We start from the raw sequence: 72089 nt of genomic DNA on the forward strand, positions 1-72089 counted from the left end.
AGCTTTATTTCATTTTTCACATTTCTTGTGAATCAACAATGTGTGTGATTTTCTGATCACGTTAGAATTTATACAATATCTTTACTGTTTGTCAAATAATTAGATTGATTTTTCAGTAATTTATTATATTTTTTGTTATTTTACTAATTGTCCTCTTTCTGTTTCTCAATTCCATAAAAATATGTACATTTAACCTTTGAATATGTATGTTTTCCATTGCTCTTTAGCTACAGGAAATTGGGTACATCTTAATGGAGAATTGAAAAGAAGGCAAACCATTGGGTCTGTAAATATCATTGGGCTTTTATTATTTCATATTATTACTTTTTTTACATATTATTACATATTATTTACTTTAATTAGATTGTATGTGAGTGCTATATTTATTGAATGCAATCATTCAGAGAATTTTCCCCACTAACATATATTTAGGTTTTACCTTTCTATGATTTTTGTGTGTGTGTTGTATTAGTCACTCAGTTGTGTCTGACTCTCTGTGACCCCATGGACTGTGTAGCCCATCAGGCACCTCTGTCCATAGGATTCTCCAGGCAACAATACTGGAGTGGGTAGCTATTCCCTTCTCCGTGGTATCTTCTGAACCCAGGGATCGAACCCAGGTGTCCTGCATTGCAGGCAGATTCTTTTCTGTCTGATCCACAAGCGATACAAAATTAACAATGCATTCATATAGGCCTAACAAAATTATGGCATTTCAGAACTTTTGGTAAATCTTGCATTCACTCCATTCTCAGATTCCATTAATTAGATGGTCAGGATAGTTTTCATTTTTAAATTTAAGAATTATTTTCGTATCTGTCTAGTTTTAACAATTTTAGTTCAATTCTTAATTCTTCTACATGCAATTTGCTTGCTGAACAATTCTACCTCACCAGAATACCTTATAGTTCTTTCTGCTTTACTCAGTCAGCCCTACTAAGTTTATTACTGCCATCTTAATACTTTTTATGCTCAGCTCTGATTATATATACCTTAAACCAAACCAAAAATATTAATCTTTACACATGTACATAAAATTCTGTACCTTGGGATTCAAGGCCTTCTCATACTTTTCAAGGCTTCTTTTCCCGACGTTTTACTGGGCACCCTTGGTCTGGCCCACTTCACAGCATCCCTGTAACACCCACACGTTCCTGTCTGTGCTGCGTTGGGCTTAGTCGCTCCGTCCTGTCGGACTCTTGCGACCGCATGTACCCCGCCAGGCTCCTCTGTCCACGGGGTTCTCCAGGCAAGAATACTGGAGTGGGTTGCCATGCCCTCCTGCAGGGGATCTTCCAGGTCTCCCTCGTTGCAGGTGAATTCTTCACTGTCTGAGCCATCAGGGAAGCCTGATTTCCTGTCTACCTCTACTCTTCCTAGATACCGTGATAACAGCACTAATGTGATTTAATATCAGCTTGACATTATACAGTTTACAAACTGCTTCCACAAATATTTGTCATTTAATCCTGAAAACACAACATAACAAACAGAAAAGAAAAGACAAAAGCCCTTTTGGGGTCCATCTCATCTTATTGGTAAGGTATAAGAGACTCTATAAATGTAACCCATATAAATATGAGTAGAGACAAGTTTAACATCCACTTCTTCACCTTTTACTTCAGCTTTTCCCAACTTCTTGGATATAAAAGAATCTTATATTAGGGGAACAGTTTGGCGATTACCTAATGTAACCATTTTGTTTTATAGACAAGAAAATAAGTTGTTTTCCTGGACTTACAAAGTTTTGTCTTTCCTACCTGGGTTTGAAACATCTGTGTTTGGTATTCAAGACCTTAGTGAATCAAAGTTGACTAAGATACGGTTGTGCATTGCTAAGTCACTTCAGTTGTGTCTGACTCTCTGTGACCCTATGGACTGTAGCCTGCCAGGCTCCTCTGTCCGTGGAATTCTCCAGGCAAGAATATTGGAGTGGGTATATATTCTTTACCGGTGAGTCACCAAGGAAGACTAAGATGCGGTCTGTGAGTGACCAAATAAAATATACATTCTAGGACAGGGGCACTTTAGCAAAAGGATGAGGAAGGGTAGGTAAAGAAGCAATCAGTTCAGAATGGAGCTCTGCAAATGTCTTTTCTCAAACACAGCCTCATGATATTTTATTGGCACATTATTCTAAACTTACTACATCCTGTTTAATTTATAGATATTTATGAAAATATATTAAGGACATAGCTTTATATTACTCTAAATTTTTTCCAACAGAATATTGAGTTATTATCTGCACATAGTTTTTATTCAACTAATACTTGTTTAAATAAATCAAATGATCACATAGCTTAGAATTAACCAGAAAAATAGTAACTTTACTTTGATTAGTCTTCATTTTATGTTCCAAACACTAGGCTAAACCTTGAATGCTTATCACATTTCATATAACCTTATAGAATAAGTGTTTGGGTTAAATATTATCCCTATCACATTAAATTATTTTTTAATCCAAATTCAGTGTATATAGAAATTTTCATAGACATTTGATGATTTGAAAGCATTGAGAATAAGGTCCTTTATCTCTGATTGGACTGTGAACATAATTGATTTGAAATTGGGGAAGGGAGCAACATAATAAATTAGGCATACAGAAGCAACAAAATTTGATGCATATGATTTAATCTTCCATTCAGATACACGAAATTTAAATGTAAGATAAAGATACTTTACTAGGAGAGACAGAAGGAAGTTAAATGTGTCATTTTATTCACTCCTAGTTGTTGGCATTTCATGATAAGTCATTTGGACTTTGGTCCAGATGAAGCCAACCTGTGAGTATGTTTCAGTCTGAAAACATAGAAATTAGCCTGTGTCCAGGATTTCTTACCAGTGAAGATCATTTTCAATAGAAAGAAGGGGGGATGGGATATTAAATATTTTTATTAAGAAAAATTCAAACAAAATCAAGTATATACATAGTATAAACCTGCATAACATCCAGATTTAACAGTTATAATTTTTCTATATTTGCTTTATTTGCATTTTTAGATAATTTTTGAAAGTAAGTACAAATATCTTAATGATTTAGTAGCTCTAAGAAAATTGCCTGCAAAACCAGAATAGCATCCACACTACTAATAATCACTTTTTTTTTTCAGGATGTGAATAATGTCATTCTTAGTGTTATTGCAGACTAGTTTGCAGTCAAATATTACATGATACACTTGCTTAGACCAGATTTATTAAAAAACAGCTTTGATTCAGAAACTTACAACAGCTGGAACAGATTAATAATTATTTGAAATAAATATTAATGTATGCTGAATTAATATTAATATATGCTGTATCATTTATCTGTTGTTGCCTGACAAACCAGCCCAAGTAGGGTGTTTAAAATTGCCATTAATTTAACTCACAATATGGTTTGAAATTTGTGCTGGATACAGCAAAGAATTTGTTTTATTCTTGGCTGAATTCTTTCATGCATCTGCGGTTAGCTACCAGTCAGTTACAGAATGGCTGAGAGGCAGGCCTAATGTGCTCTCATTTCTGTGTGTGGGTTGGCATCATATCAGAGCAATAAGAGCAACCAGCCATGTCTCATCCTGTTGGGATAGTCTGAACTTGTTCAAATGCTGTCTCAGCTGGGTTCTAAAGAAAGAGTAAATGTGTGCAGTCTGTTGAGGACTAGACACAGAACCTGGGTACTTTTGATTCTACCACATTCCCTTGGCAAAGCAGATTGCAAGGCCACAGATTCAGTAGATGGAGAGACAGATTTTATTTTCGGTGGGTAGTGCTGCCGAGTCTCATTGCAAAGGGGTTTTCCTAAGAGAGCCATGGAGAATTGTGGCCATTCTTGCAATTTACCACTTGTGTATTGTCTTACAATGTCATCAAGCAAAGAACATGGTAGAATTCTGCTTTTGAATAACTAGATAAAACTGTTGATTCAAACTTCTTGAGTCACTCTCAGCCCCAAACTTACTGGCTGGGCAGTTTTAGATTGGATATTAATACTCTGTGGTCTCAATGTCATGGCCTAAACTCATGGCTGATAACATATTGGGTTCACTTCAAGATGGACCAAGGAACCATGTATCATATTGTTCATAGATGTAATGTTTGTATTAGTTAAAATTATCATATAAATGCTCATCATTATAAGAAAATAAATGCAAAAAGTGTTTTTCAAATAATATAATCCTTTTTATGTAAACAAGAGTAAGAGAATTTTACTTCTGAATAGTTATCTACTTATCTATGCCAAAAGTATTTATGCAAAAATATACTCCCAAGAGAACTGTTATGGAATTCAAATATTTATAATCAAATTCACAATACCCCAAACTATAATCTATAATACAATTATATATGTGTGTGTGTCTGTGTATATATATATATGCATTATATATATAGTGTGTGTATGTGTACAACGTAAAAAATAAAGAGGATAAATGCACAACAAATTTAATATGGTTACTTTAGTATTAACAGAGTAGTTTTGAATGGGTCAGTGTGTGTGGCTCAAAGTATACTTCAGATTTAGTTGTAAAGTTTTATTACTTTCATATTCAAAATGACCTAATGGATGCTCTAGTGTTAATCTCTTTAGATTCCTTTATGTTCTATAAAAATATCAATAGATGAAAATATTTATATGTGGAAAAGGTGAAGACAGAATAATCAGTGGCCTGTATTGAATTATGGCTGTGAATGAGAGTAAAGAAATAGTAGTGACTAGAAGGACTGTAAGGTCAATGGGGGGGCATGTATTTATATTTCTACTTTCAGTTTTATCTTTAATTCAGTTTGTTTCTTCTGAAAAATCTAAGTAGAAAGTGAAAGTGTTAGCTGTTCAGTCATTTTGGACTCTTTGTGACCCCAAGGACTGTTGCCCGCCAGACTCCTCTGGCCATAGAATTCTCCAGGCAAGAATACTGGGGTGGGTTGGCATTCCCTTCTACAGAGGACCTTCCAGACCCAGAGATCAAAGCTAGGTCTCATATATTGCAGGCAGCTTCTTTACCATCTATTTCTAATTAAAATCTATACTGAATTTACCCATCTAATGGACATTTTAGTTTCTTTTCTAAGCACTGTATTTAATCCATTTTAGGTCGTATACAACATAATATTAATTTTATGTGTGTTTCACACTTAACAGGATATTATAGAATTTCAGCAATATAAAATATATAATACTGAAATATAAAATATTTACTAAAATTTCAAAGCTGATCACAAAAATCACTTCCTCCCTCCATATCCAAAAGACAGTCACCAATACAGCTTGGCACTCCTGTGTAGAATTGACTAAGGAGTCATAGAACAAGTCCTGACATAATCAATTACTTTCCAGTGATTTAAGTTCAGTCCTGAAAAATAAAGAGACAAGCTAATGGAGAAGAAAAGTGTTGGGCAACCTGAGTTCTTGGTAACTATCCTCTTTCTTTGTTGAAACCAAGAGAGGGGGCCTCAGAGAGTTTCCCATAGGATTTGGGATAGTCTGTCTTATTTTCCATATGTTTTTGAAGCCTGTTGCTCGCTCTGTCCCCAGCCGTACTCAAGGGGTAAAAAGATTTCAAGAAAAGAAAATCTGAACTGGGGGGTAGTGTGTGATGAAAGGTGTCAGAATATGCCATTCCAAAATATGCCACTTTAGTACAAGGATCATTTTGAGGTAGAGGCATTGAAAAACAGCAGATGCAAAAAGAATTTTCTGATCTACCTTTTTCTCTCTGAAAACAAGAGATAAAAATTCTATATGAAATATGCCCTCCCTATACTATGAGAAAAGAAACATTCTTATCAGGGAAGGAAAGTTAAGACTAAGAAAACTGTCTTCAGACAAACCTTGTGAAAATAATTATTACTTTCCTCTAGCCTCCCCATACACTTTTACTTACTTTTCCACAATTGCCTCACTTTGTTCAGTCTATTATAAAAGGATTTAAATTTTGCCATTTCAGTGGGTCTTCATTTCCTTAATAGGGCTTCCTTGCAACTTAAAACTGAAATATGCGTTTTTCATTAATCTGTCTTTTGTTACAGAGTCAGAATTGAAGCCTGAGATGGGGAGAGGAAATAATTTTCCTTCCCAACAGTGATATATTCAGAATATGAGAGTATCCAGCTATCAGATGGTGCTGTGGATAGCTGATCTTGAGCTAGTTTACAAAGATTTCACCTTAGTTTGGGCTTCTCAGGTGACACTAGTGGTAAAGAACCTGTCTGTTAATTCAGGGGACCTAAGATACATGGGTTAGATCCCTCGGTCAGGAAAATCCCCTGGAGGAGGGCAGGGCAACTCATGCAGTATTCTTGCCTGGAGAATCCCATGGACAGAGGAGCCTGGTGGGCTATAGTACATAGAGTTGCAAAGAGTCAGATACAACTGAAGTGACTTAGCACAAACTCACCTTAGTTTATCTGCCACTAAGCTGTCAGGCCCAGGAACTTAGGGCTAATGTAAGAGATGACATTTTACTTGATCTTCTGTTCAGTAAATGTGGCAGGGCTCCTGTTGGCCCTGCTGAAGAGCTCACACACCTGACTCCAGAGCGCACTGTCAGGGCACAGTCATAAAGGAACTTCAGGAGGGCCAGTTAATTAAGGCTGCTTGTGCCTCCCCTCCCTTCCCTCCTCCAGACTCCAAACTACAAGGACAGAAGTGGATCTAGAAGAGGGGGGAAAGAGAAAAAGTAGAGACCTTATCAGCTCTCCACTCCAAGGACCCCAGACAAAGTCTTGGCCAATACTAAGGGTGGGAAAAGGGAGAAAGGGAAGATAAATAGATCATCAAAATCTTCAGTTGGATTGTGCTGAGATGGATTTTTAAAATCAGTAACCATGACTGGGAAGCAGTGAGGTTTTCCAAAGATATCATTAAGGAACAGAATATAGCTTAGGTAAAGCCAGTGATTAAAGATGAATAAAAGTGTTTTTTTGCTTGTAGGCAACCAATGGTGAACTTACTAAAATCACTTGCTTTTTATAAATTTGTTTGTTTTGTTCACATTTGTATGTACCTGTGGTGGTTGTTCAGTTGCTCAGTCATGTTCAACTCTTTGCCACTCCATGGACTGCAGCATGCCAGGCTTCCCTGTCCTTCATCATCTCATAGAGCTTGCTCAAACTCATATCCATTGAATTGGTGATGCCATCTAACTATCTCATCCTCTGTTGTCCCCTTCTCCTTCTGCCTTCAATCTTTCCCAGCATCAGGGTCTTTACCAATGAGTCAGTTCTCCACATCAGGTGGCCAAAGTATTGGAAATTCAGCCTCGGCATCAGTCCCTCCAGTGAATATTTAGGATTGATTTCCTTTAGGATGGACTGGTTGGCTCTCCTTGCAGTCCAAGGGACTCTCAAGATCTTCCCCAACACCACAGTTCAAAAGCAACTTCACCATGTGCAGACTTGTCCTGTTTATATTGTCAGCCTGTATGTACCTGTACTTGTGTCAAAAGAATATTGAGAGTGTTCTCATTAATGATTGCTTTTAATAGGCATAGTGGTGAAGAAGTAAAGGTAATAGGGTAGAAATTAAAAGGCAAGGGATAAGCTGTAACAAATATGGATAGTAAAGTATTCTGTTCTTTGCCAGAGGTGATTCATGTAGTCAGCCAGTTCTGATTGCCCTAATAGACAATGAAAAAAGATGAACATATTCAGTTTCAGAACTTGCAGAGATTATAAATAAAAGCAAACAGAGTGTTATGGAAAACAATGACAAGTCAGAGAACAGATAGTTTTTATTAATCGCCTGCTGTATTCATGACAGTGGGAGTTTTGTAACCAGACAATGTTCTTTCCTTCTGTAAATTCACATTTTAGTGTGGAAAACTCGTTTAATAAATATTTGCAAGTGTAAGTTGGATATATGACATATAAAGGATGAGCTTTTAAAATATGTTATACTTGATCGGAATATCTTTCACATAAGACACTTATGGGAGTGTCTCTATATTTATGACTGGAAGTGTGTATACACTTACATGTACAATTTCCTCCTAACCAGTAAAAACCCCAACAGGACTTTAGCTTCACTTGAACATTAGAAGTCATGTGAGGCTAGAGTAATTTTGTTCAACCTTTTTATTTCTTTGAATATCAACCACAATCCAGTTGTTGAATTATGTTGTGGTCTACCAGTAATTTTATGTGTATTTATTGGGGCTCTATCATCAATGATTGTGAAATTTGAAATTTTACTTCTGCCCTTAATTCAGTAGTTTTCTCACACATAACACAATACTCAGTTTCCAAGGAAATTACAGAAACGGTTAACAGAAGTGGAAAATGTTCCAGAAATAGAGAGAATTTTAGGGGTACTCCAAGATAAACAAGTGGTAATGTGGCTAATAGTGAGAACTTCACAATGTACTGAATTGTCCTGTTTATATTGTCAACCTAAAGGACCCTGATGAGGTTCTGCAACCCAGTTTTAGCTACACAAACAGAAATTTTTCAGGAAGAAACAGTACAAAGCAAAGTTTTCATTTTAAGTTTCAAATAAATGAATGAAAAGATTTAGAGATTGTATTTCTGGATCTAAATGAGAACATAGATCTGAAGTTAAGTGATAACTAACAAATGCAGTGTTAGCATGTGAACTAAAGCTCAGATGAAATAGTTAATAAACAATAAGTTTTGAGTTGAGTATTAATTCAGGTATCTGGTAAACTTCTGTTAACAAGAGAGGAGAAAGAGAACATAAAATAATTGTGCATAGAACAAATGGACCTTTAGGTCAAAACAATCATGATGGAAAAGGTCCAACACTGGTTGGGCATTTACGATTCCTCAGCATTTGGCTTCCAAGTTTGAGTCAAAAGATGCTGATCTAGTTTTTGCCATCATCCAGACAGTGGGGAAAGAGTGAGGGCCACAGGAATGCATGACAAAATTTTTTCTATCCTCTTGGAAGTGACTGCCATTAATGAGGCTCAACAAACATAGATTGACCAAATCTTAGTCCCAGGGCTACATGTAGCTACAAAAGGCATAAGATGTTATATATATATATATATATATATATATATATATATATATATATATATAATAGCAGATAAACCCCATGTCTATGGAATAGGTGAGAACAGATATTGGTGACAGCTGCTAGTTAGCCATAAGACTTTATATCTCAACTATAACTTGCTAACACATACTTTCAGCTGTTAGAGTTACAGATCTTACATTTGTAACATTTTTAAGCTGCAAGCTTAAAATATGATTAGAAGTTTTATTAGAAAGAATTTTCTTCACAATTTCATCCCTAGAACATACCAAATATTTTATATTTCATCATTTAATTCCAAGTTAATAAAATGTTTCATAATCTCCAATGTTTTCAACATTCTAAATATGTATGAAAATTAATAAGTTGTGGTCACTTTTTCATTGCAGTTATTCATCATTTTAATGTATATATTAGATTCCATCAATTATGTGTAAACATATGGGACTACAAATGTCTTGGGCTTCCCTGGTTAATCAGGGGTAGAGAATCCGCCTGCAATGCAAAGATCCCCTAGAGAATGAAATGGCAACTCACTCTAGTATTTTTGCCTGGGAAATCTCATGGACAGAGGAGCCAGACTGCTGTAATCCATGGGGTCTCAAAAGAGTTGGATACAACTTAGCAACTAAAGAACAACAAATGTCTTAGAAAGTTCCTACATTTGTTGATAAGTTTGGCACTTGATCCGTAGTCATATTTACTCATGAACTCCTGCAACAATTCTAGTTGAATACAACATCCATCCATCACCTTTTCTTTACTAGTCTTTGGAAAGAGAATTGAATTTTTAAATTAGTGTGGCCCATTGTATGTTTATCCAGAAACCTGTAACTGCGTGAGGAAAGGGCATATCTCAATGGAGCTTGTAGGATATTCTTAAGTACATCATGCCTTTCATAAAATTCAGAGCCTGGTCCTTGGGCTTCCAGACTCACACATGAAGAAAAGTAATTTTTCAAGAAAGGAAAATGAAAGTGAAAGTCACTCCGTCGTGTCCAGCTCTTTGCAACCCCATGATTGTAGAGTCCATCGAATTCTCCAGGCCAGAATACTGGAGTGGGTAGCCTTTCCCTTCTCCAGGGGATCTTCCCAACCCAGGGATCAAACCCAGGTCTTCCTCTTTGCAGGTGAATTCTTTACTAGCTGAGCCACAAGGGAAGTCCAAGAATACTGGGGTGGATAGCCTATCCCTTCTCCAGCAGATAAAATTCATATTAATCAAATCAACAAGCCTAAAAATGCTTATATGAGTCGGACATGACTGAGCAACTTCACTTTCACTTCTCATGCATTGGAGAAGGAAATGGCAACCCACTCCAGTATTCTTGCCTGGAGAATCCCAGGGACAGGGGAGCCTGGTGGGCTGCCGTCTATGGGGTCGCACAGAGCCCAACACAACTGAAGCGACTTAGCAGCAGCAGCGTTTAAGATACAAAATGTAGCCCCTAAAAGAGCTACTTTATGCAACAGTTAAATAAAGAAACTCTTTTACAAATATTTATTGAGTGTTAATATTTTGCACAAAATGAAGTACTAATAGGGTATAGACAGACAAATCAACCTTCTAGAAAGTAATGTTCAAATGGGAGGTGGACTTCTCTAAATAACTAACAGAGGGCAATGAACTAAGAGGACTAAACTACTACTGTTTTTGAACTTAGAGGTTTCCAAGTTAAAAATTCTTCATATCTTCAAGATGTTCAGTAAATAATTTGACACTCTTCCATCTGCTATGTGTCCCAGTTTATGATTGCACAGATAACACTTTTAAAATAGAATCTGGTGATACTGGAAATGCGATTTTCCTAACCTATTCATTGAATACACATCTGTTCCTCATTAATATGCAATGTGACTGCTCAAGTATATACACTTTCCATTTTTTATTGTAGGTCTACTTAAAGGACCTATTTGATTTTGGTTAGACATTAGCAAATTAATTTATTCCTGTTTTAGTACATAACTATCTTCATTGTGTTGGTTTTATAACAGCTATTTCTTATGTCACATATAGAATACAATTAATCTCTGAATAAAATAAAATTTCAAAAGTAATGTGGATTAAACACAGTATAGATTTAACGTTCTCACACGTAAAAGTAGAATGAATGGGCTAAGAGTTGTAGGTCAGCTTCACAAGCCTCAGGATCCATGCTGTTCTAGCATACTGAGTGCCCGGTTTCTGCTTCATGGTTCAGTTCCAGCTACTTAATCCAAACTCCAGCCATAAAGAAGAGGAAAGTAAAAGAAAAGAAACAATACACTCAGGCTTTGAGTACAGTTATTGCAGGTGGCAAACACGACTATTACTCATCTCCCATTTGAACAAGTCTTATCACCCTTATCGTCGACACCAGAACCAAACAAAGGTTAGCAGTGCCCACCCTCCCAGCAGCTGAAAGTCAGCCAATAATTTAAAGCCAGCCATCCATATCCAGGATTCCTTCCTATCCAGAAATTCAACCATGGATTGTGTAATACACGAGGATTTACGATAAAAAACAATCCACCTATAAGTGGACACATACAGTTCAAACCCATGTTTTTCAGGGATCAACTCTATTTACAAGAGAGCCCAGAAAATAATTCCTATTTTCTGAAATATTCCTGCTTTGCTGGGAAAAAAAAAAAATGATGAGAAAGAGTCAAATACAATTTTTTGGAATATCTCTCAATTTAATGTTCTTCAGTAACGTATAGTGTCTTCTTGACAAACTCATGTACAGTTGAGAATAATCTCAAGTTTTGTTTTTTGTTTTTTGTTTTTCCCAAAGAAAACCTATAGAAAAACTGAATAGGTTATTTGGGGTTGAATTATATCTTTTTATTTTTCTATGATTAAGTTTTTCAAGTATTCTTCAAATAATCTATATCATTAATAGCTTTGTTTTATAAATTATTGAAAAATGGTAAGTCTCCCATTATCATGTGTTTTAAATTTTGTGTATATTAAATTGGGCTTCCTAGGTGGCACTAGTGGTAAAGAACACTTCTGCAATGCAGGAAATATAAAAAATGGGGATTCACTCCTTGGGTCAGGAAGATCTCCTGGAGGATATTAAATTAATCTGTGTTAGGAATATGTAATCTTCTGAATATTCTTGAGTCCTCGCTCTTTTTTCCCTCAACCAAGATTCTTCTATTTCCCAAAGTCTATACATTGTTCTTGTGGTTGTTTAGTTGCTCAGTCGTGTCCAACTCTTTGCAACCTCACGGACTGCAGCTTGGGAGGCTTCCAGGTTCTCTATCTCCCAGAGTCTGCTCAACCTAATGTTCACTGAGTCGGTGATGCCATCCAGCCATCTCATCCTCTGTTATTACATTCTTTTAATTCAATCTTGATAAAGTCTTTCTTATTTCAGTTCAGTTCAGTTCAGTCGCTCAGTCGTGTCCGACTCTTTGCGACCCCATGAATCACAGCACGCCAGGCCTCCCTGTCCATCACCAACTCCCAGAGTTTACTCAAACTCATGTTCATCATGTTGGTGATGCCATCCAGCCATCTCATCCTCTGTCATCCCCTTCTCCTCCTGCCCCCAATGCTTCCCAGCATTAGGGTCTATTCAAATGAGTCAACTCTTCCCAAGAGTTGGCCAAAGTATTGGAGTTTCAGCTTCAACATCAGTCCTTCCAATGAAAACCCAGGACTGATCTCCTTTACGATTGACTGGTTGGATCTCCTTACAGTCCAAGGGACCCTCAAGAGTCTTCTCCAACACCACAGTTCAAAAGCATCAAATCTTTGGTGCTCAGCTTTCTTCATAGTCCAACTCTGACACCCATACATGACCACTGGAAAAACCATAGCCGTGACTAGATGGACCTGTGTTGGCAAAGTAATGTCTCTGCTTTTTAATATGCCGTCTAGGTTGGTCATATCTTTCCTTCCAATGAGTAAGTGTCTTTTAATTTCTGGCTGCAATCACCATCTGCAGTGATTTTTGGAGCCCAGAAAAATAAAGTCAGCCAGTTTCCACTGTTTCCCCATCTATTTGCCATGAAGTGATGGGACCAGATGCCATGATCTTAGTTTTCTGAATGTTGAGCTTTAAGTCAACTTTTTCACTCTCCTCTTTCACTTTCATCAAGAGGCTCTTTAGTTCTTCTTCACTTTCTGCCATAAGGGTGGTGTCTGAGGTTATTGATATTTCTCCTGATAATCTTGATTCCAGCTTGTGCTTCTTCCAGCCCAGCATTTCTCATGATGTACTTTGCATATAAATTAAATAAGCAGGCTGACAATATACAGACTTAATGTACTCCTTTTCCTTTTGGAACCAGTCTGTTGTTCCATGTCCAGTTCTAACTGTTGCTTCCTGACCTGCATACAGGTTTCTCAAAAGGCAGGTCAGATGGTCTGGTATTCCCATCTCTGTAAGAATTTTCCACAGTTTATTGTGATCCACACAGTCGAAGGCTTTGGCATAGTCAGTAAAGCAGAAATAGACATTTTTCTGGAATTCTCTTGCTTTTTAGATGATCCAGAGGATATTGGCAATTTGATCTCTGGTTCCTCTGCCTTTTCTAAAACCAGCTTGAACATCTGGAAGTTCGCAGTTCACGTATTGCTGAATCCTGGCTTGGAGAATTTTGAGCATTACTTTACTAGCATGTGAGATGAATGCAACTGTGTGGCAGTTTGAGCATTCTTTGGCATTCCTTTCTTTGGGATTGGAATGAAAATGGACCTTTTCCAGTCCTGTGGCCACTGCTGAGTTTTCCAAATTTGCTGGCATATTGAATGCAACACTTTCACAGCATCATCTTTCAGGATTTGAAATAGTTCAACTGGAATTCTATCACCTCCACTAGCTTTGTTCATAGTGATGCTTTCTAAGGCCCACTTGACTTCACATTCCAGGATGTCTGGCTCTAGGTGAATGATCACACCATTGTGATTATCTGCATTGTGAAGATCTTTTTTGTACAGTTCTTGCTACCTCTTCTTAATATCTTCTGCTTCTGCTAGGTCCATACCATTTCTATCCTTTATCTATCCCATCTGTGCATGAAATGTTCCCTTGATATCTCTGTTTTTCTTGAAGGGATCTCTAGTCTTTCCCATTCTGTTGTTTTCCTCTATTTCTTTGCATTGATTGCTGAGGAAGGCTTTCTTATCTCACTTTCCTATTCTTTGGAACTCTGCATTCAAATGGGAATATCTCTCCTTTTCTCCTTTGCTTTTCTCTTCTCTTCTTTCACAGCTATTTGTAAGGCATCCTCAGACAACCATTTTGCCTTTTTGCATTTCTTTTCCATGGGGATGGTCTTGATCCTTGTCTCCTGTACAAAGACAGGAACCTCTGTCCATAGTTTATCAGGCACTCTGTCTATCAGATCTACTCCCTTAAATCTATTTCTCACTTCCACTGTAAAATAATAAGCGATTTGATTTAGATCATACTTTAATGGTCTAGTGGTTTTCCCTACTTTCTTCAATTTAAGTCTGAATTTGGCAATAAGGTGTTCATGATCTGAGCCACAGTCAACTCCCAGCCTTGTTTTTGCTGACTGTATAGAACTTCTCCAACTTTGGCTGCAAAGTCTAAAATCAATCTAATTTCGGTGTTGACCATCTGGTGATGTCCATGTGTAGAGTCTTCTCTTGTGTTGCTGGGAGAGGGTGTTTGTTATGACCAGTGCATTCTCTTGGCAAAACTCTATTAGCCTTTGCCCTGCTTCATTCTGTACTCCAAGGCCAAATTTGCCTGTTACTCCAGGTGTTTCCTGATTTCCTACTTTTGCATTCCAGTCCCTTATAATGAAAAGGACATGCTTTTTTGGGTGTTAGTTCTAGAAGGTTTTGCAGATCTTCACAGAACCATTCAACTTCAGCTTCTTCAGCATTACTCTTTCTTATTTAGTTATGTGTGTATGACCCCATTTTGTTGGCAATTCCTGACTGCCATTTACAAATGAGGGTTACCCTAGTGGCTCAGATGGTAAAGAACCCACCTGCAATGCAGGAGACCTGGGTTCGATCCCTGGGTTGGGATGATCCCCTGGAAGAAGGCATGGCAATCTACTCCATTATTCTTTCCTTGAGTAACACCATGGACAGAGGAGCCTGGTGGGCTGCAATCCATGTGGTCTTAAAGAGTCAGGCACAAGTAAGCACACACACACGTGTGCAAATGAAGAGTTCCAAAGGCTTTTTGTTTGTTCCCAATTAGTCTTTTTCCGGTGCTCATCTCATCCAACTGCATAGTTTATTATCACTTCTCAAAATCAGTTAATACTAAAGCAAATTGAAAGGTGTTGCTGGGCCACACAACACAGCGGGCTTCTTGTCCTCTGGAGGAGAAGAGTTCAATCCGGGGCCAGAGACGAGGCTTGACCGCTCAGAGCTTTTGTGCAATAAAGTTTTATTAAAGTACAAAGGAGATAGAGAAAACTTCTGACATAGGCATCAGAAGTGGGCAGAAAGATTACCCCCTTGCTAGTGTTAGCAATGGAATTATATACTCTCTAATTAGTTATTACAGTGAATCAAAAGAATGTCTGGAGGTTGTAAAGACCTCACTAGACCTACTCCCATAATTTACACCTTAAGATAGCAGGATTAGCCTGAAGGTTTTTTCCAGAGACTGTCCTCAAGCAGGGTACATTATTGTTATATGATCCTAAGGAATGTAGAGGGGGGAAAAAGTTTGTCCTGTCTTCCTCCTTGAGAATTCCAGACCCCTCTCTCCTTGGGGACCCCTGGACTTCTTATCAACCTGCCTAGGAATTGACTCTCTCAACATCTTTCAAAATCAATCCTGAATATTCATTAGAAAGACGGATGCTGAAACTGAAGCTCTAATACTTATTGTCCATAAAAATATAAACACAAGTTCACATGTTTTTAAAATTTTACACATTAAGATTTTGAGATTTATCCAAGTTGATATTTATAGCCCTAATAATTTTGATATTTAACTGTGTGAATATAACATCATTTATCAGTTTGCATTTTCAAGGACACTTAGATTAACCCTACCTTTTTAAATATTACAATAAATGCAATAAATATTCTTTATTTTATTTTTTTTTTAGTTTCTTTTTTTTAAACTTTTTTTATTAGTTGGAGGCTAATTACTTCACAGCATTTCAGTGGGTTTTGTCATACATTGACATGAATCAGCCATAGAGTTACACGTATTCCCCATTACGATCCTCCCTCCCACCTCCCTCTCCACCCGACTCCTCTGGGTCCTCCCAGTGCACCAGGCCCGAGCACTTGTCTCATGCATCTCACCTGGGCTGGTGATCTGTTTCACCATAGATAATATACTTTAAAATGTCACATTGTGTAAATGTATGAGGTGCATACAAATTTCACTAGTAATAATAGAATTACTAGTTTGTGGAATATGTTTATTTTCAACTAGTTTTTGTTAGCTAACTTTTGAAAATAGGTGAAACAATTGTTTACTCAGGTGAATAATTGATTTAACTTTCATTGTTTCTCATTGCTGCTAACATTTGTTATCAAGAATGGTTTTAATTTTTCCTAGTCTAAGGAAGTCAGTGACATCTCATCAGTATTTTTCTGATTACTAATCGAGATTAGTACTTATTTCTTGACAATTCTATTTCTGTTCCTTTCAATTGCTCTTCACATTTTTGCCTACTTTTCTATTCAGGTGCTACTTTTTGTTAATATTTCTTATGGTTTTAAAGAATCTCTTCATATGTTCATAAAAAAATGACCATTTTAGCATTTATATTGTGCTATTTGTCATTTACTTTTCAAAGTGCTTTATACTTATTAGCACATTTCATGGAAGTGAATTTCTGTTATACATGATAAAATATTTTCTTGTCCATAGACTTACACAAAATATTTTCATCTTGGTGTATTTAAATTTACTACTATATTTATTTTTATGATTTTTCCTTTGATCTTCCCAGGGAATTTTTCTTACTATTAGGGCATATGGATATTTCTATAAATATCCTTAAAATATTTATTTAAAAAAATCACATTTAGATATCTAATACCTCTGGAGTTTACTCTTAGTGACATTGGGATTTATTATTTTTATATAGAAATTATATAAAAGTTTTGAAACTGTTATTCCTGTACCATTTGTGTTTAGTCTGTCATTTTCCAGCTGAATTCTAAAGCTTTGTATGTCGTGTATCAAGTTGCCATAATTGTATGAGTCTTTCTGGGCACTCTCTTATATCAATTGGTCCATTTATCTATCTCTGTGTCAACATACTGTATTGAAATTGATAAACTGTATACTTTAACTGATATAAATCATCCATCCACCTTGTTCTTTTACAGTTGTCTTGGTTATACTCATTCTAATTATTTTTAACGTGTTCCTTTAAAAAACCGTATGACTTTTAGAATTAGATTGTTTACATAGATTGTGTTTTAGTAAAGCTGTCATATATATGACACTGAGTCATATATTCATGAACAGTATTCTTTTTCCATTTATTTATTTAAATGTATTTGACTGCATCGGGTCTTCGTTGTGTCATGTGAGATCTTTCAATGCGGTTCCCGGGCTCTCTAGCTGTGGCACATGGGCTTAATTGTCCCACAGCAAGTGGGATCTCAGTTCCCTGACCCAGGATTGAACTCACGTTCCCTGCATTGCAAAGCAGCATTTTAACTACTGGGCCATTGGGGAAATCCCTCTATTTATCTCTATCTTATTTTATCTCTTTGAATTAAGTTTTATCATATTCATATTTGCTTTTAAAGAACAGCACATCCTTAATAGGTTGGGCCTTTACTGTTTTTGTGAATTGTTGTTGCTCAGTCTCTTAAGTCTCGTCCAACTCTGCCATCCCATGGACTGCAGTGTGCTAAGCTCCTCTGTCCTTTACTGTCTTCCAGACTTTGCTTAAATTCATATCCATTGAGTTGCCATGCTATCTAACCACCTCATTCTCTGCCATCCTGTTCTCTTTGCTTCAATATTCCCCAGCATCAGGGTTTTTTCCAATGAGTCAGTTCTTCCCATTAGGTGGCCAAAGTATTGGAGCTTCAGCTTCAGCGTCAGTCCTTCCAATGAATGTTCAGGGTTGATTTCCTTTAGGATTGACTGGTTTGATATCCTTGCAGTCCAAGAGACTCTCAAGGGTCTTTTCCAGCATCACAATTCAAAAGCATCAATTCTTCAGTGCTCAGCCTTCTCTATGGTCCAACTCTCACATTTGTGCATGACTACTGGTAAAAACCACAGCTTTGACTACATGGACTTTTGCTGGCGAAGTAATGTCTGTCTCTGCTTTTCAATACATTCTCTAGGTTTGTCATAGCTTTTCTTCCAAGGAGCAAGCATCTTTTAATTTCATGTCTGCAGTCACCATCTGTGATGGTTTTAGAGCTCAAGAAAATAAAGTCTGTTACTGCTTCCACATTTCCCCCTTCTATTTGCCATGAATTGATGGGACCGTATGCCATTTTCTTTGTTTTTAGAGTGCTGAGATTGAAGCCAGCTTTTTCACTCTCCTTGTTCACCCTCATCAAGAGCCTCTTAAATTTATATTCATTTTCTGCCACTAGAGCTGTATCATCTGCACATTTGAGGTTGTTTGTATTTCTCCTGGCAGTCTTGATTCCAACTTGTGATTCATCCAGCCTGGCATTTTGCATGATGTACTATGCATATAAATTAAATAAGAAGGGTGACAATATACACCCTTGTAGTACCCTTTTCCCAAATTTGTTACACGTCTGGTTCTAGCAGTTGCTTCTTAACCCACATTCAAGTTTTTCAAGAGACAGGTAAGGTGGTCTAGCATTCCCATCTCTTTGAGAATTTACAGTTTGTTGTGATCCACACAGTCAAAGGCTGTAGCGTAGTCAATGAAGCAGAAGTAGAGGTTTTTCTTGAATTCCCTTTCTTTCTCTATGATCCAATGAATGTTGGCGGCTTGATCTCTGGTTCCTCTGCCTTTTCTAAACCCAGTTTTATGTCTGGAAGTTCTCGGTTCACATACTGCTGAAGCCTGACTTGAAGAATTTTGAGTATAACCATATCAAGTGAAATGAGCTACTGTAAATAATAGCCCATTTTTTTTTCTAAATTAGTCTTTGAATTTGATTTCTATCATACTTGGTTTTCCTTTCCCAATATTCAGTCTCCAGATGCAAATTCTTAACCAGCTCACTGTTATATATCCAGGTGATGGTCTGTGCATTGAACAATTATCCTTCTGTCATGAATCTTCCTAAAAAACAAGACATTCTGTAGTAAGAGACTTCCAATTTTACCTATTGCCAACACGATGGATGTTAGATTTGACTGTATTACCAACTGTAGCCTGCATTTTACAACTCAGCTATTCTGTCCATTTTATGATCTCCTCCCAAGTTCACATGGTTTTTGGCGGCTTGCAGCTTCCTGCATGCTGACAGTATGCCTCCCTCAGTTTCGCTCTGACTGCACTGCATGCTGCCCTTAGTTCTTTGGCTCATGGCCCTTTCCAAGGGGAAGCTCACAACATGGCAGCTGATTTTTTCAAAACCAGCAAGAAGAAGGGTTGGCTTAAAAAGCTGAGAGCTTAATACTTTTTACTGATATTTATTCAGTCAAAAATTGTTTGTTATTTGTAAACTCCACAAATATTTATTTAACACCTACTTAATAAGCATGGTATGTTCCTGAGCTAAAACTAAACAGATCAGACTTGACCTTTTACTATTATAAAGAATACGATATTTAAATAATCATGTACATCTCAATAACTTTGCCATATTCTATTAGTAGCAAGTCACAGGTCCCATCCGCAATTACAGTGAGAGGATTATACAAGGGTCTGGATACTAGAAGGCAGAAATCATGGAGACCACCTTTAAGTCTGACATTATTTTCTTCTGTTCTAAATTTTCCAATGACAAAACCATTAGAAATTTCCCTTTTTAAATTTTTCTTTTTAAAAATATTGAAAATTGCACAGAAAAGCAAAACCACATGCACATATGCACATAATTGCTTGTTCTTTACTGAAATGGAATTTTACTATTTATACTGTTGAACAATTTGATCTTATATCTTAATTCTCTATTGTGGCCATCATTTCATATTATTAATATTTACACTCTAATATATATGACAACCATCTCCTTAGTTACTATATGTTACAAATAATAATGCTTAAACTGGTCATTATAATTACTGGGTCACAGTTGTTAATTTGCCAGATATCAAATTTAGGATGATCAGGTGTACAAAAGACCAGAACAGTAAGGAAAAGTAATGCCAAAGTAACGTTGCATCAATTCACAAATAGATATTTCTAGTTAGCACTGTTCAAAATGGTAGCCACTGGCCACAGATGGTTATTAAAATTAATTCAAATTAAATACAATTAAAACTTAGTCTCCAGTCACATTAGCCACATTGAAAGTGCTCAGCGGATATTTGTCTTTTCTGGTCATAGCACCAAATCGTGTGTGCACACTCAGTAATGTCTGACTCTTTGCAACTCCATGGACTGTGGCCTGCGAGGCTCCTCCGTCCGTGGGAATTTCCAGGCACGAATACTAGAGCAGATTGCCATTATTTATCGCAGTGATCTTCTCCACCCAGGAATTGAATCTGTTTCTCCTGTTATCTCCTGCATTGGCAGGAGGTTATTTACCACCTGTGAAGCCCATTAGTACCAAATTATTATTTACTAAATTTAATTTAATGGATTTAATTATTATTTATTCTTGAATAAACCTAAATAAATTTAAACTTTGATATTTAACACAGTAAAAATTCAATACAATATATTTAAAATATGTGACAAAATGTCTGGGGAAAAATTACAATAAATTTGAATGCATGCATACATATGTAATTATGTATAAAGGAAAATTGTGGTGTACTTATCCTCTTAGCATTTAAGCTTTCTACTAAACAACATTAGTTTAAAATATGGTATTGACCAATAATTGGTATATCAGTTACATTGAAAGTATCTGCAAAAGACTTTACTATATATAAGAAGGGAGGAAAGAAACAGACTTTAAAAAAAAAAAAGTAAAACTATATGGGGGAAATAAATTCAACTTATTAGGATGCCATGCAAGTAACTCTAGATATTCCTGTAGCAGAGGCTAACATTCCACCAATTAATTTGTGAGCCAAACAATTAATCAAAGGAGAACTGGAAGAATTTACTGGGGAGCTATACATAGATGCTGGTACTTACATTCTTAGAAAAACACATTCCAGAGGTTTAAACTGGCTGCTAAATCTACCATGTATTACTGGTTGTCAGAGACACCACTGTAGGATAAGGGTGATGGAGACCAGATTCAGAACCGCAAGGAAGGAGAATTACTGCTAAGTTAGTAGTAGTTGCATTCTGTTAATCTGGATTATAATGTTTAGGCAAATATTTGTTAAAAACATATTCATGTGAGTGAAATATCTATGCATTGTTATTAAAAGTGCACTGATATCTTGTATTAATTTTTGTGACTACTGGAGTGACAATTATAATTAGGTCATAAGTTCCTAAATATGTCAGTGACTTGCACAATGTTTGCTAAATAATCTTAGTATGAAAAAATAAGAGGGAACTCTGTTTTAATTTTGTTATACCAGAAAACCAATAGAATGAGCAATCTGACCACAGATTCTTAAGTTGAAAATGAAAAGGGGGAGGGTTGTGCAATAAAACAAACAAGCAAAAATCATAATTATTTCTAGCACAGTTAATGTGGAAATAAATTTGTCTTAAAAACATAAATACTGTTAAGACTAATTAAAATAAGCAAATATATTCAAATTAGGAGTGAGAGAGGCAACATTAACCATATACAATAAGGTGTTCATTAAAGTATAAAATAAAATACTAGTGTGTAAATATATTAAAATATAAGATTTCTGAAAAACTAAGCATTATCAATATTAACAAATAAATAGAAAATTTAAATTGACCAAATATGAATCAAAATGATTCATTAATTGCCAAATAGATGTTAAAGGGTATGCACAGGTTGAGATATAAAGGTAGGATTTTTTTCAATTTTTAATAAAAAATAATTCTGCTGTAATATGTACTTTTAGGTAATAAAATATATGGACTTTCCTCAATATTATATTAACCCAGAAACAAAGAAAAAATTCAGATTAGTATATGCTAAATTCTTACCCTATTTTTCTGCCTCTTCCTCCCTCTTTTTTTCCCTCTCTATCCCTTCTTTTTTCTCTGTATGTGTATAAATATATATACATTAAGATAAGTATATATTACATTTGTAGATTTAAGCATTGTTCTCTAAGAAATGGGTAAACCAAATAGAAACATTTATAAGGATATAGGAAACTATCAATCAACTTGTCCTAACTGACATATGTAATTCTTGGCCCTCATAAGAACTGCAGAACACATGGTCTTTTCAAATGCACATGAAACATTCATTAAAATGAGTGTCCCCTGGACAGGAAAATGGCAACCTACTCTAGCATTCTTGCCTGGGAAGTCCCATGGACAGAAGAACCTGGCAAGCTATAGTCTGTGGAGTCACAAAGAGCTGGACACGACTGAGCATGCACACATGCATACTGAGCCCTGTATCATGTCTTAGGACATTGAAAGTGACTGAAATTATACAAAATGTGTTCTCTGATCACAAGAGAAATGTTGCAAAGATATATTTAAAATACATAGAAAATCTACAAATATAGGAAATTAACTATGACATTTGTAATCATCCATTGAGGAAAAAACATTGCAAAGTGAATCAAAAAGCATTTAAAAATGAATAATAAATATATATATAAAATTTTAGGGGATGCAATTGCAGCAATACTTAGAAATCTGCAGTTTTTCATGTTTATCTAAGAATATTTAATGAATCAGCTATGAACTGTTCCTTTTTAAGGAAGGATTAATTAACATAAAGCAAGCAGAAGGAGAAGTGAAAAATATATGAAATAGAAAACAGACAAGCCATAAAGTAAATCAATGTAATAAAAAACTAGTTCATTGGGAATATCTCTGGCTGAAGAGAAAATAGGTTTTTAATACTATGAATGTAATAGAGGCCACCAATAAAAATTTTTCAGTTATTAGTATATAAAACATATTTTGAAGAAAGTTAAAACAAATTTATCAACTATACATAAAATAAATAAGTTTCTTAAGAGAAACAGTTTACCAAGAATATATTTATTAAATAAATTAAATATAATACTAAATACTTTTCCAGGAAGAAAATTCTGGGTCAATATTGCATAATGGTGAGCTCAAACATTTGATGAAAAATTAACATAACTGAAAACTAAGGAAAAAGAAAACTGAATGAAAGATTTTTATCAGATATTTCACCAAAGAACATATATGGATAGCAAAAAGCATATAAAAAACTGCTCACCCTATTTGTCATTATTGATATGTACAGTAAAATTAGATACCACACCAAGTAGAATGTCTAAAATTTTAAAGATATATATAACATTAAGCATCAGTGAGTACTGCAATTACTGAAGTTTAATACTGTGAGTTGCAGTATAAATGATTCAGTCACATTAGAAAATAGTTTAGCAAGCTATATGATGTTAGACACATATTTACCCTATGACCCAGTAGTTCACTCTTGGTTATTATACAGGCAGAAATGAAAACATAGTTCCTCAAATAATTTATATAAATACTCATAATAGCTGTATTCTTAGAAGTCACAAACTTGACATAATAACTTAAAAAAATAAATTGTGATGTATTCATATAATGGACTAATCAGCCAAAAAGAAAAAGTGAAGATGCACACATTAACATGATGATTCTCAACAGAATTATGCTAACTGACACAATCCAGACACAAGTGTTTACATCAATTTCTATTGACATGACATTTTAGAATAGGAAAAACTAGTCTACAGTTATAAATCATATTGATTTCTGTCTTGGATGGAGGATGATGACAGATTGAAATCATAATGAAGTAATCAGAGTTCTGGCATACAAAATGGAGTCAGATAGCCATTGACGATCTGGTCTCAGACCAGTACCCAGAACCTGAACTTTCTGAACTCTACAATAGCAGACTTAATTATATCTCCCATCAGTGTTAGAACAACATCTACTGGCTTCCTTAATGGCTCAGACAATAAAGAATCTGCCTGCAATGCAGGGGACCCAGGTTTGATCCCTGGGTCAGGAAGATCCCCAGGAGAAGGAAATGGCTGCCCATTCTAGTATGCTTGCCTGGAAATGCCACAGACAGGAGCCTCGAGGAGCCTACAGTCCACTGGGTCACAAAGGGTCAGACATGACTGACCCTTACTAGTTGCAGCTTTGTTTTATTAATACCTATGCAGCCATTTCCGACTTCAATCAATTTTTGCTTAACGGACACCCCTCCTTCTTGCCAGCTGCAATAATAATTCTTGACAAACAACTTATGTAACTAACTGTGGCCTTGCAGTGTTTACCTTTATAAGTTTCCTCTATTTTGTAGTTGAGGGGAACACATTTCAAGTGCTTGTAGAGTTGGTCCTTTGCAGGCTGCAGTCCTACAAACCACAAATAGATGCCTGTTTATTCCAGTCAGGTCTTTGTTTCTGAAATTTTGGTTAACACAGGAAAGAGAATGATGGGAGTGGAGGCACAAGTGGAATTTTAAGCTTTTATACTGTGATCGGTGTATTGGTTACAGGGGTGAATAAATTTATCAAAGCATATAAAAATACACTTAAGAATGGATTCATTTTACTGTATATAAAGGATACTTTGGTAAAACTGACTTTAAAAAGGAATTGTGAAAATCTACATGGATAGAACTATAAACTGAAAATCTCAGCAATTACTTAAAAATGCAGAAAGATACTGTACTTCTGGTCCAAGAATTCATTACTGAAAATCTATTTTCTCAATTCACATAATTCTGCAATTTCAATTACAATACTGATTTTTTTTTCCCTGACAGTCACAAATGGGTTTAAATGTTTTTTTTTTTTTTTTTCTTGGATAAAGAACAAAATTTTATTCTAAAAATAGATCTCAGTAACAAGGCAATACCAAAAGTTGGTCCTTATAATAAAAAGAAAAAATCTAACAGAAATTTGCTTTATATTTTTTTCCTGAAAAATAAAGGAAGAAAATAAAGTTTTTTGAAAGAAATGATAATAGAAGACTTGCTGCAATAGACATTAAAATGTTAGCTAAAGAGATAATGTTAACAGTGACATATCAGACAAAGTATAATAAAAAGCTATAATTTAAAAATTTATAAACTATAGAACAGTGGCTTAAGTTTTGGTAAAAATACATCTTCCATCACATGTTATACAAATATCAGAAATAAAATTAAATTAATTAAACTCAAGGAGCAATTTTATCTTTAATATGAATTAAATACTGTACAAGACCACTTGACCTGCCTCTTGAGAAACCTATATGCAGGTCAGGAAGAAACATTTAGAACTGGACATAGAAATACAGACTTGTTCCAAATAGGAAAAGGAGTATGTCAAGGCTGTATATTGTCACACTGCTTATTTAACTTATATGCAGAGTACATCATGAGGAACGCTGGGCTGGAAGAAGCACAACCTGGAATCAAGATTGCCAGGAGAAATATCAATAACCTCAGATATGCAGATGACACCACCCTTATGGCAGAAAGTGAAGAGGAACTAAAAAACCTCTTGATGAAAGTGAAAGAGGAGAGTGAAAAAGTTGGCTTAAAGCTCAACATTCAGAAAACTAAGATCATGGCATCTGGCCCCATCACCTCATGTGAAATAGATGGTGAAACAGTGGAAACAATATCAGACCTTTTTGGACCCCAAAATCACTGCAGATGGATTGCAGCCAGGAAGTTAAAAGGCACTTACTCCTTGGAAGGAAAGTTATGACCAACCTAGACAGCATATTCAAAAGCAGAGACATTACTTTGCCAACAAAGGTCCATCTAGTCAAGGCTATGGTTTTTCCAGTGGTCATGTATGGATGTGAGAATTGAACTGTGAAGAAAGCTGAACACCGAAAAATTGATGCTTTTGAACTGCGGTGTTGGAGAAGATTCTTGAGAGTCCTTTGGACTGCAAGGAGATCCAACCAGTCCATCCTAAGGGAGATCAGTCCTGGCTGTTCATTGGAAGGACTGATGCTGAAGCTGAAACTCCAATACTTTGGCCACCTCATGTGAAGAGTTAACTCATTGGAAAAGATCCTGATGCTGGGAGGGATTGGGGGCAGGAGGAGAAGGGGATGACAGAGGATGAGATGCCTGGATGGCATCACCGACTCGATGCACATGAGTTTGAGTAAACTCCGGGAGTTGGTGATGGACAGGGAGGCCTGGCATGCTGAGATTCATGGAGTCGCAAAGAGTCGGACATGACTGAGTGACTGAACTGAACTGAACTGAAATACTATATTAAATTTAATTATTTTAATTGAGCATAATTAAACACTTTACATAAAATATTAATTAAATGAAGATAGACTTTCTCACTCTCAAGTCTATATCAAGAAGTCAGACAGGAAAATGATAAATAACTAAAAATAGAACTACCATGTGTGTGCTTAGTCACTCAGTCTTGTCTGACACCGTGACCCCATGGACTGTAGCCCACCAGGCTCCTTTGTCCATGGAATTTTCCAGGCAAGAATACTAGAGTAAGTTGTCATTTCCTAATTCAGAGTATCTTCCTGACCCAGGAATAGAGCCCATATCTCTTTGCATCTCCTGCATTGGCAGGTGGATTCTTTACCACTGTGCTACCTGTAACCAAAACTACCATGTGATCCAGCAATTACACTACTGGGTGTGTATCTGAAAAAAAATTAAAAAAGATATATGCACCTCAGTTTTCTTTCTTTTTTTTTTTTCATTTATTTTTATTAGTTGGAGGTTAATTACTTTACAATATTGTAGTGGGTTTTGTCATACACTGACATGAATCAGTCATGGATTTACATGCATTCTCCATCCTGATCCCCCCTCCCACCTCCCTCTCTACCCATGTATATTATCTATAGTGAAACAGATCACCAGCCCAGGTTGGATGCATGAGACAAGTGCTCGGGCCTGGTGCACTGGGAAGACTCAGAGGGATTGGGTAGAGAGGGAGGCACCTCAGTTTTCTTGCAAGCATTATTTAGAGTCGACAGGATATGAAACAAGCTAAGTGTCCATCAACAGATGAACGGATAAAGACATTGTGGCATATATACATATATATCTAACTTACAGAGAGAGAGAGAGAGAGATGGACCTGGCACTATGCTAAGTGAATTAAGTCTGAGAAAGAAAGACAAATACTATATGATATTACTTATATGATTAATCTAAAGCATACAGAAACTAGTGAATGTAGCAAAAGGAAACCGATTCACAAATATAGAGGACAAGCTAATGGTTACGAGCAGGGGGCAAGAAAGGGGTCATCTAGAGCTGGATAAGGTGGAAGGTTTCTTTACCAGCTGAGCTACCAGGGCTTCACTGGTGTCTCAGACAGTAAAAAATCCCTCTGCAAATGTGGGAGAAGTGGGTTCAGTCACTGGGTATGCAATATATCCTGGAGAAAGAAATGGCAACCCACTCCAGTATTCTTGCCTGGTTCTTGCCTGCAGAATACCAGGGACAGAGGAGCCTGGCAGGCTACAGCCCATGGGGTCACAAAGTCAGACACAGCTGACCGACTAAGCACACGCAGAAGGTGGAAGGTACAGTTGGGTGTAAGACAGGCTCAGGGATACACTGGACAGCATGGAGAATATAGTCAATGTTTTATAATTACTACAGAAAGTAACTTTTCAAGGTTATATAAAAAATTCAGAAGGAAATTTATTAAATGAAGTCAGATATTTATTTACCTTTTTTTCTTTTGGTGTAAAACTTGAGTGTAGTTAAGTGTACAAAACTGAAGTGTGCACTCACTGAACTTTGACCCCTGTAACTCAGCCTCTTGTTAAGATACAGAATATTATCATCATTTCAGCAATTCTGCAATATCCTTGCTAGTCAGTTTTTCATTTTCTACTGTGAGGCTACTAATGTCATGATTATTTTTCCATCATATGTTACTTTCAGAATTTCAAGTAAAAGAAATCACACATATACTCTTTTCTATACAATGTTTTAGCCATGGTTTTGAGACTCATCTTTTTTGCTTTATATATCAGCCATCAGTGTCAGTTCAGTTGCTCAGTTGTGTCCGACTCTTTGCAATCACATGAACCACAGCATGCCAGGCCTCCCTGTCCATCACAAATTACCACAGTTTACCCAAACTCATGTCCATTGAGTTGGTGATGTCATCCAACCATTTCATCCTCTGTCGTCCCCTTCCTCTCCTGCCCTCAATCTTTCCCAGCATCAGGGTCTTTTCAAATGAGTCAGCACTTCATATCAGGTGGCCAAAGTATTGGAGTTTCAGCTTCAGCATCAGTCCTTCCAATGAATAATCAGGACTGATTTCCTTTAGGATGGACTGGTTGGATCTCCTTGCAGTCCAAGGGACTCTCAAGAGTCTTCTCCAACACCACAGTTCAAAAGCATCAGTTCTTCAGTGCTCAGCTTTCTTCTCAGTCCAACTCTCACATCCATACATGACCACTGGAAAAACCATAGCCTTGACTAGACAGACCTTTACTGACAAAGTAATGTGACTGCTTTTCAATATGCTGTCTAGGTTGGTCATAACTTTCCTCCCAATGACTAAGTGTCTTTTAATTCTGGCTGCAATCACCATCTGCAGTGATTCTGGAGCCCAGAAAAATAAAGTCAGCCAGTTTCCACTTTATTTGCCATAAAGTGATGGGACTGGATGCCATGATCTTAGTTTCTGAATGTTGAGTTTTAAGCCAACTTTTTCACTCTCCTTTTTCACTTTCATCAAGAGGCTCTTTAGTTCCTCCCCACTTTCTGCCATAAGGGTGGTGTCATCTGCATATCTGAGGATATTAATATTTCTCCTGGCAATCTTGATTCCAGCTTGTACTTCCTCCAGCCCCGCGTTTCTCATGATGTATTCTGCATATAAGTTAAATAAGCAGGGTGGCAATATACAACCTTGAGGTACTCCTTTTCCCATTTGGAACCAGTCTGTTGTTCCATGTCCATTTCTAACTGTTGCCTCCTGACCTGCATATAGGTTTCTCAAGAGGTAGGTCAGGTGTTCTGGTATTCCCATCTCTTTCAGAATTTCCCACAGTTTATTGGGAACACAGTCAAAGGTTTTGGCCTAGTCAATAAAGCAGAAATAAATGTTTTTCTGGAACTCTCTTGCTTTTTTGATGATCCAGTGGATGTTGGCAATTTGATCTCTGGTTCCTCTGCCTTTTCTAAAACCAGCTTGAACATCTGGAATTTCACGGTTCACATATTGATAAAGCCTGGCTTGGAGAATTTTGATTATTACTTTACTAGTGTGTGAGATGAGTGCATACATATTTTTTAAAAAGTGTCAAACAGGGAAATGAAAATTTCATTTCACAGTTAAAATTCTAGACATTGAAAATAATAGGAAAAGTTAAATGAAAATAATGAATGAATATGGAAAATGAAATACTGCCATCTATAAAATATAAAGCTCCGCCTATTAATAAGTGATGTCACAGTAAGAACTGGCAGAAGATATGAATAAATATTTCACAGAAAACCAAAGAAATTAATTCTAAAAATATAAATGTCACTTTGTGTTACAGTACATGTCAATGAGATGGATTTTTAACCAATGCAAAAGACAAATATTTTCTATGCAATAATAATTTCCAGTATATTTTGAAATGGGCATTCTCAAAAGACTATTTGTAGCAATATAAACTGGTAAAATTTTTGAAAATCCTTCTTCAATGTCTGAAGTCACTCAGTGTTCAAATTCTTTTCTAGCAATCTTCTGAGAATTTTTACAAAGGAAAAAAATCAGAAATGTGACAAAATTTTATGTATATTGATGTTAATCACATAATTCTTTAGATAAGCTTCAAATATAATATTCAATATTAAAAGTGAGTTTCTTATACTTGCATAATTTATATAACCAACATTATATGTGTAATATAGAGCAAAAGTGTTAGTCAGTTAGTTGTGTCCAACTCTGTGAGACCCCATGGATTGTAACCCACCAGGCTCCTCTGTCAATGAATTCTCTAGACAAGGATACTGGAATGGGTAGTCATTCCCTTCTCCAGTGGGTCTTCTGACCCAGGTCTCCTGCACTGGGGGCAGATTCTTTACCATCTGAGGCACCCAGGGAAGCCATTATATGTATGTATACACATATATTTTTTTGCATTGTAATATGTATAATATGCTCTCTAGGTTGGTCAAAACTTTCCTTCCAAGGAGTAAGGGTCTTTTAATTTCATGGCTGCAATCACCATCTGCAGTGATTTTAGAGCCCCAAAAAATAAAGTCTGACATTGCTTCCACTGTTTCCCCATCTATTGCCCATGAAGTGATGGGACCAGATGCCCTGATCTTAGTTGGAGAAGACTCTTGAGAGTCCCTTGGATTGCAAGGAGATCTACCCTATTCATCCTAAAGGAGATCAGTCCTGGGTGTTCATTGGAAGGACTGATGCTGAAGCTGAAACTCCAATATTTTGGCCACCTCATTTGAACAGTTGACTCACTGGAAAAGACCCTAATGCTGGGAAAGATCGAAGGCAAGAGGAGAAGGGGACGACAGAGGATGAGATGGCAAGATGGCATCACTGACTCGATGGACATGAGTTTGAGTAAGCTCCAGGAGTTGGTGATAGACAGGGAGTCCTGGCATCTGTGATTCATGGGGTTTCAAGGAGTCGGACACAACTGAGCAACTGAACTGAACTGAACTGAATATGTGTAAATCATAATGAAACAATTGTGAACATTTCTAAATTGTGTTTCTTTAATTCTACACAGTACTAATTGGAGAAGACATTGCAAAAATTGTGACAATGCAGAGACTATTAAACAGTACCAATGAACTATTAAACATGTAATAAATGTGCTTTGGTTTATCAATAAGAACTGATAATTTCTAGCATTGCTTGTTTGATTTACTGAAATTTACATCAACTTTATAGGCTAAAGCTGTAATTTTGTGAGCTTTTCACCTTGAGAAGCAAAGGGATATATTTTTCCATATTGATAGTTATTTAGCAAAAGATAAAGAAATTTTTATGAACTCTACTACTTTAGAAACACAAGATGTTTCAGCGTTTCTGTACTTATGGAATGTTTTTTTATTATATAGTAATAAGTGAAAAGTACAACTACAGTCAAGACAGAAAAAATCTTATTTGTGTTGATTTTCTATCTCCCTCTCTACTCTGGATTTTTTAATTCAACACCGTGAAAAATTGAATAGGAAATCTCTGTATTAGATGTTAAATCAAGGAACAGATTTGCTATATCTTATTCCTTAAAATATGCTCAATATAAATGTTGTGCTCATGGCCATTATAAACAGCCATCTTTATTCTTGACTCTTGTTTGGGCATTTTAGTGAGAAGATACGGTTTTAATAAATGCTACTAGCTAAAAAAAAAAAAAAGCACAAAGTGATATAAATGTTAAATTTTTAGGTAGAGTTTCATTTTAAAAGCTATTTTTAAGTATGAGGATTGCTTTATTGCTTTTAACTGGAAACCAGAAATCCTGCCAAGCATGTGTCATAAGTGGATATTTTTTTTAAATGTTAGTAAATTCAGTCACTGATTGATATGCTTTGAAAGACTGTTCACTTAGGAGAAATCCCTGTTTACAATGCTAGAGCACAAGCTGGAAAAGGAGAGGAAATAAACTTGCTTAAATCATTTACAGAAGATTTGCAGAGGCAGTAATAATTTTACCTTTAAAAAATTATCAGTGAATGAAATTAGTGCTGGTGAAACCAAGGGATGGAAGCCAAGTACATGTTGGCTGGTGTTCAGTCTATTGCCTCACATCTCTGCCAACAATACTTAGCTCTGACCTTGAAACACCTGTTTGTTAGAAAGGACTGTCTGTCAAACTGAGCTATGTAAAAATTGCTCTGTGCTTTGAGAATGAATAATAGAATGAAGTCCTAAACTCTCTTTTCTTCAATAACCTGAGCAGTTAAACAAAATTTTTAATGAGTAAGCTAATTGGTTAGTTCATTAGCCATCTTTTCAGTTACCAAGTCTTGTGTTTATAGAAAAAATATTATTTTAAAATGTGAAGCAGACCAAATAAAAACTTCCTAAGTGAGCATTAAAAATTGTACAGTATTTATTTAAGGTATTTAATTAATTTATATATATAGTATATATGTATATATATAATTATTCACTTTTCTATATACTTAACACATACTATATCATCATACTATACTGTACTATATACTATATATACATCAACCATACTATAAATATATATATACACACACACAAAAAAAAATATATATATATATTCTTTTTAAAGTTATTTTCCATTATAAGTTATTATAAGATATTGAATATAGTTCCCTAAGCTCTGCAGTCAATTCTTCCATTATCCCTCCCTACCATTCCTCTTTGGTAACCATAAGAATACTTTCTATTCTGTGAGTTTCTTTCCATTTTGTAAATAAGTTCATTTATATATATATATATTTTAGATTCCACATATAAATGATACAATGTGATACTTCTCTTTCTCTGACTTCCTTTACATAGTATGATAATCTCTAGGTCCATCCCTTTTGATGTAAGTGTTATTATTTCTTTTTTCTGGCTGAGTAGTATTCCATTATATATATAGAACAGTCTTTGCCACAAATCACATATCTTTTTTGGGTGGGGATCCATCACCTAGAGTAATGGAAACAAAAGCTAAACAAAACAAATGGGACCTAATTGAACTTAAAATCTTTTATGCAGCAAAAGAAACCATAAACAATGCAAAAAGTCAGCCTAAGGAAGGGTGAAAATACTTGCAAACAATGCAACTGACAATGGATTAATCTCAACATAAACAGTTCATGCACCTCAATATTCCAAAAAATAACCCAATCAAGAAATGGGCAGAAGACATAAATAGACATTTCTCCTAATAAGAAATACAGATGGCCAACAAACACATGAAACAATGCTCAGTATTGCACGTTATTAGAGAAATGGAAATCAAAAGTATAATGAGATACCACCTCAGACTAGTCAGGATGGCCATCATTAAAAAGTCTACTATAGCACAGGGAACTCTACTCAATATTCTCTAATAGCCTATATAGGAAAAGAGCCTGAAAAAGAATATGTGTATATATTCTTTTTTATATTACATATATATATATATGTGTGTATTTGCTTAAGCCTGAAACTAATACAACACTGTAAATTAACTATATGCCAAATAAATAAAAATTTTAAAATATTTAAGTCTGGAAGTAATAAATGCCTCCTAGGGTGAAAAGAAAGGAAAACCCTCCTAAACTGTTAGTGGGAATGTAAATTTGTGTATATATTTTTCACTTTCCCAATTACCTTTAAATTCAATTTGTCAACATCCACAAAATTGCTTAATGAGATTTTGTTTGGAATTGTATTGAACAATAGCTACTTATTTTGATGCATAATCATTGACCACATAAATGATTTTTATAAACTAATATAGGCAAGTAATACATGCTTGTGTGTGTATTGAAAATATTTTAAAAATATAGAACTAATTATTACTTTATTGGACAGATGTAATTGTAATTTCAGTACTTTGGTGTACTTGTGGACAATTATCTGTGTATTTATGAATGCACATTTCATTTGTGCACAACCTTGATGGATTTAGAGGAGAAAGAACATTGAGAGACAGAATGAATTAGAGAAGCTGTCCTTTTTTTATTCACTTTATTTTACTATCTCTATGGTTCTAACAAAACTTTTGATGGAGTAAAAGTGAAAATTTGCTCAACTAATCCCCACATATATAGGCATTAATATGTGTGGGTGCTAAGTCACTTTAGTTATGTCTATGAACTATAGCCTGCCAGACTCCTCTGTCTATGAGGATTCTTCAGGCAAGAATACTGAAGTGGATTGCCATGCCCTCACCCCGAGGATCTTCCTGACTTATGAATGAAACCACATATCTTATGACTCCTGCTTTCATAGGTGAATTCTTTACCGGTGGTGCTACCTGGGAGGCCCACGGACATTAGTATCACTGTGCAAAATTCTTAATTATGGAGTTTAATATAAAAGTTCTGTACACGCAGGTGTGTACATCAGGAATATTTCTTTAATGCAGTTTATTTATTTTTAATGAGCATACATAAAACTGTAGTATAAATATAAATTGAATTAAGAAAAGATGTTATGGAAAAAATTAGAAGACAGTTGGTTCTCTAAAAGAAATATTTCTCTAGAAATTTTGTATTTAGTGTCATTAATTATTTTCTCTTAACTTGTTTGAGTCAGTTTATAAGGATTAGGCAAATAAGTTTGAGTGCCACAGCATACAAAAACAACTTGTACCTTACAAAATGAAAAGGATCATTTATTTTTTGGATCCTGGATCACCTGGTTTTCTTGGTACATGCTTCTGTGTTGTGTAAAAAACATGCATTTGTTTCTCATTTTTTTTCTTAGATTCTAAATAAATTTTATGAAGTGCCTAAAATGAAACACATTGTAAATATTTAAAGTTTTTCATCTTATGGGCAAAAATGTAGAGTAAATACACTTTTCCCTGAATTAAAGTGCTATTTTAAATGGTTGGCATAGTATACATTCATATTCAGACTGAATTTTTTCTTTTCTTTTTTTAACTTAAATATACACATGCAAGTTGAGTTATTTGCAAGTGGAAGGTATGATTCATTAATGGTGATTTTGAAATGGTCTCAAGTCTCCTTGGTGTCAAAAACATCCTTTCTAAGAAACTTTTTAATTATCGAATTGTAAATACATCTGTAATGTGGAGAGAGTTAAATTTCTAGCAAACTATACATGGACCTGAAAATTAAAAAATTATATTTGGCATTACTCATTTTTAGTTAAATTGATCCTAAAGCCTTAGGAATATAGATGAAAAGTGTGGTTCCAATTCTGCAGTCACTGAAAAAAATAAAACCTGCAGTAATTTACATTTTGTGTTTAATGCCTCTAAAAGCTATAGCATTAGCATTTCCTACAACTTATTTTTTTTAATTTATTTATTTTTTTTATTTTTTCACTGGGTTTTGTCATACATTGATATGAATCAGCCATAGAGTTACACGTATTCCCCATCCCGATCCCCCCTCCCACCTCCCTCTCCACCCGATTCCTCTGGGTCATCCCAGCCCACCAGGCCCGAGCACTTGACTCATGCATCCCACCTGGGCTGGTGATCTCTTTCACCATAGATAGTATACATGCTGTTCTTTCGAAACATCCCACCCTCACCTTCTCCCACAGAGTCCAAAAGTCTGTTCTGTACTTCTGTGTCTTTTTCTGTTTTGCATATAGGGTTATCATTACCATCTTTCTAAATTCCATATATATGTGTTAGTATACTGTAATGTTCTTTATCTTTCTGGCTTACTTCACTCTGTATAATGGGCTCCAGTTTCATCCGTCTTATTAGAACTGATTCAAATGAATTCTTTTTAATGGCTGAGTAATATTCTATGGTGTATATGTACCACAGCTTCCTTATCCATTCATCTGCTGACGGGCATCTAGGTTGCTTCCATGTCCTAGCTATCTAAATGTAAGACCAGAAACTATAAAACTCCTAGAGGAGAACATAGGCAAAACACTTTCCGACATAAATCACAGCAAGATCTTTTATGACCCACCTCCCAGAATATTGCAAATAAAAGCAAAAATAAACAAATGGGACCTAATGAAACTTAAAAGCTTTTGCACAACAAAGAAAACTATAAGTAAGGTGAAAAGACAGCCCTCAGATTGGGAGAAAATAATAGCAAATGAGGAAACAGACAAAGGAATAATCTCAAAAATATACAAGCAACTCCTGAAGCTCAATTCCAGAAAAATAAATGACCCAGTCAAAAAATGGGCCAAAGAACTAAACAGACATTTCTCCAAAGAAGACATACAGATGGCTAACAAACACATGAAAAGATGCTCAACATCACTCTATCAGAGAAATGCAAATCAAAACCACAATGAGGTACCTTTACACACCAGTCAGGATGGCTGCTATCCAAAAGTCTACAAGCAATAAATGCTGGAGAGCGTGTGGAGAAAAGGGAACCCTCTTACACTGTTGGTGGGAATGCAAACTAGTACAGCCACTATGGGAAACAGTGTGGAGACTTCTTAAAAAACTGGAAATAGAACTGCCATATGACCCAGCAATCCCACTTCTGGGCATACACACTGAGGAAACCAGATCTGAAAGAGACACGTGCACCCCAATGTTCATCGCAGCACTGTTTGTAATAGCCAGGATGTGCAAGCAACCTAGATACCCATCAACTTATTTTTAAACTTAAAACCTATTTTCTCCTTCAGAATTTGAAGCAAACTCTGGCAGGCAATTTTTAACTTTCCTTTGAGAAGTGAAGGTGAGTTTCCCTGGTGGCTCAAATGATAAAGAAGCTGCCTGCAATGTGGGAGAAACAGGTTTGATCCTTGGGTCAGGAAGATCCCCTGGAGAAGGCAATGGCAACCCACTCTGTATTCTTGCCTAGAAAATTCCACAGACAGAGGAGCCATTGCTCAGTGGTGTCTGACTCTTTGCGACCCTATGGACTGTAGCTCTGCAGGCTCCTCTGTCCATGGAAGTTTCCAGGCAAGAATACTGGAGTGGGTAGCCATTCCTTGCTCCAGGGCTTCTTCCCAACCTAGGGATCGAAACTTCATCTCCTGCGGCTCCTGCACTGCAGGTGCACTCTTTACCATCTGAGCCAGCAGTTGCAATATTTTGTCTATCTGATGCCAAGAGGCAACCCACTGGAAAAGACCCTCATGATGGGAAAGCTCAGTTCAGTAGCTCAGTCATGTCCAACTGTTTGTGCCCAATGAACTGCATCACACCAGGCTTCCCTGTCCATCACCAGCTCCTGGAGCTTGCTCAAACTCATGTCCATCAAATTGGTGATGCCATCCAACCACCTCATCTGTCATCCCCTTTTCTTTCTACCTTCAATTTTTCGCAGCTTCAGGGTCTTTTCCAAGGAGACAGTTCTTTGTATCAGGTGGCCAAAGTATTGGAGCGTCTGCTTCAGCATCAGTCCTTTCAATCAATATTCGGGACTGATCTCCTTTAGGATGGGCTGGTTGGATCTCCTTGAAGTCCAAGGGACTCTCAAGAGTCTTCCCCAACACCACAGCTCAAAAGCATCATTTCTTCAGTGCTCAGTTTTCTTCAGAGTCCAACTCACACATCCATACGTGACCACTGGAAAATTCATAGCTTTGAATAGACAGACCTTTGTCAGCAAAGTATTGTCTCTGCTTTTTAATATGCTGTCTAGGTTGATCATAGCTTTTTTTCCAAGGAGCAAGCGTCTTTTAATGTTGGGAAAGAATTAAGACAAAAGAATAAGGGGGCAGCAGGGAATGAGTTGATTAGGTTGCATCAATGACTCTATGGGCATGAATGTAAGCAAACTCCAGAAGCTACTGGGTGATAGAGGAGTCTGTCATGCTGCAGTCCATAGGGTTGTAAAGAGATGAACACAACTTAGCGACTCAACAACAGCAACGACATTGAATAATAATGATGCTACGCACCTGGAAGAAATGAATAAACTTTTCACAAAAGGACACTGTCTTTAACAGTTGTTCTCCAGTTACTGTCATTTCCAATATTTCTGAACATATCCTTTTGATATTTTTCCCTTGCTCACAGACTTTCTGCCACAAAACTACTAAGATAAAAATTCTTATATGTACTTTTGGTCTACAAATTAAGACCCTCTCCTCCCCAGGTTATATTAATATTTCTAAAAAAAGAAGTATCTGAAAAATAAGGTATTGTCAAATTATTTTTTCATCAGTGTTTCTCTGTTGCACCTGCTTACCAACTATTGCAATATTCATTTCTTGCTTTTTTAAAATGTTTACTGACCTGTTAAATTTAAGTAGAAGCATTGTTTTATTCTATTTCTGATTATAAATTAGCTAAAAAAAATTTCACTTGATTCTTGATTATTTGTATGTCTTCTCCTCAAATAACTTTAGAAAAATTCATCTGTTTCCCTTTGTGCTGTTTATCTTTGTCTTAAAAATGTGTGCACTATATTTCACACACATATAAGATACATTCTATAATGTACAACATAAAGATGCATACATATATTCTTTAGTGTGTGCATATATATATATATATTCATAATGTGACTTTTTTAGATATGTATGGCATTATATTTTTCCCAGTTTGAGGCTTGTCTTTTCACTACTCTTTTTTTTTTTTTTTTTTTCACTCTTCTTATGGCAGTTGCTAAGTCATGTCCAACTCTGCAACCCTATTTTCCTTTAACATTCAAGTAATTAAAATGTTATAATTTTATTTTTCAGTATGGCTAACTGTCTATTTAATAGGACTTCATTTCATTATTGATCTTTTATGCCAACTGCTGTTTATGATATTTCCAGAAGATATTAACCTGTTCCTAATCTCTTTAAAGTAATCTATCATCTATTCCTTTCCCAGTGATATGCTATTCCTGTGTTACTCAATATAGTTTTATATTCTCAGGATATACATCTTTGAATATACCAGGGATTTTATTCATTTTTAACTTCCACTGGAACTTTAAGTTTTTATTTTAAATGTCCCTCTCTATAAACTTCATTCCTCTTTACTTATATTTTATGTTTTCTTTTTCTTTATACCAAATTTTTATGCTTTTTCCTCTCAGTAATTATCTATTCAATTGAATCTAACCTGATGTTAAATCTTTCTATATTCCACTTCTAATATTTTTAATTTCTAGAAACTGTATATGGTCTTTTCCAAAACAAAATGATGAATATTTTCATCAATCCTTTATCCTTTTTTTTTCTTTTTCATTTTTTTCATGGAAAGACATTCATTTTAATTTAAATATAGCAGTGTGTACATGTTAGTCCCAAACTCCCAAGCTGTCATCCCCCTCCCCACTCTTCCCTCCTGGTAACCATAGCTTTGTTCTGTAAGTCTGGGTGTCTGTTTTGTAAATAAGTTCATTTACATTGTTTTTCTTTAGATTCTGCATGTAAGGCAAGTCATATGATATGTGTCTTTCTCTGTCTGACTCATTTCACTTAGTATGATGATTTTCATTTCCATCCATATTGCTGCAAATGGAAGTATTTCACTCTCTTTAAAGGCTGAATAATATTCTGTTATATATATTATATGTATCATATCTCCTTTATCCATTCATCTGCTGTTGGACATTTAGGTTTCTTCCATGATCTGGCTCTTGTAAACAGTGTTGTAGTGAACAATGGGTGGATGTACTTTTTCAAACCATATTTTTCTATGGTATATATTCCCAAGAGTGGAATTGCTGGATCATATGATAGACCTATTTTTAGTGTTTTAAGGAAACTTCATAGAATTCTCCATAGTGGCTGCACCAGCTTACATTTCCACTAACATTTTAGGAGAGTTCCATTTTCTCCACACCCTGTCCAACATTTATTGTTTGCAAATTTTCATATGGTGGCCATTCTGACTGGTATGAGATGAAGTTCCTTTGTAGTTTTGATTTGCATTTCTCCAATAATTGATGATGTTGAGTATCTTTTCATGTGCCTCTTGGCTATCTGTATGTCTTTGGAGAAATGTCTTGTTAGGTCTTCTGCCCATTTTTTGATTGGCTTGTTTGTTTATTTTTTTATATGGAGCTACATGAGCTATTTGCAAATTTTGGAGATTAATCCCTTGTCAGTTGCATTGTTTGCAAATATTTTCTCTCATTCTGTGTGATATGTTCTCATTTTGTTTTGTTCTCATGGTTTCCTTTGCTAGGTAAAAGTTTTTGAGTTTAATTAAATCCTATTTGTTTAATTTTTGTTTTTATTTCCATTACTCTGGGAGATGGATTGCAAAATATATTGCTGCAATTTACATCAGCGTATGTTCTGCCTGTTTTCCTCTAAGAATTTTACAGAGTCCAATCGGATGGTTAGATCTTTGATATATTTTGAGTTTATTTTTTTTACATGGTGTTAAAATTGTTCAAATTTCACTTTTTTACTGGGAAACTGTCCAGCTTTCCCAGCATAATTTTTTGAAGAGACTGTCTCTCCTCCCTTTTATGGTCCTGCCTCATTGGTCATATATTAACTGGCCACACGTGTGTGGGTTTCTTTCTGGGCTTCCTATCCTGTTCCTTATTTCATTGTTGTTATTTAGTCACTAAGTTGTGTCTGACTCTTTCGTGACCTCATTGATTGTAGCCTGCCAGACTCTTCTAGCCATGGGATTTCTCAGGCAAAGATGCGAGAGTGGGTTGTCATTTCTTTCTCCAGGGGACCTTTTTTTGACCCAGGGATCAAACCTATGTCTCCTGCACTGGCAGGTGGATTCTTTACCACTGAGCATGCATGCTCAGTCGCTTCAGTCGTGTCGAACTCTTTGCGATCCCACGGACAGTAGCCCACCAGGCTTCTCTGTCCACGGGATTCCCCAGGCAAGAATACTGGAGTGGATTGCCATTGCCTTCTCGAGGGTAATCTTCCCAACCCAGGGATCGAACCCGTGTCTTTTACATCTCCTGCATTGGCAGGCGGGTTCTTTACTACTAGCGTCACCTGGGAGCCAACAGGGAAGGTCTCTATTCCATGCTTTCTTCTTAAACCTCTGTTATTTTTTGTAAACAAAGTAAATATATTTATTTAATAATTGTTTTGTAATAATTCTTACATCTCTGCAAGTCTGAATTTGCTGCCTGATATTTCTTGGCTTTGTGTACCTTGGTTTTGTGTCTGTGTTGTGACTTGCTTTCTTAACTTCATTCTACTTTATTCTAACTTTGACACATGCAGAGAAGTTATACTTTTGCTTCTGCCAGGCATATGGGTTACACAAATCCAAGGACAGTTTAAAAGTAAAACATTTGTTAGAGGCTTGGGGAAACAACGCAGATTTTGTGAAATTTGTTACCATGGTTAGATGAGGTCTGTTTCGTGATTATAATCTTTAGGGTAAATTTATTTTACCCTCTAAAAAACCCCAATTCATGTGAGACTGTCAAAATCCGTTGCTGTCTCTTCTATGGAATGAAACTATTTCCTGGCCTTTGTGGTCCAATCTATATATCAGGGGATTCTATTAGTTACTGAACCCTAGGAAAACTCTAGACATTATTTCTTGTTATTTATCTCCCCAATTTCTTCTCACTCCTCATAAACCTCTCAGATTAAAAAATTTCAGGTGACCATGTTTTAGCAGAAACACTCTGGATGAGAAGTCAACTTCTGAATTTTGAATTTGCTTCCTCCAAAAGATCCCCTTTTTAACTTTGTTTGGCTTTTGTTATTCCTCTGTATTCTTGGTAACTTGACAATGCATTTAAAGTGAAAACTTCATAGAAAATAAGATACAAAAAGTTATAAGAATTTTTAGTTGCTTAATGTGAATATCATCCAGGGTATTTATCCAATCTTCTGTATTTTACAAAATAGAAAAATTATTTTCATTTTTGTTCCTATGTTCATGCCAAGTATTATTAGAGTAACTTATTAGAGGACATATATTAAAATAAAAAGAAAATATGCATAGTGTAACCGAAGTCCTCTTCCCTATTGGCTCATACAGTAAAGAATCTGCCTGCAATGCAGGAGACTATGTTCAATTCCTGTGTTGGGAAGATCCCTTGGAGGAGGGAATGGCAACCACTCCAGTATTCTTGCCTGGAGAATTCCATGGACAGAGGCGCCTGAGAGGCTACAGTCCATGGGGTTTCAAAGAGGCAAAAACGACTGAGTGACTAACTGAAATGAATAGAAAGAAGAACGAAATGCAAAGAAAAATATATAAATAAAATTTAATTATACTTGCTGGACTACTGAAAACTGTGGGGGAAAAAAGAGTGATATAAAATTATTTTCGACAGTATGAATTAAAAATAGATCTCATTTTTTAAAAAAGTTTCAAAGAAGAAATACTTGACTCAATCTTTGTCGTTGTAACTGCTGGCATTTTTTTCCCTCCTTATTATACATCTACAGATTATTTCTTCAACATAAGCGCAATTAGGACTTGACAGAGCACTTGAAAGTTCTTCTTATGTTGGCCTTTCTTATCTGCTTGATATAATATAATATTATATGAATAACTAAATATAAAGACTAAATATATATATAACTAAATATAAAGCATAATTTATTCTGCTTTCAAGGTTTTCTTTTTCATTTGTTCCGTTCTTAAATACTTTGAATTTAAATAAAAGACACTCTTTTAGAAATTCCACCACAATATATACATGAATTTCCAGGGAAGAAGCATATCCTAAAATGTATAAATAGATGATCTTACTACAAATAATTCCTCAGATACATATACAGTTTCATCAAGCAGTATCTATTTGGGTAAAATATGTCCTGTAGGTTAAGATGATGCTGTGCATGCCAGTAATGAACTTAAGATGATGCTGTCCATTCCAGTAAAAGGATAGTCCTACTATAGCAAATTATATCTATTATTGTGTTGTCTTTGGCAACAGAAAATGCTGGAAAAGAAAATAATTCTGCAGTTCATTGATAGGTAAAATTATTTTTTTTTCTACTGAGAGAATGGCTACCATGATATGTTTAATATCTTACAATAGATTTGTGTGCTGAGTAAGGCTCATATTGATGTATTTCTTAAATATTTAATTTGAAATGCAAATTGATTTGACAGAAATCAATTACTTTCTGTATCTTTCCAAGTAGAATGCACAAGTGGTTATGTATTTTTCCCTTTCTCCTAAGCTTTACTTTGATCATCATTGAAATGCTATTTATATAGAGAAGATCCTCTATTAGTGAATAAATTTTCCCCCTAAGGTTTTCTAGTGCCTTTAGTATTGATATACTAGGGAGAAAGAAAGATTATGAAAATTAATAATACAGATCAACAAGCTTTGTCTTTTCCCTTTTTCCCGTGAGTATATTGAGCTAGAACTTAAATACACACAGTTGCACCAGAGAAAATTTTACTGGCAATTACGTTGTAAAAGACTGACAATCCTTTATAGTCAATAAAAAGTAGTAAGTGTCCATGGTAACTTTATTAAAAATTGGTTGCCACAATGAGACCAGAACCTGAAATAATTTTATGAAAATGTGAAGATGTAGAATATCTCATTTTCACTATTAATCTGGTGCCTTAATTTATAACTTTTATACTATTTACTCAAAGTGACTGTATTTTACAAAGAAAAAATTCATGATGTTTCACAATAAGTAAACATGTCAAAACATGTTTAAAGCTGTCTAAATGAATAATCTTAATGTGATAGGGAAGAAACTTTTCTGTGGACTAATGATGCTGTTATAAGGCAGACAAGAAATTCATTGCTTTGTACGATAGATGTATTTTTAAAAACATCAGCTAAAATTGGGCATTTTAATAACTAAGTCGTTTAAGGCTCTAAACAGTTGCCATTTGAAAACAATTTGATATAAATTTATTTTAGATAGAATGTAGTATAAATCTCATTTAAAAGAAAACAATCAGTACTTTTGTACATTATATTGTTTTACTAGTGAATCTCTCTTTACAGAGATTTAGAATTCAACATAAAGCAGTTAATGGAGAACTTTAACAATTTCCAAACTTATACTTGGGCTTTCATTTTATGGTATCATGAAATTTGTATTATAAAGTGAATAGAACTAGTGTGTTTTAATTTGGAATCTGATTCTCTTTTGTGTTTGTTGCTGAGTAACTTGATCATTTGTTTAACGTCAGGATATAATGAAAGATCTGAAAGACTCTCATTTCCTCCCCATGCCCCCTAAAGCACAAAGAACAGAAATAGTACTTATCTCAGCCTAAATTTTTCTCAAAGAAAATCTTGAGAAAATATAATCTCAGGGAGCAGGAGTGCAAGTCATGGGGAGTGAAAACGAGAAAGGTGAAAAAGCCAACATAAGGATGTTATATGGATTTGACAAGTAACTTTTCTGGTAACTCAGACAGTAAGAAGTCTGCCTGCAATGTGGGAGACCCAGGTTTGATCCCTAGGTTGGGAAGATCGCCTGGAGGAGGGCATGGAACCCACTCCCATATTCTTGTCTGGAGAATCCATGAACTGTAGCTGGAGTCTGGCCGGCTCCATGGGGTCGGAAAGAGTCAGACATGACTCAGTGACCAACAGTTTCATTTCAGTGCTTTAGGCAACTCTGTTTTATCTCCTGAGGATGTTCTAAGAGCCAAAACATCTCAGAAGTGTGCACCTGAGGGTCCAAAATGAGGACATATTCCTCTATTCATTCTCATACCTAAGGGCTGAAGATGACCTCACAGGCTTTGATTACTGCATATTTCCGATGTGAACATATGTGCAGGATGAGCAATTTCTCATGTGTTCCCCTTCTACAGTCTCAGGGAAAGTCCCTGGCAGGATGCAGGGGTGAGGTACTATCAGTTATATCTGCATGAAGTTGGTCAAAATGTTCATCAGCTATTACCACTGCAGTGGCTAGAGTATGAAATAGGGCCAAGAAGATTTTGAAGTTCTCACTAAAGTTATACATAAGGAGCCTATAATATTCTTTTTATATTTCAATTTTATTTTGCTTTGCAAAATACAACCAAGGTAGCCTCTTCAAAGTCAGGCATAAATATGAATCTTTTCAATTAAGCTTGAATGCCCCTAAATTATACTCCCACTAGTGCCATAATTTCTTCCATTGTTGACATTTTGAGACAAACATAATGTAACTAAATTTACTTGCTGTTGTTATTGCAAATACATCTTTATATTTTGCAAGTGCTTTTCAAACTAGACCTCTAAAAAATTCCACACAAAAGAGAGTCAATACAATATTGCCATTTAAGACACTTTCAAAATATTGACTGCCTATGTAATTCTCCTGCTATAGTTTTGTATATGATAGTTTTAATTCTTTGCTACTGAAATGCTTGAAAAATCATATGATGTTTCTTTCATCAATCTTGAGATTCTCTTTGAGATTTTTATTGATCTTGGCCTACTATTGGGTTCTAAATTCTTTCCTGAATGTTTTGATCATCATCACCTCAGAATTTGGAGGGCAGCTCCTTTTCCAACTATGGAATCAGGAAGCTTCTATATCTAAAATAAGATTCCTATAGCCATGAGTCATCAGGCTTAAAATGGTGATGTGAGGATAATTCTTATAAATAGAGTTTCCCTATTTCACTTTTTGGAAGTCCTGTCTGTATTTTTACACAGCAGAATCCATTGGCAAATTGTGAGGTTGGGTCTGTGGAAACTGCCTGCTTGGCTGGCTTTGGGACAGTTTGTTGAACCATAAGTTCTGATCATTCAAAGGTTAGCTACAGTTACTCCTGCCTTTCTAAGTAAATTTCAGTTAAAAGTTGTTAAAATATATCTTTTTTGGCATTATTCAGAGGAGTTTTAAGGCCAACATTTTTTAAAAATAGATTTTGAATCTAATTTTCTGCTATATTATGAATTTGTGGTTGATATGAAAATTGTCACATTTAGTGACTTTCTGTCTCAATTCTGTAAAACATACTTGAACCAGTGGGGCAGATGTGATTGTCCTTTTTTTAATTTTTTTTGTACTTCCCCCAAGACTAAGCATTTATTCCAAGTGAAGAATTTATGCTTCTTTCAAAAGTATTTCTGAAATTCCAGGGCAGTAAAAAGGTTGTGAGGAGAATTGTGAGTCAAATATTAAGCTTCTAAACAGTAAGTTATGGCATTGGTAGAAGCATATACCTTTTGCCTGATTAATCTGAGGTTAAGTGTCATATACAGGAGCAATAACATCATGTAAAATTTCCACATGATGATATTATCATTAGAATTACAATAATGCTTTATAATTACAAGTTACTTTCACTTTCTCAATTGCCTTTAAGAACCATAAAAATGTATTATTATTATCCACATTTGATAGAGGAAACAGTATGTTGGGACATAAAATGTATTGATCAGTCAAATAACTAGGAGGTCTTACATATTTTTACTTAGGTGGATAAAATGAATAACAATGAAAATATAATTAATAAGTACCACCACCTTAATTTATTGGTTAATAATGATTCATTGAATTATTAACAAAGAACTTGAACTTTGTCAGCAAATGTCTGTCTAGTCAAGGCTATGGTTTTTCCAGTGGTCATGTATGGATGTGAGAGTTGGACTATAAAGAAGCTGGACTCATAATTGATGCTCTTGAAGTGTGGTGTTGGAGAAGACTCTGGAGAGTACCTTGGACTGCAAGGAGATCCATCAGTCCATCCTAAAAGAGATCAGTTCTGGGTGTTCATTGGAGGGACTGATGTTGAAGCTGAAACTCCAATATTTTGACCACCTGATGCGAAGAGCTGACTCATTGGAAAAGACCCTGATGCTGGGAAAGATTAAGGGCAGGAGGAGAAGGGGACAACAGAGGATGAGATGGTTGGATGGCATCACTGACTCGATGGACATGGGTTTGGGTGGACTCCAGGAGTTGGTGATGGACAGGGAGGCCTGGCGTGCTGCAGTTCATGGGGTTGCAAGGAGTTGGACACGACTGAGGGACTGAACTGAACTGAGAGCCCATGGAAGAGCTGATTGTAGGGTTGGCAAAGGGAGAGTGAAAAATCATCTTGGAGCATCTTATGTTGCAAAAATGTATAGAAATACTCAAAATTTAAGAATTAGGACATGCCAAATGGTACAGAAGTTGACATGAAAGAGCTGGAATAATGTGAATAACAACATAAATTAATGAAGTAATAAAAAATATGTATCTGTACTGATATAAATTAACAATTGAATAAAGAGATTCTTCTTTACAGAAGAATTCCAATAATAATGTAAAATGAATGAAGAAAATTTCAGAAAATTACCATTAAAATACCATAGTGATCATTATACCAGGTAAAATCGACTGAGGAGTAATAACATTACTAAATTTTTTGAAGAAAACAGTACATTTGAATGTCTTGAAGAATCTCTCTGAAGATATGTATTAATTATAAAAGAAAATAGAGTAACTTTAAAGTGGAGAAACAGGGCAGATACCAACTTAATCAAGAAGCTGATATTAACAGCACTAGTAGTAAAACACATACATATCACACATCACAGAGTCCCTGAGATGTTACCCTGAATAGAAAATACCATTTGGATTTTAAACTTTCCCTTCTTAATATATATCATAAATCTTATCATGAGAAAATAGCAGAGGAAAACACATTGAAGTATATTTTACAAAATCACTTGACAAATACTCATAGAATTTTTATGATTACAGAACATGAGAAAAGGCTGAGAAACTATTACAACTTGTAGGAGACTAGGGAACAGGACAAATACTAAAAAAAAAAAAAAAAAAAAGAAAGAAAAAGAAAATGAAAAAGATCATAACATTTGGTCCAATCGTTTCATGGCACATCATTTCAGTTCAGTTCAGTCGCTCAGTCATGTCTGACTCTTTGTGACCCTAGGAACCACAGTATGCCAGGCCTCCCTGTCCATCAGCAACTCCCAGAGTTCACCCAAACCCATGTCCATTGAGTGGGTGATGTCATCCAACCATCTCATCCTCTGTCATCCCCTTCTCCTCCTGCCCTCAATCTTTCCCAGCATCAGGGTCTTTTCAAATGAGTCAGCTCTTAACATCGGGTGGCCAAAGTATTGGAGTTTCAGCTTCAACATCAGTCTTTCCAATGAACATCCAGGACTGATTTCCCTTTGGATGGACTGGTTGGATCTGCTTGCTGTCCTAGGGACTCTCAAGAGTCTTCTCCAACACCACAGTTCAAAAGCATCAATTCTTCTGAGCTTAGTTTCCTTTATAGTTCAACTCTCACATCCATACATGACTGCTGGAGAAACCACAGCCTTGACTAGACGGACCTTTGTTGGCAAAGTAATGTGTCTGCTTTTTAATATGCTGTCTAGGTTGGTCATAACTTTCCTTCCGAGGAGTAAGCATCTTTTAATTTCATGGCTGCAATCACCATCCGCAGTGACTTTGGAGACCAAAAAAATAAAGTCTGACACTGTTTACACTGTTTCCCCATCTATTTCCCAAGAAGTGATGGAACCAGATGCCATGATCTTAGTTTCCTGAATGTTGAGCTTTAAGCCAACTTTTTCACTCTCCTCATTTACTTTCATCAAGTGACTCTTTAGTTCATCTTCACTTTCTGCCATAAGGGTGGTGTCATCCACATATCTGAGGTTATTGATATTTCTCCTGGCAATCTTGATTCCAGCTTGTGCTTCTTCCAGCCCAGCATTTCTCATGATGTACTCTGCATATAAGTTAAACAGTAGTGTGACAATATACGGCCTTGATGTACTCCTTTACCTAGTTGGAACCAATCTGTTGTTCCATGTCCAGTTCTAGCTGCTGCTTCTTGACCTGCATACAAGTTTCTCAAGAGGTGGGTCAGGTGGTCTGGTATTCCCATTTCTTTCAAAATTTTCCACAGTTTATTGTGATCCACACAGTCAAAGGTTTTGGCATAGTCAATAAAGCAGAAATAGATGTTTTTCTGGATCTCTCTTGCTTTTCAAAGATGCAGCGGATGTTGGCAATTTGATCTCGGTTCCTCTGCCTTTTCTAAAACCAACTTGAACATCTGAAAGTTCACAGTTCACATATTGCAGAAGTCTGATGTGGAGAATTTTGAGCATTACTTTACTAGCATGTGAGATGAGTGCAATTGTGTGGTAGTTTGAGCATTCTTTGGAATTGCCTTTCTTTGGGATTGGAATGAAAACTGACCTTTTCCAGTCCTGTGGCCACTGCTGAGTTTTCCAAATTTGCTGGCATATTGAGTGTAGCACTTTCACAGCATCATCTTTTAGAATTTGAGTAAATAAATTCTTCATTGCTTCCACTTTTCCCCCTTTTATCATGGCTCACAGAAGGGGAAAAAATGGAAGCAATGAAAAATTTATTTTGGGGGACTCCAAAATCACTGTGGATAGTGACTGCAGCTGTGATATTAAAAGACTCTTGCTTCTTGGAAGGAAAGCTATGACAAATCTAGACAGAATATTAAAAAGCAGAGATATCACTTTGCTTACAAAGGTCTGCATAGTCAAAGCTTTGGTTTTTCCAGTTGTCATGTACAGACATGAGAGTTGGATCATAAAGAAGGTTGAGAACCAAAGATTTGATGTTTTCAAATTGTGCTGCTGGAGAAGACTTGAGAGGACTGAGGAGCCTGATGTGATGCAGTCCATGGGGTCACAAAGAATCGGACACGTCTTAGTTACTGAACAACAGGGGAAAAGGAAAATCAAATACAAGTGAAAACCCAAAATTGAGTCCTGGAACAGAAAAAGAACACGGAAAACCTGGAGAAATCAGAATAAAGTCAGTAGTATAGTTAATTTGAAAGTGAAAGTGAAAGTTGCTGAGATATGTCTGACTCTTTGCGACCCCATGGACTATACAGTCCATGGAATTCTCCAGGTCAGAATTATGGAGTGGGTAGCCTTTCCCTTATCCAGGGTATCTTCCTAACCCAGGGATCGAAGCCAGGCCTCCCGCATTGCAGGCGGATTCTTTACCAGCTGAGCACAAGGGAAGCCCAGAGTTAATTTATCACCAATGATAAATTCTTAGTTTTTTTTTTTTTTTTTTTTGATTTATTATGCTTTTAAGGTAGATATTACGGTAGATTATTAAGTAGATTATCAAGTATATGGTAGATATATTAAGGTAGATATTATGTTTTTAAGTTTTCCTGGTGTCTCTGACGGTAAAAGCGTCTGTCTACAATGCAGGAGACCTTGGTTCGATCCCTGGGTCAGAAAGATTCCCTGGAGAAGGAAATGGGAACCCATTCCAGTACTGTATATATACACACTCCAGTGTGTATATGTATATATGTATATATATACATATATATATATATACACACACAAACACACACACATTTATATTCTCTAAGAGAGTAGTTTATTTTTTAGCATGGTATAAGGCATTTTTATATTACACGTTATGCTGAATACACAGAAAGTAAATCACCAAAGAATGATCAGGTAGTGCTATCCATGAGCTTTAAATACCTACATGATTTATAGGAACCTATTTGACCTATTTGTAGAGTTTGCTTTTTGTATCTACCAATTTGCCTTAGGAAAAAAACTCATCAGCAAGTAAATTTAATTGTTTAAAACTTGAAATACTTTATTCATATATCTACATCTAAGTAGTAAATAGTTCTAGTAAACAGTTTATATTACTCAAATAGGCACGTTCACTCAAAAAGTCATTTCACATATACTCTTTTGATCTTCATGGTACCAATTTTATTTCCCTTTGGCGGGCTTTCTATATGTTATTTTCAAAATTATTTTTCATTAAATAGGTATTGCACAAATGTATTTGCATGTGGGTATATAAGACTGTAACCGGGAAATCCCAAGGACAGAGGAGTCTGTATGGGGTCACAAAGAGCTCAACATGACTGAAGGGACTGAGCAAGCACAGACACATTTAAGACTATGAAAGCGATAACAATTTTCAAACCTATAACTCAGTTCATATTCAGTTTAATATCAAATTAAAACCCCATCAAATTAAAATTTAGGTGGTTACAGAGGGACGTCCCAAGACCTTTATGCTCTTTATATTATTTATATACTATAAGTATGTTACATTTATAGTATATTTATATATACTATTATAACATGAATTCTTTAATCAAATTTTTTAGGGAAAATGTGGATTATTATGGCTGAATTATTTTTCTTTTCTTCCAACAGGTATATATGAACTTAAAATCATAAAGCTCACTTCTGTAGAAAACCAAAAAAGGAAAGAAAAGGATCCCATTGTAAGTAAATTTAAATGTAAAATGTTTAAGAGATTTTAGTAATATTATTTTTAATGCAATAAATTACATGTCGTATCTCTAAGAAGTAGGGTTATATTTTAAACCTAAAATTAATGTTGGATAAAAAAATTGCATTTGAAACTGCAGTAATGCTGTTAGTCAATTATAATTTTTGTGATTTGAGTACAAGCATATATTTGTCTTCCCACAATTCTGTATTCTTCAGTGTTTTCAGGAAAATTTTCAAACTCCTCACATTTGTTTGTAAAGTTTAGTTATATCGATATGTTATATATGTAGCAAAGTGAATTTGCTATTAAGACTCAATCTCTCATATAGTTTTGTCTAAATTAGAACAATGCTCAGTACTATGACTACTGTACAGAGTTAGTTTGAGAATCAACTATGATAAATACAAGGAAAATACTTTGAAACAAAAGTACTACACAAATGTTGGTAACTAAACAATTTTATAATCTTCTTTTTCCTAAGTTAGACCCACTGGCTTTTCACTGGAATAGTCTTCTCAGGGCCCTCAAGATTCATCAGAATTGTTTCGCATAACACATTATTATAGAGTTCCCCCATCAATCCATGTTCCATCATAATTTTTGGATTAAGAGTTTCTGTGATTATTTTTCAGCAGGTAGTTCAATCTACATTTATATTTCACTTTATCTCTGTTCTCTTACAAAACAGTGTCGTCTATGTAACAATTTTGATCCTGAAAAAAGATCAAAATATAGTTTAGTCATGTCCCAAAACTCTTTTCTGAGATTATTTTACCTGAAAGTGATCTTGTCTATATCTGTGGAGCTTGCTACTCACCACAGGCCTCTTTTAATTAAAAAATATTGTATAATGGATAGGCTACATTTTAAATGTTTTAACTAAAAAGTGACTATTACAGCTTAAGTAAGGACATTCTGTTCTGCCAATGAATATAGATTGTTTTATATTTGCTAATAATTCAATTTTTATATTGCTTGTTGAATGTGCATTTAAAGTATAAAGTGTACTCACATAGGAGAAATGATTTTGTTAGTGATTAATTAAATTATTAAATTCCAGTGACAGATTATCTTCTTCACAAACTAGAATATAATTCCATTCTTAATTAAAATATCAGAATTAGCATTTCTTTTCGAGTTAATACAATCCAGATTGAATATATTTTGATTTTAAAAAGTTTGTCTTTTATGTTTGTTTGCCTGTTGACTTTTTTTCCTGAAGGCTCTATTTCCTTGGAAGAAAATCATCCTCTTAAAGCTCTTAGCACAAAAACAAAAGTAAAACAAAAAACAACCAACAAATCAAAAGAGTTCAAAAAGTTTTAGAAACATTGAAATTGAAGTAAGTTGTCTATATCCTCAAAAGTTGAGAAATAAGTAAAGCAAATCTATTCAGATCAGATTACTTATGTAGATATTACTTTTTTTTTTTCTTAATTAAATCAGGAGGAGGATTATTTGAAGATAAAAATTTTCAGTTTTGATACATTGAATTTCACATCCCTGAAATTAAAGCAGCCGTGCAGTTAAGGAAATCTGAACTGATTCTCAATCAGTTATTGTGGGACGAATCCTTATGTGGTCATACTCAATGATGACAAAATTTTCTTTTCCCTTTGTTATGTGTGGGTATTTGTATTTGTGTGTGAAGATAGTGTTGCACTGACATCCAGGAAGCTGGACTGTAAGATGTGAGAGCTAATATGAAGAAAAGGAATAGAGTGTGAATTGGGGATGATTAAGGACAAGTATATGGCTTGCCAAATTAAATGAGTCCATGTAGATTGAGCAACTGCATGTTCTTAAAAATTATCAATACCCTTCGGTGTCCTTTTCAGAACATTTAGTAATCCAGATTCCTGGAACCAAGGAAAACAGTTGTGAGATGAGTTAAAACATAAGGGATAGTATAGTAAATAGTAGTGAAGGGAGGGGAATAAGGCAAAGCTGTTGGGGGGTCCCATCAAGGGAGTGCTGAAAATGATGAACCTGCAGGTTTGTAACTTGGGCTGTGTTGGCTCAAGTAGGTTGAAAAAAAGTTTAGGAGGAACACAAAAGGGAGGAATGAGATCGAGTGAGAAACCCATGTACTAAAATGTGGATGTATAAGAAATGATTTAAATATACTATCAAAGGGAGGAACTTATATACAATGCATTGGGTAAAGGAATAATAGCTGTACTGAGAAAGGTTAATAACCTACCCAGTTCCCCAGATGTTCTGGATCCCAAAAGATGCACAGTATCAAAATCTGTGTAGTATGGTCAAATGTTTATTTTTCAAGAAGTTAAAATTCAACATCTGTCAGGTAGCCAATTAAATGTGCTTTACACCAAAACATAGAAGATATTTTTCTTTTCATTGAAAACTCAAGGGGATCATTTAATGTAATTGAAAAACAGAGGCAAACCACTATTATGTGTTTTATCATTAACGGACCAGACCCTTCACTAGGTCAAGTTTTAGAGTCAAGGACAAGTGTTAATGTTTATTTCAGAATACTTATAATGTTTTTTCCATAGCTAGTAAGATATAAACCAACTGTCTCTTACTATTTAAAACCACCATAAACATACTGAATATGAAACTAATGAGAAATCCCTTGTGCCAAAATTTCAAACAATAACTGCATAATAATTCCCAATAAAGGCATATAAAATAAATAAGTAGAATACTATGTCACTCTGGCAATCTCCCTTTATATAATTAGATACCTTGAAGTATGGGAAAGATCTATCATTTCATAAAAGGTGACTGTACCTCGATGTCTATTGCAAATAAGTAATAATATATTGTAAACACACATATATACACACACACATGCAAAATTAAATCCAGAAATATATCTGAACATCATATATACAAGTATTCTCATTTTGCAAAACAGGAAATAAGGCTCAGAGATTAGATGTTATCAAAGTACAAACAACTATTTATTAGCTGAATATTTGACTCACAAACTCTGATTCTTGTTCCAGGACTACATATGTTATTTATCTGTTTTACATGCTTTATTAAGTCAGTATATCTTAAAGTACATAAATATATTATGTACAGGCATTTGAAATCCCTCCAATTTAATTAATTTTCCACTTTATACAAAATATTTATTAAAAGTATTCTTCTGTTATTATAGTCATGCTGATATTTCATTAGTACTTATTGTAAAAGAGACTAAAACCAGAAACAGCAAATTTAATGTAAACCATTTTACATTAATTAAAATCTGATGAATACCAGAACATGTAGATTAGCAAATACAACCCTAAGGTTTGTGAAACATCTTTGTCTCCAACTTATCCAGTGGTCTGCAAATCAAGTCAAAATCAATACAAAGTAATTTTAATTTATTTTGGTTCACTTAGAATTCAACGTATTCGATCCTGGGTGGGGAAGATTTCCCTGGAGAAGGGCATGGCAACATACTCCAGTATTCTTGCCTAGAGAACCCCATGAACAGGGGAGCTTGGCAGACTATGGTCCATGGGGTCACAAAGAGTCAGACATCACTGAGGGACTAACAAACACAAGTCATAGATGATTCATTTATAAGTCTAGTTCTCTTAACAGACTTTATTTTTTAGAGAAATTTCAGGTTTACAGAAATATTGCATATATAGTAATTAGAGTTTGCATATTTGCCTCCCCAGGAAATAATATCTCATGTTAATGCAGTTACAAATGATGAACCAATATTGATATATAATTATTAATTAAACTCCAAAGTTATAATAATTTCTGTTTGTTTATTATAGTCCCATGGCTTTTTACTAATGTATAATATCATGTATCCATCATTACAAAGTCATGCATAATAATTTCACTTTCCTAGAAATGCCCTTTGCTTCGTCAATTCAACTCTTTCTCCCCTTGAACCCCTGTCCTCCATTCACTGTGTCTATAGTCTTACCTTTCAAGAATATCATAGAGTTGAAAGCATATAAGAGGAATCTTTTCAGACTGGCTTCTTTTACTTAACAATATGCACTTAAGGATTTACCATATATATTTGCAACTTAATAGCTTATTTACTTTTTTATCACAGAATATACTCCGTTGTATATATCACACTGTTTTTGTCCATTTACCTGTCGAAGAACATTTTGGTCACTTTCAAGTTTGGGAAATAATGAATAAAACAAATCTCAATATGTATATGGATATGCTTGAATGTGGATATGATTTTTTGACTCATTTGGACAGATATCTAGGAATGTGATTGCTGGATTGCATAGTGAAATTATATTTAGCCTTATAGGAAACTGCCAAACTGACTTTCAAAGTGCAGTACTGTAATGTTTTGCATTCTCATCTTAAATGGACGAGACTTCCTCTTGTTTCACAGCTGCACTACTATTCTGGTGTCAATATTTTGAATTTTAGCCATTCTAATAGATATGTGGTGATATGTCATTATTGTTTTAACTTGCAATTTGTTAATGGCATGTTGTGCTAAGCATCTTTTTGTATGCTTATTTGACAGCTGTATATCTTCTTTGATGAGGTGTCTTTCAAATCTTTTGTTCATCTTTTAAACTTCTGTTGCTGTTGTTATTGTTAAATTTTAAGAGTCCTTTGCACATTTTGGCTATAAGTCCTAGATCAGATATGTGTTTTATAGTTTTTCCACCAGTCTGTGACTTGACTTTTCATTCTCTTAGCAGTATCATATGGAGCAGAAATCTAAATTTAACAGAGTCCCACTTACTAGTACTTTCTCTCTTGGAGCATGCCTTTGGTATTGTATCTGAAAAGTCATTGCCAAATTCACAATAGTCTAGATTTCTCTCATTATCTTCTAGTAGTTTTTTTTTTTTTTTTTATTTTCTTTTCTTGAACAATTTGAGAGTATGTTTCTTCCTAGTACTCTGACCGATATGGGGCAGGACAATGAAAGGTATTTTCCAAATTACAGTTATCTCAGCAGCTGAAGTTTTAAATGCAAAGAATTCAAAGTGTTAAAGTGTAACACTAATTATAAATCAGATCCTATACCAATTCATGTGACTTATTTTATTAAACTAGCACAACATTGGTATATGAATATATGGTAGTGAAAAAATGAATCTCAGATATCTCAGATAAGTTTTCCAAGACTGAAAAACAAGTAAGCAGAATCCAAAGAGGCTTAGATTCAATTGGTCACAAAAGCTTTGGTCCTAATCAAGTACATACTGTTTCTTTCTAAATGCCTTGAGGATAGAAACCATGCCATTTAGTTTTAATAGCTAGACAGGCAAATTTATAACTCCCTTTTGATCATTTTATAATACCATATGTAAAATAGATAGCCAATGGGAATTTGCTCTATGACTTAGGGAATTCAAACAGGGGTTCTGTGACAATCTAGAAGGGTGGCCTGGGAGGGAGATGGGAGGGAGGTTCAGGAGGGAAGGGACAAGGGTGTACCTATGGCTGATTCTTGTTGATGTTTGACAGAAAAATACAAAATTCTGTAAAGTAATTATCCTTCAGGTAAAAAATAAAGTGGCAAAAAAAGGACTGATGCATAAGGATATGGTAAATGATAAGAATCAAGATAATATAAACACTAGAAAGTGACACCAGGGCTGGGAGTGTCAGTTCAGTTGCCCAGTCATGTCCGAATCTTTGCAATCCCATGGACTACAGCACGCCAGGCTTCCCTGCCCATCACCAAATCCTAGAGTTTGTGCAAACTCATGTCCATCAATTCAGTGATAACATCCAACCATTTCAACCTCTGTCATCCCCTTCTCCTCCTGCCTTCAGTCTTTCCCAGGCTAAGGACCTTTTCCAATGAGTCAGTTCTTTGCATCAGGTGGCCCAAGTATTGGAGCTTCTGCTTCAGCGTGTCCTTCCAATTAATATTCAGGACTGATTTCCTTTAGGATTGACTGGTTGGATCTCCTTGCTGTCCAAGGGACTCTCAAGAGTCTTCTCCAATACCACAGTTCAAAAGCATCAATTGTTCAGCACTCAGCTTTCTTTATGGTCCAACTCTCACATCCATACATGACCACTGGAAAAACCATAGCTTTAACTGCTGCTACTGCTGCTGCTGCTAAGTCGCTTCAGTCGTGTTCTACTCTGTGCGACCCCATAGACGGCAGCCCGTTAGGCTCCCCTGTCCCTGGGATTCTCCAGGCAAGAACACTAGAGTGGGTTGCCATTTCCTTCTCCAATGCGTGAAAATGAAGTCGCTCTGGCATGTCCGACTCTTCGTGACCCCATGGACTGCAGCCCACCAGGCTCCTCTGTCCGTGGGATTTTCCAGGCAAGAGTACTGGAGTGGGTTGCCATTGCCTTCTCCTATTAGCTTTTACTAGACAGACCTTTGTTGGCAAAGTAATGTCTCTGCTTTTTAATATGCTGTCTAGGTGTGTCATAGCTTTACTTTCAAGGAGCAAGCACTTTTTAATTTTATGACTGCAGTCACCATCTACAGTGATTTTGGAGCCCAAGAAAATTAAGTCTCTCACTGTTTCCATTGTTTCCTCATCTAATTGCCAAGAAGTAATGGGAGGAGAAGGGTAAGACAGAGTATGAGACGGCTGGATGGCATCACTGACTCGATAGACATGAGTTTGTGTAAACTCCCAGGCTTGGTGATGGACAGGGAGGCCTGGCGTGCTGCGATTCATGGGGTCGTGAAGAGTCGGACACGACTGAGTGACTGACCTGACTGACTGACTGAATGGAACCAGATGCCATGATCTTAGTTTTCTGAATGTTGAGTTTTCATCCAGTTTTTTCACCTTCCTCTTCCACCTTCATCAAGAGGCTCTTTAGTTCCTTTTTGCTTTCTTCCATAAGGGTGGTTTCATCTCAGTATCTGAGGTTATTGATATTTCTCCCAGCAATCTTGTTTCCAGCTTGTGCTTCATCCAGCCCAGCATTTCTCATGATGTACTCTATACGTAAGTTAAATAAGTAGGGTGACAATACACAGCCTTGACATATTCCTTCCCCTATTTGGAACCAGTCAGTTGTTCTATTTCCAGTTCTAACTGTTGCTTCTTGACTTGCATACAGATTTCTCAGGAGGCAAGTAAGGTGGTCTGCTACTCCCATGTCTTTAAGAATTTCCCAGTTTATTGTGATCCACAGTCAAAAGCTTTAGCATACAGGATAAAGCATAAATAGATGTTTTTCTAGAACCCTCTTGTTTTTTGATGATCCAAGAGATGTTGGCAATTTGATCTCTGATTCCTCTGCTTTTCTAAATCTAGCTTGAACATCTGGAAGTTCTTAGTTCATGTGCTGTTGAAACCTTGCTTAGAGAATTTTCAGTTTCACTTTGCTAGTGTGTGAGAGAAGTGCAATTGTGTGGTGGTTTGAATATTCTTTGGCGTTGTCTTTCTTTGGGATTGGAATGAAAACTGACCATTTCCAGGCCTGTGGCCACTGCTAAGTTTTCCAAATTTGCTGGCATACTGAGTGTAGCACTTTCACAGCTTCATCTTTTAGGATTTGAAATAGTTCAACTGGAATTCCATCACCTCCACTAGCTTTGGTCATAGTGATTCTTCCTAAGGCCCACTTAACTTCACATTCCAAGATTTCTGGCTCTAGATGAGTGAACACACCATTGTGGTTATCTGGGTCTTCTTTTGTATAGTTCTTCTGCATATTCTTGCCACCTCTTCTTAATATCTTCTGTTTCTGTTAGATTCATACCGTTTCTGTCCTTTATTGGGCTCATCTTTGCATGAAATATTCCCTTGGTGTCTCTAGTTTTCTTGAAGAGATCTCTAGTCTTTTCCATTCTTTTGTTTTCCTCTATTTCTTTGCATTGGTCACTTAGGACAGCTTTCTTATTTCTCCTTACTATTCTTTGGAACTCTGCATTTAGATGGGTATATCTTTCCTTTTCTCCTTTGCCTTTAGCTTCTCTTTTCTCAACTGTTTGTAAGGCCTCCAAAAATGTCAAAGATCAAGTAATATGACAGGATTAAGAGGGAAGAAATGCTCCAAGTATTTCTACAAAGTTCAGAAAGGACATAAAGAACCAGGACAAAAGCAAAAAATAAATCCCTGGTATCTAACAAAAAAGAGGAATGGAAGAAAACAGAACTCATTCAGAATACGGATTCAAGAGTTGGATAACCCCATATTGGTCTTTATGAATCTTATTGTTGTTCTTGGATATTATGCATTTTAAGGAAATCTTCCCTAAATGCTCATAGATTAAGAAGAAAGAAAGAAAAAGAAAAGAACTGATAGTAAGCACGTGAGGTGAACCACACACTTAAACCAGAATTCCTCACATAGATCATGTTGCATTATTAAAATTGCCATTAAGAATGCTAATTCTTTGTTTTTCACGTGATGATTTGATACTTTCTTTCTAAAAGTTACATTTTTTAAGATAATATTTTCAGGATTTATTTAATTTAATGTTTCAAGGTGTTGACAAAAATTAATCAATCTAGGAAGGAAATGGAAAATTTTGTTCCAATTTGAGGATTATAACCTGGGAAGAGCATCACATAGGCTCTGAGAACTATTCTGCCCCTTAGAAATCAAGGTCCAGTTATATAAGTTTTTTGAGACAGAAGGCTGTATATTAAATGATATATTATTGGCAATTTATATAATCTAGATGTAAGCATCATTGTGGTGAGTCATGTGACCCTTACAAGATCAAGAAGAAATGGTATCTTTTAAGCAGTTGTCTTTTTGATTCTGGGAGAACGCTGTTCTTTGTGGTGGAGCACGTATTCCTGCTGATAGGAGAGGCTTTGTTGATGTGTAATGCTCATACAAAATACAGTGTAGGGAGAGAGGAGGCCAAAGGGCAGAGAAGAACTTTTTATGTTTAGATTGTTCTTATCTTGCCATTAAATGTGAATTTTATTTCACAAATTATGCTTGAGACCTACTTATAAAGATGGTTTGTCCCTTACACATTCAAAAGCCTTGAGGATGCCATATTAGAAAACAACAAAGATTTTGAAAATAATTGACATGAAACCAACAAATGAACTTTTAGTCTGAAGTCACCGTGTTACTAGTGAATTTGTATGATACTTTTTTCTAAATTAATTGATTTTGAGATTTGAGATCCTTTGAAATTGTGTGGCAGAGCGATATATTAAGATTTTTTTAGGTATTTAAAAAATCTAAACATAATCTCAAATCTAGATTAATAAATAGTATCATATAAATTTATTTGCTTTTATTGAGCACCAATTGTATAGTAGCTACTATACAAATAAATAAATACTGTTGCATTCATTAAGGAGGTTAAAGTGTATGAAATAATAGATAAGAAAATAAATAATTGCAATCTTGGGTAATATGAAATTTGATCTATACTACTTTAAACATTTGTATTTGAACAAATCATCTATGAAGCTTCTTCCAGTTCTAAAGAAACACCATCTGGAGACTATTTCTTGAACCATAATATTTTGTCCATACCTGGAGTCCTTTTAAGTCTCATAACTTCGGTCAGATTTTTATTCAAACTGCTCAGTATCTGAATAATTACTTGACAATAGCTGACAATCAAGCATGATTTAGGTAGATTTTGCTCTGATAATTAATTCAAATAATGATAGTGCAGCATGGCAAAACTGTCAGGTTGTTAGTAGGAAATCAAAGTCAAAATTCCTCCATTTTACAGTGGAATAAACAGTAAAATTTGTTACAAATGTTTGATTATGCATTATACCTTGAATACACAGATCTTCTATGATGTTTATCATATCCTTAAACAGAATGGAATAAATAAATTATATAATAAAATTATTGATGTTAAGAGAATGTATTTCAATAAAGATACTCTCTTTTTACTTGCCAAACATTCATAAGGGGTGATAGACACTGTTATGTATTCAATTGGAAATATTTCATAGGCTTACTTTGTGTTATTGAATTTGTTAAGTAAAGGAAACTAAATGTTCTTTGTCATGCAATGGTTTATAGGTGAATGCAAAAAGTTATTAAGAGTTTTTATGTCTTGTGTATAAAGTAAATATCTAAGCACTTAAAATAATTGTAAATAATCTTAGAGAAAAATAAAGTTTTTACAATGAAATTGTGCTTGAGAAATTGTTGCACTTTGGCTTAATCCACAGACTGTAAAAAAGAAAGAAAAAAAAAGATATTCCTTGGTGGCTCAGACACTATAGATTCTGCCTGCAGTATAGGAGACTCTGATTCAATCCCTGGGTCAGAAAAATCCCCTGGAGAAGGAAATGGCAACCCACTCGAGGATTCTTGCCTGGAGAATTTCATGGACAGAGCAACCTGGTGGGCTACAGTCCATGGGGTCACAGAATTGGACTCAACTGAATGACAAACACTTTTACTTTCATAGATTGCAAAACATGAAAAAAATGTTCAGTAGGGAGTAAAATAAAGAGAACCAGTGAAAGGAAAATCATTGTATATGTCTATTTTCTTTTGCAGTAGAATCATATGTTGCTTTTCTAAAATTCATGAAAAATAGTTTTCTTTCAGGTTGATATATTTATAATTAATCGTAAATGTATTAGCCATAACAGGGATAGATTATTTAATCAGTAAAACTGATTAACTATGATAGAATGTTAGGTACTGTGCTCTGATGTATATGTTCCACACAGGATACCTGGTGTACAATAATATAAATTAGAGTACCTGGGAAGCAAAAGTCTCAATGTAGGAAAAGGTTGATGGTATTGACACTTAATTTCACATTCCACAAAAGATTTCCTTCCTTCCTCACTTCCCTTCCCCTACTTCTCTCCCTTTCTTTTATTCGGTCTCCCTCCCTCCTTTCCTCCATTCCTTCCCTTCTTTCCTTTCTTCCTTTTTTATGTATCTTTCCTTCAGAAAATACTTATTGAGCACATCCTATATTCCAAGCATATTTGCCTTTTTAGATTTTTGTGAATGGGTCAAAGAGAAAACAAGCAACTTTCAACAGTTGAGCAAAAGAGTTAATAACTGGTCCAAAAAATTCTGCTATGTCTTTCTCAGAACAACACTGATATTACAGCAAAAAGAAAAATGTTACCTTCAGTTACCCTTGGCAATATTCTTGTTACCTAAAGGGATTTGGTTACTAGCTTGGTGTCTACATCAGTTTAGTATAAATAATGCATGAAACATATCATCAGAACTGTCAAACACAGAATTTTGCCAAATAGAACACCCTAATATTAATGCTTCATAGAAAATAAAAGGGACAGAAACTATCCATATTTTCTTATTTGAATCATATTTTATAGACTATCCATATGATTTTCAGTTATGGATTACAAAAAAGAAGGTAAAACTATCCAAAACATATACTTCATGCAACAATTTTTGAAGGAGGATGCATACAGTGTCCTTATATTCAGAATTAAGTCTGTTTACCTGCACGGCCCATAAGTATTTAGTTGACAACAGCATATTAGTATGTATAAATTATGAGTAAATGCTAAGCATTCTCTGAATTTCCACTAAAATGTAAACCATAATTACTTTTTCATATTTTCAGATGTGATATACCCTTTGACTTATAATTATTTTACCTATGAAGTAAAATATATAATTTTATATTTAATTATATATTAAATATATATAATATGCACATATATAATTTTACATATACAATTATATAATATATAAATATATATATAATTCTACATATGAAGTAAAATAAATTAACAAGTTAACAAACATAAAGAGGTTAGCAATGATTCAATGTGATTCAATGGTTCAATGCTTTGCCATGTCCAAATATAATAACCCTAGTTATTCTTAGATGAAATAATGGGAAAGAGGAGGGGATTTTAACTGTTGTTCATTTCAGTTCAATTGCTCAGTCATGTCCAACTCTTTGTGACCCCATGGATTGCAGCACACCAGGCTTCCCTGTCTTTCACCATCTCCCAGAGCTTGCTCAAACTCATTTCCATCAAGTCAGTGATGCCATCCAAACATCTCATCCTCCATCATCCTCTTCTCCTCCTGCCTTCAATCTTTCTCAGCATCAGGGTCTTTTCCAAGGAGTCAGTTATTCGTATCAGGTGGCCAAAGTATTGGAGTTTCAGTTTCAACATCAGTCCTTCCAATGAATATTCAGGGCTAATTTCCTTTAGGATTGACTAGTCTGATCTCCTTGCAGTCCAAGGGACTCTCAAGAGTCTTCTCCAACACCACAGTTCAAAAGCATCAATTCTTAGCTCTTCCTATATCCTTGTTCTATGCTGTAACATTTAGTTCACTCAAAAAATATTTATATTGATTGACTTGCGGATATTAAAGAATCCTTGCATTCAATGTAATACACCACATTAACAAATTGAAAGATAAAAACCATATGATTATCTCAATAGATGCAGAGAAAGCCTTTGACAAAATTCAACACCCATTTATGATTAAAACTCTCCAGAAAGCAGGAATAGAGGGAACATACCTCAACATAATAAAAGCTATATATGACAAACCCACAGCAAGCATCACCCTCAATGGTGAAAAATTGAAAGCATTTCCCCTGAAATCAGGAACAAGACAGGGGTGCCCACTCTCACCACTACTATTCAACATAGTCTTGGAAGTTTTGGCCACAGCAATCAGAGCAGAAAAAGAAGTAAAAGGAATCCAGATAGGAAAAGAAGAAGTGAAACTCTCGCTGTTTGCAGATGACATGATCCTCTACATAGCAAACCCTAAAGACTCTACCAGAAAATTACTAGAGCTAATCAACGAATATAGTAAAGTTGCAGGATATAAAATTAATACACAGAAATCCCTTGCATTCCTATACACTAACAATGAGAAAACAGAAAGAGAAATTAAGGAAACAATTCCATTCACCATTGTGATGAAATAATAAAATACTTAGGAATAAATCTACCTAAAGAAACAAAAGACCTATATATAGAAAACTAAGGAAGCTGTGGTACATATACACCATGGAATATTACTCAGCCATTAAAAAGAATTCATTTGAATCAGTTCTAATGAGATGGATGAAACTGGAGCCCATTATACAGAGTGAAGTAAGCCAGAAAGATAAAGAACATTACAGCATACTAACACATACATACGGAATTTAGAAAGATGGTAATGATAACTCTATATGCAAAACAGAAAAAGAAACACAGAAGTACAGAACAGACTTTTGAACTCCGTGGGAGAAGGTGAGGGTGGGATGTTTCAAAAGAACAGCATGTGTATTATCTATGGTGAATCAGATCACTAGCCCAGGTGGGATGCATGAGACGAGTGCTTGGGCCTGGTGCACTGGGAGGACCCAGAGGAGTCGGGTGGAGAGGGAGGTGGGAGGGGGGATCGGGATGGGGAATACGTGTAACTCAATGGCTGATTCGTGTCAATGTATGACAAAACCCACTGAAATGTTGTGAAGTAATTGGCCTCCAACTAATAAAATAAAATTAAAAAAAAATATATTTATAGAGCAGTTGCCATATGCCAGGCTTGTTTTGCATATTGATACAGTAGATATGGACTTCCCAGGTGATGCAGTGATGAAGAGTCCACCTGCCAATGCAGGTAGTGCCAGTTCAGTCCCTGGGTCAGGAAGATCCCCTGGAGAGGGTGTGGCAAGCCACTCTCGTATTCTTGCCTGGAGAATCCTATGGACAGTGGAGCCTGGCTGGCTCCAGTCTATAGGGTCAAAAAGAGTTGGACATGACTGAGCAACTGAATACTCATGTACACTAGATAGAACATTAAAACAATGTAGAAAACCTCTCCCCTCAATAAACATACAATCTAGTTGATAGAGGATGAGAATTAGTTTGGGGGAGAAATAAAGTGGAATAAATAAATAGGAAGTCCCAAGGAATGGTCTGGATTTCATCCAAAGGTACTTGTGTCTAGATTCTGAGGGAGGCTGATATTTAAGTAAACGTTCTCAGAATAATAGCCTGGGGGAATGATTCATGGAAGCTGTATCACAGCAGAATTCCCTATTCCTGCCACTCTAAGAAAAGTATTCACTTCTATTCTCCTGGAAATTTGTACTTCTTTATCTGTGAATATTTTAAGCATTAACAATCTCCTTCTATATATGAATTGAAAGCATCTCCTATCTTTGTTCACTCTCATAAAATTTGGACTGGAGTGCAAACCTATTTCCTACCTTATCCTAGATCATCTAGTTTGAAAAGGATCTATAGTTAGCTAAATACATCCCTAAAAAGTTAATAATGCTAGTTAAAGTTTATTTGACACATCACGCCAAGCTTACTTCCTTGTGCAGTGCATGTGTTATCTCTAAATTCTGTGGGGTTTATAAAGTCATTCTCTTCATTACAAAGATTAAGATGCAGAGTAAGGAACTTGCAAAAAATTCATATCTTATCCAGTCTCACCCCAGAGTTTGCATACATCTAGAAACTTCTGAATTTTGGTCTCTGGATAGTTAAGCAAACAACACCCCATCTAGTGTGGTTTGTTTACTGCGGGTGGTCAAAGAAAATCTCTTCTTTCATCTTAATTTACATCTTATGTAAAACACCTATCACTAGGTCAGGGGCTCCAATTATTTATTTTCATAGAACTATGGGTTTGCCTCATCACATTTTATTTTAGTTGCTTACTTAATGATTTTGACACTAGTCTCTCAGCAGGAATCAGGAACACTGTCATTTTTATTATATCTCAAGAATATGAAATAGTCTTGGAACATAACCAGTATGCCCTAAATATGTTTAGGGTGAACAGATTTTAAAAAACTGAGTTGATTGGCAGTAATGTCTACGAGAGAAGGAGAGACAGAGAAAAACTGAATTCATAGAAATTTGAGCTTAGCTTTGTTATTTATTATTTAAGACAATTCAAGAATATGAAATAAGCTATTTTCTAACTTCAAGTTCTCAGTAACTCGAAGAATAAGAACTGTAATACAATTGTGGCAGATTCCTCAAGTTTATGAACCTTTATCAGAACTAGCCTTTGAAAATGTTGAAGATTCTTAATACATTAGATAGTTATGCTAGATCTAATGATGACTTTCAAACTCATGCTTGTTTTGCCTACTTGCCATTCTTTCAATCATACCATGTTCCAAGCCCTTAAGGATATATGGCATTATTATAGAGAAGACAGACAAGAATTGAGCAGAGGAATGGAATAGGATAGATTTGAGTTTGGAGGGAGAAAGAGGAAGTGTGTTTGTGTGGATGTATGTGTTGGGATAAGTGCTGTCATGATGATAGTAGAGCTGAACTTCGGGAATGACGTTATTATTGGAGAAACTAGAATCTCAGGAAATCCAGTTCCAGGAATCATTTAAAAACTTCTATTAATTTTTCCATTTTCTTTTAGTTTGTGCCATTAGCTGTATCTTTCTCAAGCATTTTCAAATTGGTGTTGTTAAGAAAAATTAAATCAATCTTTTACCCTACTTTTTATACTATTAGAGTCCAATTAATATGTTCTCTAATAATTTATATAAAACTATTTGAGAAATACAAATTCATATATTTCAACTTGAAATGTGCATTAAAAATATATATAATTGTGTCAAATTCATCAAATAAATTAAAACTATGATTTAATTATTTTTACAATTGTAGTATAAAGCAGTAAAAGATTATGGCTTCTTCTGCAATAAAACTTCAGTAACTCTTAATTTTAGGCATCCCTTATTTAATTTGACATTTTAAACAAATCTACATGAACCAATATTATCTATTTTTCTTTCATTATGTCAATGAAAAATTAATCAATTGATCTAAGAGAGAAAAAAAAATTTTACTCAAGCCAAATTTGAGTATTATAACCCAAGAAGAGCATCTCATAGAGCTGTCCATTAGAAGTCAAATCACAGTTATATTAAAAGTTTTTTTTTTTAAGATAGAAGGCTATATAGAAATGACATATTATTAACAGTTTACACTATCCAGATCTAAGTATCATCTGGCCCCTTACAGAATCAAGAAGGAATACTATCTTTTTTGTTTGTTTGTTTGTTTCTCTGGTTCATATCATCTTTTTTTCCCCCCATTTATTTTTATTAGTCGGAGGCTAATTACTTTACAATATTGTAGTGGTTTTTGTCATACATTGACATGAATCAGCCTTGGATTTACATGTATTCACCATCCCGATCCCCCCTCCCACCTCCCTCCTCACCCCATCCCTCTGGGTCTTCCCAGTGCACCAGGCCTGAGCACTTGTCTCATGCATCCCACCTGGGCTGGTGATCTGTTTCACCATAGATAATATACATGTTTCGATGCTATTCTCTCGAAACATCCCACCCTCGCCTTCTCCCACAGAGTCCAAAAGTCTGTTCTGTACATCTGTGTCTCTTTTTCTGCCCTGCATATAGGGCCATAGTTACCATCTTTCTAAATTCCATATATATGCATTAGTCTACTGTATTGGTCTTTATCTTTCTGGCTTACTTCACTCTGTATAATGGGCTCCAGTTTCATCCATCTCATTAGAACTGATTCAAATGAATTCTTTTTAATGGCTGAGTAATATTCCATAGTGTATATGTACCACAGCTTCCTTATCCATTCGTCTGCTGGTGGGCATCTAGGTTGCTTCCATGTCCTGGCTATTATAAACAGTGCTGCGATGAACATTGGGGTGCACGTGTCTCTTTCAGATCTGGATTCCTCAGTGTGTATGCCCAGAAGTGGTATTGCTGGGTCATATGGCAGTTCTATTTCCAGTTTTTTAAGAAATCTCCACATTCTTCTCCATAGTGACTGTACTAGTTTGCATTCCCACCAACAGTGTAAGAGGGTTCCCTTTTCTCCACACCCTCTCCAGCATTTATTGCTTGTAGACATTTGGATAACAGCCATCCTGACTGGCGTGTAATGGTACCTCATTGTGGTTTTGATTTGCATTTCTCTAATAATGAGTGATGTTGAGCATCTTTTAAGGAGTTGTCTTGATGCTGCTCTTCATGGTTGAGCAGCTGTTTCTGTCAATGGGGAGGTTTGTCCATGCATAATGCTGATACACAATGCACAGTGTGGGAGAGAGGTCAAAGGGCAGAGAAAATTTTTAGTTTAAAAGTTTCTTGTCTTGCCATAAAATAGGAATTTTATTTCAAGAATAACTTCTATTTTTTCAAAGATGTCTTAGATTGATGATTCCTATTGTGGGAGTAGAATTCTCCAGAAGCCTTCACACCTATAGTTTAATATTTACATTCTATAGTTTATTTAGTTCAGTCCTTCAAATTCATTCACTTGTATGTGCACATTTTATCTCTGATGTTCCCTAAATATATTTCACATTGGCTTTAATCTGTTTAATTTCCCCATGATTATCATTTAAAAAAAATAGTGGCATAAATGATACATTTTTACTTTCCAAACTTTACTTTAAAAATTTGTGTGTTTGCTCAGTCATGTCTGACTGTTTGGGACCCCAGAGACTGTAGCCCACCAGCTTCCTCTGTCCATGGAATTCTCAGGCAAGAATACTGAAGTGGGTTGCTATGCTCTCCTTCAGGGGATCTTCCCCATGCAGGAATTGAGCCTGTACCTCTTATATCTCCTGCATTGGCAACAGGGTCTTTACAACTGAGCCACCTGGAAAGCTTCAAAAATGACAGAATGATCTCAGTTTTTTTGCTTTTTTTTCCCCCAAGGCAAACCATTCAGTATTACAATAATCCAAGTCTATACACCAACCACTGATGCCAAAGAAGCTGAAGTTGATTGGTTCTCTGAAGAACTACAAGACATAGAACTGACACACATACACAAAAAAATGTCACTTTCATCATAGGGGATTGGAATGAGAAAGTTGGAAGTCAAGAGATAGGTGGAATAACAAGTTTGACCTTGGAGTACAAATTGAAGCAGGGCAAAGGTTTACAGTCAATGCATTCCATGCATTGGGATTGCAGAGTTGGACATAACTGAGTGACTGAGCTGACTGAACTGAAAGGCTAACAGTTATGTTAGAGAACTTGATGGTCATGGAAAACACCCTTTTCCAACAACACAGAAATTGTGTTTAGAGTATAAAATATCAAGTATTTTCTAGATTTCTGAGCAGCTCTACCTGCTGGCATAAGGGTGGTTTCATCTGCATATCTGAGATTATTGATATGTCTGCCAGAAAACTTGATTCCAGCTTGAAACTTGAAGAGAAATAATTGGCACCAAATAAGGGTATCCTAAAAAATAAGGAGGTATAGCTGCTCAGAACCAGTGAATATAGTAGATTACTGGGCATGATGGAGTGCATGAACATGGAAATCCTCTTGAAAGACAAGGACAAGTAATCTCCCCTGAAAGTGAAAGTCACTCAGTCATGTCTGACTCTTTGCAACCCCATGGACTATACAGAACATGGAATTCTCCAGGCCAGAATACTGGAGTGGGTAGCCTTTCTCTTCTCCAGGGGATCTTCCTAACCCAAGGAGTACACTTTGCCAGCACTTTGATCTCTGTGATACAGGTCCTTCTTTTAACATAAGAATTGTGAGACAATAAATCTATGTTGATATGCTCCTTAATTTGTGGGAGTTTGTTTTAGCAGTAGTAGGAACATTAAGTGATATAGGGCAGTGACTGGCTCCTCCCACCTCTCACCTCCCTCACCATCCCATTCCTCAGGGTCGTCCCAGTGCACCAGTCCTGAGCGCCCTGTCTCAAGCACGGCTTTCTTATTCATTCATCTGACAACGAACATCTAGGTTGTTTCCATGTCCTGGCTATTGTAAACAGTGCTGTGATGAACATTGGGGTACAAGTCTCTCTTTCAATTCTGCTTTCCTCAGTGTGTATGCCTATCAGTGGGATTGCTGACTCGTATAGCAGTTCTATTTCCAGATTTTTAAGGAATCTCCACACTGTTCTCCATATGGCTCTATCAGTTGACATTCCCACCAACAATATAAGAGGGTTCCGTTTTCTCTGTACCCTTTCCAGCATTTATTGTTTGTAGACATTTTGATAGCAGCCATTCTGACCGTTGTGAGATGGTACTTCATTGTGGTTTTGATTTGCATGCCTCTGATAATGAGTGATGTTGAGCATCTTTTCTTGTGTTTGTTAGCCATTTGAATGTCTTCTTTGGAGAAACGTCTGTTTAGTTCCTTGGCCCACTTTTAGGTTGGGTCACTTATTTTTCTGGTATTGAGCTGCATTAGCTGCTTGTATATTTTTGAGATTAATTCTTTGTCAGTTGCTTCATTGCTATATTTTCTCCCATCATGAAGGCTGTCTTTTCACCTTGCTTATAGTTTCCTTCGTTGTGCAAAAGCTTTTAAGTTTAATTAGATCTCAGTTGTTTATTTTTGCTTTTATATCCGTTACTCTGGGAGGATCCTGCTGTGATTTATGCCTATGTTTTCCTCTAAGAGTTTTATAGTCTCTGGTCTTACACTTAGATCTTTAAGTCATTTTGAGTTTACTTTTGTGTATGGTGTTAGAAAGTGTTTTAGTTTGATTCTCTTACAAATGGTTGACCAGTTTTCCCAGCACCACCTATTAAAAAGATTGTCTTTTCTCCGTTGTATATTCTGGCATCCTTTGTCAAAGATAAGGTGTTCAGAAGTGCGTGGATTTATCTCTGAGTTTTCTATTTTGTTCCATTGATCTATATTTCTGTCTTTGTGCCAGTACAATACTGTCTTGACGACTGTAGCTTTGTAGCATAGCCTGAAGTCAGGCAGGTTGATTCTCCAGTTCTATTCTTCTTTCTCAAGATTGCTTTGGCTATTCAAGGGTTTTTGTATTTTCATAAAAATTGTGAAATTATTTGTTCTAGTTCTGTGAAAAATACCATGGGTAGCTTGTTAGGGATTGCATTGAATCTATAGATTGCTTTGAGTAGTATACTCATTTTCACAATATCGATTCTTCCAATCCACGAACATGGTCTATTTCTCCATCTTTTTATGTCATCTTTAATTTCTTTCACCAGTGTTTTATAGTTTTCCATATATAGGTCTTTTGTTTCTTTAGGTAGACTTATTCCTAAGTATTTTATTCTTTTTGTTGCAATGGTTAATGGAATTGTTTCCTTAATTTCTCTTTTGGTTTTCTCATTGTTAGTGTATAGGAATGCAAGGGATTTCTGTGTGTTAATTTTATATCCTGCAACTTTACTATATTCATTGATTAGCTCTAGTAAATTTCTGGTGGTGTTTTTAGGGTTTTCTATGTAGAGGATCATGTCATCTGAAAACAGTGAGAGTTTTACTTCTTCTTTTACAATCTGGATTCCTTTTGTTTATTTTTCTTCTCTGATTGCTGTGGCTATAACTTCCAAATCTATGTTGAATAGTAGTGGTTAGAGTGGGCACCCTTGTCTTGTTCCTGACTATAGGGGAAATGGTTTCAATTTTTCACCATTGAGGATAATGTTTGCTGTGAGTTATCGTATATGGCTTTTATCATGTTGAGGTATGTTCCATCTATGTCTGCTTTCTGGAGGGTTTTTATCAAAAGTGGGTGTTGAACTTTGTCAAAGGTTTTCTCTGCATCTATTGAGATAATCATATGGCTTTTTATCTTTCAATTTGTTGATGTGGTATATCACATTGATTGCTTTGGATCACATTGATTCTTCAAATATTGCAGAATCCTTGCATCCATGGAATAAAGCCCACTTGGTCATGATGTATGACCTTTTTAATATGTTGTTGGATTCTGTTTGTTAGAAATTTGTTGAGGATTTTTGCATCTATGTTCATCAGTGATATTGGCCTGTAGTTTTCTTTTTTTCTGGCATCTTTGTCTGGTTTTGGTATTAGGGTGATGGTGGCCTCAGATAATGAGTTTGGCAGTTTACCTTCCTCTTCAGTTTTCTGGAAGAGGTTGAGTAGGATAGGTTTTATCTCTGCTCTAAATTTTTGGTAAAATTCACCTGTGAAGCCATCTGTTCCTGGGCTTTAGTTTGTTGGAAGATTTTTGATTTCCGTGTTTGTGATGTGTCTGTTAGGATTTTCTATTTCTTCTTGATTCAGTTTTGGAAGGTTATACTTTTCTAAGAATTTATCCATTTCTTCCAAGTTGCCCATTTTATTGTCATATCGTTGTTGATAGTAGACTCTTATCATCCTTTGTATTTCTGTGCTGTCTGTTGTGATTTCTCCATTTTCATTTCTAATTCTGTTGATTTGATTCTTCTCCCTTTTTTTTCTTGGAGTCTGGTTAATGGTTTGTCTATTTTATTTATCTTCTCAAAGAACCACCTTTGTTTTGTTGATTTTTGCTGTAGTTTCCTTTGTTTCTTTTTCATTTATTTCTGCCCTAATTTTTATGATTTCTTTCCTTCTACTAACCCTGGGTTTCTTAATTTCTTCTTTTTCTAGTTGCTTTAGATGTAAGGTGAAGTTATTTATTTGATTTTTCCCTTGTTTCTTGAGATTAGCTTGTATTGCTATGAACCTTCCCTTT

Source organism: Muntiacus reevesi, chromosome 4 (assembly GCF_963930625.1).
Source record: "Muntiacus reevesi chromosome 4, mMunRee1.1, whole genome shotgun sequence".
In the NCBI taxonomy this organism is placed as follows: Eukaryota; Metazoa; Chordata; class Mammalia; order Artiodactyla; family Cervidae; genus Muntiacus; species Muntiacus reevesi.